This window comes from Salmo trutta, chromosome 22 (genome assembly GCF_901001165.1).
Source record: "Salmo trutta chromosome 22, fSalTru1.1, whole genome shotgun sequence".
NCBI classification, from domain to species: Eukaryota; Metazoa; Chordata; class Actinopteri; order Salmoniformes; family Salmonidae; genus Salmo; species Salmo trutta.
This window is the reverse complement of record NC_042978.1, coordinates 26,110,649-26,182,737: the sequence shown is the minus strand read 5'-3', so window position 1 is coordinate 26,182,737 and position 72,089 is coordinate 26,110,649. Positions and strand designations below refer to the sequence as shown.

The 72,089-nt window shown below is 42.8% G+C and overlaps 2 protein-coding genes across 4 annotated transcripts; both read right to left on the bottom strand.

The window, feature by feature from the left end:
- Window positions 1-295: 295 nt before the first annotated feature.
- LOC115158463 (dimethylaniline monooxygenase [N-oxide-forming] 5) lies at window positions 296-19,957 on the bottom strand. The gene is made up of 12 exons (XM_029707432.1): window positions 19,830-19,957; window positions 14,110-14,258; window positions 12,185-12,373; window positions 11,773-11,938; window positions 9,374-9,516; window positions 8,883-8,965; window positions 8,008-8,124; window positions 7,785-7,932; window positions 7,491-7,698; window positions 7,198-7,270; window positions 1,913-2,114; window positions 296-1,695 (listed from the first exon to the last, which is right to left on the bottom strand). The coding sequence occupies exons 2-12, from the start codon at window positions 14,239-14,241 to the stop codon at window positions 1,471-1,473; spliced, it is 1,686 nt and encodes a 561-aa protein (XP_029563292.1). The 5' UTR covers window positions 14,242-14,258; window positions 19,830-19,957; the 3' UTR covers window positions 296-1,470.
- An 8,388-nt stretch (window positions 19,958-28,345) lies between these two features.
- LOC115158462 (dimethylaniline monooxygenase [N-oxide-forming] 5) lies at window positions 28,346-54,382 on the bottom strand. 3 transcript variants are annotated; one of them, XM_029707428.1, is made up of 10 exons: window positions 54,258-54,382; window positions 41,696-41,834; window positions 39,523-39,711; window positions 39,233-39,398; window positions 38,846-38,988; window positions 31,789-31,985; window positions 31,554-31,689; window positions 31,259-31,478; window positions 31,020-31,092; window positions 28,346-30,926 (listed from the first exon to the last, which is right to left on the bottom strand). In XM_029707428.1, exons 2-10 carry the CDS (start codon window positions 41,825-41,827, stop codon window positions 30,491-30,493), a joined length of 1,692 nt encoding a protein of 563 aa, XP_029563288.1. In that variant the 5' UTR covers window positions 41,828-41,834; window positions 54,258-54,382; the 3' UTR covers window positions 28,346-30,490. The 3 variants fall into 3 exon arrangements, with proteins under 3 accessions (XP_029563288.1, XP_029563290.1, XP_029563289.1); XM_029707430.1 differs by having other exon boundaries at window positions 54,319-54,380; XM_029707429.1 differs by lacking the exon at window positions 54,258-54,382 and adding an exon at window positions 51,585-51,684.
- Between the last annotated feature and the right edge of the window lie 17,707 nt (window positions 54,383-72,089).

The window sequence follows — 72,089 nt, the reverse complement described above, 5'->3', positions numbered from 1 at the left end:
AACCAAATACTTTTACACAAGTAGAATTCTACAGGGTGACTCACTTTTACTTGAGTCATTTTCTATGAAGGTATCTTTACTTTTACTCAAGTATGACAATTGGTAACTTTTTCCACCACTGTTGGGTCCTTGCTATCCGGCATCCTTGGGATGTCCCAACTCTTGACGTGCATTGAAGTTGGCATTTTAATGGTTAAGATAGGGTTACGGTAGGGGTTAAGGTTACTGTTTAAGGTAGGGCAGTCCCAAGGATCCCCGAAAGCAATCTGTTTACATAGTGGGCTGAGAGGCTAAGGCAAATGTCATTCATTTTTTATTTTTGAATCTAATCTACAATAATGTTTCACATTCATAACTTGTTTTCATCCCCTAGTGTTACATTAAAATGTAATACTGGGGGATGTGTAAAATGTGTTCAGTGGCTCTTTAAACATCCACACATTTTTACATTTTTTTTTACATTTCAGTCATTTAGCAGACGCTCTTATCCAGAGCGACTTACAGTAGTGAATGCATACATTTCATACAATTTCATAAAAATTTTTTTCTGTGCTGGCCCCCCGTGGGAATCAAACCCACAACCCTGGTGTTGCAAACACCATGCTCTACCAACTGAGCTACAGGGAAGGCCTAGCAACCATGCCTAGCAACTACCTCCTGTCTCCTACCACCCTAGGCACCTGTATAGCTCTGAAAGGGATGACAGACAAGGATGGCAAAAATGCCATATATCCATATATCTATTCACATACAAGTGCATAGAGGTTGGGGGGGGGGGGGTGTCTCTGGGCCACACTTTAGTGGTTTATAGCAAAGATGCCACACTCTTCTAAAATACTTTTGCTATTTAGAAAATAAGGTTATAGAACAAAATAAATGACATTACAATATATCTGATCAGTCTAAGGCACTGTGACATCAAGTAAAATTGAATCCCAGCAATTATGAGAACAGGCACCATACTGTGGATAATGCATAGTGCAATATTAGTGTATTATTTCCAATTCTGTGCATCCATTCTGTGAATTATTGGTTATGAGAGATTCATATTAACATAATTTGTGTTCCCTGATTAGTTGGTAGAACTCTCATCTTTCACAAAGATGACCTGGCAGATTAATTAACAGACAGTCAGGTTAGTGATTGCTGCCTGCTATTGCATTTCTGTATTTCTGGTTAATAGCTCATCTGGATTATGAGTTTGTTTCAGGTCACTGTCCTGGTGTAACGGAGGTGACCTCCTTGGCTTTAGCTCAGTGGGCTAATGGGCATTAGTCAACCAAACCAGTGTTACAATACCCAGTACTCTGGGACCCTCAGTCCTTAAACATATTTGTTCTATACCACCACTAGTACAGCTGGTTTAGGTGTACTTGTACTGGAATTGAATAAATAGGTGCAATGGCTGAGGGCTAGGCTAACATGACTGGGCTAACACCCAGTCACAGCCTGGGTTTGATCGCTGGTGAGTTACCACAACCCTGGCAGGTATGGTTTGATCTTGTCCTGCCAGGTGGTGGGGTCCAGGGCTTTGAGGAGGGATGGGTGGTTGTGTATGTTCCAGTAGTACCCCAGAGCCAGGGCAGCAGCCCCCATGGTTAGGGTCAGGGGTAGGGAACTCTGCTTGGGCTCAGGGATGTCCAAGGGCCTGGTCTTCAGGGCTCCTGCCATCCGATCCCACGTAGTCAGGATGGCCTGGAGGGAGAGGAAGATGTTTCAGTTTCTCTAATGTCCCAAATAATACTTAGGCCTGTATCAAAGACTATTCATTTAAATAGGGAGAATTAAAATACATAAATAGTTAGTTCTGAATTTCAAGCACAGCTTTATTTTAGTGATTGTATCGATACCAGAAAACACAACATTATCAGCAGTATATTTTTGTATTAATACACTGTAGGCCCATCCCTACCTGTCGGGCCCCGTCCCACTGTCCCGGCCCTCTCAGACGGTACTGGTACGGGGCGCATGGCCCCAGCAGCACACACAGCCACACACCAGGATCCCGCAGCAACAGCCCTAGGAGGCTGGGACGCACCCCCACCTGGTAAGCTATCTGGTCCATGTAGTCAATGTATTCCACCTGGATGGTGTGTCTCTGGGAGGTCACATACCTGAGACAGGAGAGTTAGGCCCTGCCCAAAAACAACCCATAGGCCCCCTTCGGTGTTTTGCAGATCTGAAGGAGCAGGATATCTAATCAAATCAAATTTTATTTGTCACATGTGACTATGCATATCTATAGACAGCGAGTAGCAGAAGTGTAAAAACTATGTAAATAGTCAGGGTGGCCATTTGATTAACTTTAACAGTCTTATGGTTTGGGGATATAAGCTGTTAAGTAGCTTTTTGGTCCTAGACATGGTGCTCCGTTACTGCTTGCCGTGCAGTAGCAGACAGAACAAGTGGGTCTAGGGTTTCCGGCATGATGGTGTTGATGTGAGCCTCACAGCTTTGTGAATGTTGTCTTGCTCACATCGGCTATGGAGAGCGGCTGGGGTGGCAGGTAGCCTAGTGGTTAGAGCGTTGGACTAGTAACCGGAAGGTTGCAAGATCGAATCCCCGAACTGACAAGGTAAAAATCTGACGTTCTGCTCCTGAACAAGGCAGTTAACCCACTAGGCCATCATCGAAAATAAGAATTTGTTCTTAACTGACTTGCCTAATTAAATAAAGGTAAAAAAAATGAAAACATAATTAAAAAAGAGCGTGATCACACAGTTGTCCAGAACAGCTGGTGCTCTCATGTATGCTTCAGTGTTGCTTGCCTCGAAGCGAGCCTAAAAGGCATTTCGCTTGTCTGGTATGCTCGTGTCACAGGGCAGCTGGGTTTCCCTTTGTTTTCCGTAAGATATTTCAAGCCCTGCCACATCCGACGAGCATCAGAGCCGGTGTAATAGGATTCAATCTTAGTCTTGTATTGACACTTTGCCTGTTTGATGGTTTGTTGGAGGGCATAGCCGGATGAATCCCTGAATATATTCCAGTCTTTGCTAGCAAAACAGTCCTGTGGCGTAGCATCCGCGTCATCTTCCATATTGAGCTCGTCACTGGTACTTCCCGCTTTAGTTTTTGCTTGTAAACAGGAATTAGGAGGATAGAATTATGGTCAGATTTGCCAAATGGAGGGTGAGGGTGAGCTTTGTATGCATCTCTGTGTGTGCAGTAAAGGTGGTCTACAGTTTTTTCCCCCTCTGGTTGCACATGTGACATGCCGGTAGAAATGAGGTAAAATGGATTTACGTTTGTCTGCATTAAAGTCCCCCGCCACTAGGAGCGCCGCTTGTGGATGATAATTTTCTTATGGCCTTATACAGCTTGCTGTGTCCTGTCTTAGTGCCAGCATCGGTTTGTGGTGGTAAATAGACGGCTATGAATAATATAGATGAGAACTCTTGGTAGATAGTGTGGTGCACAGCTTATCATGAGGTACTCTTCCTCAGGCGAGCAATACATCAAGACTTCTTTAATATTAGACATCGAGCACCAGCAGTTATTGACAAATAGACACACACCGCCGTCCCTCGTCTTACCAGACGTAGCTGCTCTGTCTTGCCGATGCACGGAGAAGCCAGTCAGCTCTATATTATCTGTGTTGTCGTTCAGCCACGTCTCAGTGAAATATAAGATATTACAGTTTTTAATGTCCCATTGGTAGAATAGTCTTAATCGTTGATCGTCCAGTTTGTTTTTCAATGATTGCACGTTGGTCAATAATACAGGGGGTAGTGGTGTGTCATGACGTTGCCCTCTTTGGGTACAGCGAGCACAGTTAAATCCCCCTCCCTCTGCACCAGGCCTTTTCTATGCACCATCCCCCGACCTCTATACTTCTGACACAAGGCTGTGTGAAGGCAGCCATAAATTCCGAAGGAGAATGTCCTGCCTCATGGCCACAGTATGGTGAGAGAGGGGTTTCATAGAGAGACAAAGGAATTCTTCCACCTCACAGGACGGGGGAACCGAACGACATTTATGTTCTGGAGAAGGTATAAAAGATTGGTGAAGAATCCAGCTATGAACTGGTCCATTTGGCACAATTTTATGACAACTCATGAGAGACAATATTGCCATATTACCATAATAATGTTTATATAATGGCCTCAGCTATGAGACTTACATCTAAATGGTTGTATACAATTAATGAATAAGGATAAACCTATTTGGAATATGTTGAGATGCTATGTACTGATGTTAAAACCTCTTACATCTAGACGTTCCGCTAGCGGAACACCTGCTCCAATATCCAATGATGGGCGTGGCGCATTCCCACCGAAAACTTCCGGTGAATTTACTAACGATAAACGTTCACAAAAAACATAACAATTATTTTAAGAATTATAGATACAGAACTTCTTTATGCAATCGCCATGTCCGATTTTAAAATAGCTTTTCGGTGAAAGCACATTTTGCAATATTCTGACTAGATAGCCCAGCCATCACGGGCTAGCCTATTTAGACACCCAGCAAGTTTAGCATTCACCAAAGTCAGATTTACTATAAGAAAAATGTTATTACCTTTGCTGTCTTCGTCAGAATGCACTCCCAGGACTTCTACTTCAATAACAAATGTTGGTTTGGTCCCAAATAATCCATAGTTATATCCAAACAGCGGCGTTTTGTTCGTGCGTTCAAGACACTATCCGAATGGTAAAGAAGGGTTACGAGCACGACGCATTTCGTGACAAAAAAAATCTAAATATTCCATTACCGTACTTCGAAGCATGTCAACCGCTGTCTAAAATCAACCGCTGTCTAAAAATTTTCTCGTAAAAAAGCGATAATATTCCGACCGGGAGTCTTTGTATCCGTTCAAAGACGATAGAATAAAATCATGGGGTCGTCTCGTGCACGAGCCTGAGTCCCATTGTCCGCTGATAGACCACTTAGCAAATGCGCTAAAGCTTTTCAGCCAGGGCCTGGAATTACGTCATTCAGCTTTTTCCCGGGTTCTGAGAGCCTATGGGAGCCGTAGGAAGTGTCACGTCATGCCAGAGATCCCCTGTTTTGGTTAGAGATGATCAAGAAGGGCAAGAAATGGTCAGAGAGGGCGCTTCCTGTTTGGAATCTTCTCAGGTTTTGGCCTGCCAAATGAGTTCTGTTATACTCACAGACACCATTCAAACAGTTTTAGAAACTTTGGAGTGTTTTCTATCCAAAGCTAATAATTATATGCATATTCTAGTTTCTGGGCAGGAGTAATAATCAGATTAAATCGGGTACGTTTTTTATCCGGCCGTGAAAATACTGCCCCCTAGCCATAAGAGGTTTGTGAGAGAATTGTATTTCTATTCAAAGCTTAACTAAGTCACCAGCACGTCCCCAGGGACACAGACAGTAAAGGCGTCATGTGACAGCCTTTTCTACGTTCAGTATATGAACCCCCACCCAGGGTTTCTTTCTTTAGATCAGCTTATCTCGAGAAAAGAGAGCCAAGGTTTGACCATGCATTCCTCTACTGCACTTTAACCATACCACGTGGTTAAACTTTTAGACTATCGATACCGACAGAATAATAACAAGTCTTTGATATTAATTACTAGTCTGCAGCTAGAAATTCGGTGTCATTGAACGCGAAGACCGACGAAACATCCATTCTATAACGACATTAATGAATGTCGCTTTGAAAGATCCATTCTAACCAAGAGAGAGAGAGAGAGAGAGAGAGAGAGAGAGAGAGAGAGAGAGCGAGAGAGGACGAAACTCTCCAACAAAGATCAAGACGACACACTGAGCGTAAATATATATATTGATTGCAATTGTTTCCGAATGAGTGAGCGTTCATGTGCAAAGGATTAACATATCAATTGTTAATATTTATCAACTTTGTTGTGCCTCCTGAGCTGCCCTTTATCACCCTTTGTTTAACAAGCCGCCATGCCGGTTTAGCCCACTAGGGCACATTCCGCTACCATTGCTTTGTAACGATACCTACTGTTTTGTATGCTTTCTGTGAATTACTTAAGTTTAGTAAATAAATGATTTTAAGACAATTGATGTATGGATGACTTAGTGAAGACTGGGTTCGTGCAGATAACAACAATTTACGACATTTGGAATGAGACTGGACGCGAGGTAATAACACATCATTAAAACAAGAAGATAATAGATCAGATCTTATAATATAATATATAATGTTATAATATCTGACAGGTATATTAGGAAAATTATAACTGTGTAATCTGAATATTTTCCTTGGTGCCCCGACCTCCTAGTTAATTACAGTTACACGATTAATCAGTTAATCGCGTAATAATAATTACAGAGAGTTATTTGATAAACATGTCTTCAAGTTAATGATGCCCATAGACACGACAGGTGGTTTACCTACTCGTCAGCAAATTCTTACTATGCTGACGGGGATTTGGGCCTTGTCTTGACAAAGCAGTATATCGTTTGCGTCGGACTCGCTAAAGAAAAAATCTTCGTCCAGTTTGAGGTGAGTAATTGCTGTTCTGATGTCCAGAGACTCTTTTTGGTCATAAGAGACGATAGCAGCAACATTATTAAGTTAAACAATGTGAAAAAAACTAACAAAATAGCACAGTTGGGGCCTCCCGAGTGGTGCAGTGGTCTAAGGCACTGCATCGCAGTGCTAGCTGTGCCACTAAAGATTCTGGGTTCGAGTCCAGGGGCTCTGTCGCAGCCGGTGGCGCACAATTGGTCCAGCGTCGTCCGGGTTAGGGGAGGGTTTGGCCGGCAGGGATATCCTTGTCTCATCGTGCACTAGCGACTCCTGTGGCGGGCCAGGCGCAGTGCACGCTGACACGGTTGCCAGGTGCATGGTGTTTCCCCCGACACATTGGTGCGGCTGGCTTCCGGGTTGGATGGGCATTGTGTCAAGAAGCAGTGCGGCTTGGTTGGGTTGTGTTTCGGAGGATGCATGGCTCTCGACCTTCGCCTCTCCCGAGTCATTACGGGAGTTGCAGCGATGAGACAAGACTGTAACTACTACCAATTGGATACCACGAAATTGGGGTGAAAAAAAACTAACAAATTGAAATTAAATTTAAAAAAAATAGCACAGTTGGTTAGGAGCCAGTAAAACGGCAGCCATCCCCTCCGGCGCAATTATTAAATAGGTGCAAGCAATATGGTGGAAACTTCCCTAAATCCAATTAAAAAGGTAGGTGGAGCCATCATTATATTGCTTAAACTTATCCTGTTCCCTCAAATCTACTAAATCAATCTCAGTACCTCTTGGCAATTGTCTCCTCCTTGTGTTTAATGTCCTTCAACATGCAGTCCATTGAGGGAAGAGTATTCAGCCCTGTGGGTGAAACAGATAATCCAACTGATATGCAGTATGGCTCTGGACAAAATAAGTGCACCAAAGAGACTGTTGGGTCATTTTGATATTTTTTTTTTAAAGAACTGTAAGTGCCTTCTGAACAGAGAGGTATGCTTGTGGGAGCAAGACAAAGAGAGAGAAAGTGAGACCGGGAAGTTAAACAAGTGGGCCAATGTCTGGTAAAATAACAGTGATGTACCTTTAAAGACCCTGGTGGCCCATCGGGCCTGCATTTCAGAGATGGGCATGATGGCTCCAAGTGGCTGCACCAGCCCTATAACGGCCAGTGTGGGACGCTCTAACCCCGGAGGGAACATGTACTTATACAGATTGGCCTTGTTACCGGAAACCGGCAGCATACTGGACGGTAGGAAGGGGAAGGAGAAGTTGTAGCCAGTGGCAAACACCTGGAAATGAGGTAATGGACAGGTGAAAGGTGGCAACTGTACGTGAGTTTGGGTGTGTGTATATATGACTATGTCTGGTTACGCACCACCAAGTCTATGTTGTCCTCCACGGTTCCGTCGTCAAACTCAATGCTGGACCCCTGGATCCTGCGGATGTTGGATTTGACCTGCACTGTGCCAGACAGGATCCGGTTGGGCAGCTCATCATTCACTGTAGGGTGCTGGCTGAACAGCCTGGGACATACACAACAGGTTTAAAATATATTCAGTTCTCTTTCTTTTTTTCTTTCTTTGTGTGTGTGCTCTTACCTGTGTTTGGGCTGTAGAGAGTAGAGGCTGTGGTTGAATCTCTGGTTGACTTTGTTCTCTCCCAGTCTGCAGACCAGGCCAAAGGGCAGTACAGACTGGACCATTTTTAACACCCTTCTAAATAGAACCAACACAATGTTAGTGTACACTGAGTATACAAAACATGAAGAACACCTGCTCTTTCGATGACGTAGACTGACCAGGTAGGCAAACGCTATGATCCCTTATTGATGTCATGTTAAATCCACTTCAATCAGTGTAGGCGAAAGGGAGGAGATAGGTTAAAGGATTTTTAAGCCTTGAAACAATTGAGATATGGATTGTGTATGTGTGCCATTCAGAGGGTGAATGGGCAAGACAAAAAATGTAAGTGCCTTTGAACGGGGTATGGTAGTAGGTGCCAGGCGCACTGGTTTGTGTCAAGAACTGAAACGCTGCTGGGTTTTTCACGCTTAACAGTTTCCCGTGTGTATCAAGAATGGTCCACCACACAAAGGACATCCAGCCAACTTGACACAACTGTGGGAAGTGTTGGAGTCAACATGGGCCAGCATCCCTGTGGAACGCTTTCGACACATTGTAGAGTCCATGTCCCGACAAATTAAGGCTGTTCTGAGGGCAAGGGGGGTGCAACTAAAATATTAGGAAGGTGTTCCTAATGTTTGCTATACTCAGTGTATGTTACTGATGGAACGCAACCTCCTTCAAGTGGAATCCATTGATCAGGCATGTTTCTGAAACAGGTGACATCTACGACCAAGCACTTTCTTTCATCTGTCCAATCATTTCTTATCAGTAATGATAGAGTAAGACATTTTGCATTTGTAATGTTTTTAAAGTGTAAGGCGCAAAAAGGTGATTTCCAGACAATCTACCTGCTAAATTGAAAGTCTATGGGCACCCCATCTCGACCCACACGGTTGAGGATCCATGCCCCACGCCTGGTACTGAGGAATACCTGGAGAGAGAGATGGGAGAGTGGGGGGGAAGAGCACCGGAGAGATTAGGGAAGAGGAGGAGGCGAAGACAGGCTGAGAGGTCAGAGGATGATTTGACATAATAAAATGGTACTGGATAGACAGACTTGCCTTGTTTTACTGTTTCAGTCTTCTGCTCAAGTTTGCAATCTTATCTCAGTACCTCTGAGCATATGACAATATTGGCCCCACCTCACTACACACAGCAAATTGGGTTACATTTTGTGAGTGTGTTCAAATGGTTTTGATCATGTCTAGGAAGCCGTTTGTTATGAACTGATTGTTACAAAATGCCCTGTTTGACTGGGGCCTACTTGGTGGCGCGTAAAAACGGTTTTGCTTGGTCGTTGTACATGTTAAGATTCTAACTCCCAGCTGTTCTACTGTACCTGTTTGGTGACCCTGCTGAGTTCCACAGCGATGTCTCCTCCAGAGTTGCCAATGCCGATCACCACCACCCTCTTCCCCCGCCACTCCTCTGCCGTCTTATAGTCCCGACTGTGGAAGTACTGGCCCTTGAATGTGTCGATACCTGGAAGACAGGCCTGTGTCACTGACTGACTGACCACCCCGCACAGTACTACTAGGGGTAGTAAGTGCACAGTAAGCGAGATAAGACTGTGGCTGAAATGAGACAGAGCAAATGAATCAAGACATTTCACATATGGGTTCTGTCTGCTTTGTAAAGAGGGAAAGAGTGATCATGTACTTGATATTAACTGTGTTTCTAACCAACAGATAAATACCTTTTAAATCTGAATCATACTTCAACCTAACTATCATCTGCCATGCATTGGTCTCTATCACGACTAAGCTGCAACACAGTGCCCTTCAACCACTATTATGAGACTGCTTGATCAACAAACCTTAAAATAGAGTTGAGATAAGACCAGACTCGGGGTTGGAGCTGACATACACTATATATACAGGAGTATGTGGACACCCCTTCAAATTAGTGGATTTGGCTATTTCAGCCACACCCATTGCTGACAGGTGTATAAAATCGAGCACACAGCCATGCAATCTCCATAGACAAACATTGACAGTAGAATAGCCTTACCGAAGAGCTCAGTGACTTTCAATGTGGCAACGTCGTAGGATACCACCTTTCCAACAAGTCAGTTTGTCAAATTTCTGCCCTGTCTGAGCTGCACCGGTCAACTGTAAGTGCTGTTATTGTGAAGTGTAAACGTCTAGGAGCAACAACGGCTCAGCTGAAGTGGTAGGCCATACAAGCTCACAGAATGGAACAGCCAAGTGCTGAAGCGCGTAGCGCGTTAAAATCTTCTGATCTTAGTTGCAAAACTCACTAGCGAGTTCGAAACTGCCGCTGGAAGCAGTGTCAGCATAAGAACTGTTTGTCGGGAGCTTCATGAAATAAGTTTCCATGGCCAAGCAGCCGCACACAAGTGTAAGATCACCATACGCAAGGTCAAGCGTCAGTTGGAGTGGTGTAAAGCTCGCCACCATCGGACTCTGGAGCAGTGGAAACGCATTCTCTGGAGTGATGAATCACACTTCACCATCTGGCAGTCCAACGGACAAATATGGGTTTGGCAGATGTCAGGAGAACGCTGCCTGCCCCAATGCATAGTACCAACTGTAAAGTTTGGTGGAGGAGGAATAATGGTCTGGGGCTGTTTTTCATGGTTCGGGTTAGGCCCCTTAGTTCTAGTGAAGGGAAATCTTAATGCTACAGTATACAATGCTATTCTAGACGATTCTGTGCTTCCAAATTTGTGGCAACAGTTTGGGGAAGGCCCTTTCCTGTTTCAGCATGACAATGCCCCTGTGCAAAAAGCGAAGCCCATACAGAAATGGTTTGGCAAGATCGGTGTGGAAAAACTTGACTGGCCTGCACTGAGCCCTGACCTCAACCCCATCGAACACCTTTGAGATGAATTGGAACCCCAACTGTGAGCCAGGCCTAATCGCCCAACATCAGTGCCCGACCTCACTAATGCTGTTGTGGCTGAACAGAAGCATATCCCTGCAGCAATGTTCCAACATCTAGTGGAAAGCCTTCCCTGAAGAGTGGAGGCTGGAATACCAGCAAAGGGGGGGCCAACTCCATATTAATGGCCATGATTTTGGAATGAGATGTTCGACGAGCAGGTGTCCACATACTTTTGGTCATGTATTGTATCTACAGGACACAGTTCAAGGTTCACTCTTTATTGTGCCAACGTCTAAAATAAAACCCTATTCCTTAGGGGTGCTGCGTCTAAAATAAAACCCTATTCCTTAGGGGTGCTGCGTCTAAAATAAAACTCTATTCCTTAGGGGTGCTGCGTCTAAAATAAAACCCTATTCCTTAGGGGTGCTGCGTCTAAAATAAAACCCTATTCCTTAGGGGTGCTGCGTCTAAAATAAAACCCTATTCCTTCGGGGTGCTGCGTCTAAAATAAAACCCTATTCCTTAGGGGTGCTGCGTCTAAAATAAAACCCTATTCCTTAGGGGTGCTGCGTCTAAAATAAAACCCTATTCCTTAGGGGTGCTGCGTCTAAAATAAAACCCTATTCCTTCGGGGTGCTGCGTCTAAAATAAAACCCTATTCCTTAGGGGTGCTGCGTCTAAAATAAAACCCTATTCCTTAGGGGTGCTGCGTCTAAAATAAAACCCTATTCCTTAGGGGTGCTGCGCCTAAAATAAAACCCTATTCCTTAGGGGTGCTGCGTCTAAAAACAACAACTATTCCTTAGGGGTGCTGTGTCTAAAATGACATACCTTAGGGTAGGTGTCATTTGAGATTGGCCCAGTGTCTGAGGTCCCTGTGTTGTAGGCTACCTGGGAAATCGTGTAGAGGCAGGTTGGGGTGACAGTGGTGTCCTATACAGATCATCACAGCATCAAAGATATGTTTCTCCTTCTCTCCCTTCTTGTTCTCCGTCTCCACATCCCACTGGCCCGAACGAGAAAAGTCTGGTCTTGGCTTCACCTGGAGGACTCTGATCTAACTTACACACACACACACACACACACACACACACACACACACACACACACACACACACACACACACACACACACACACACACACACACACACACACACACACACACACACACACACACACACACACACACAAGCAATCGTATCAGTATTATGTAACATATGCAATGTTCTATACACCTCACCGCACTGAGTGCAACCTTGAAACTGTATAAATGATTGCTGTGACCGGGAACTGAGCTCCTACCTGGAAGCGTATGTGCTTGGTGAGTTGGAAGTGTTCGGCGTACATGCGGAAGTAGTCCATGATGAGGGAGTTGTGCATGTAGTTGGGGAAGTGGGCTGGGATGGGAAAGTCAGAGAAACACATCATCTCCTTGGAGGTGTTGATGATAACAGAGTGGTAGATACTTGCCCTGTCAGCCTCTGGGTTCTCCTAAGGATGGAGAGAAGAATAGGTGTAAATGGTCAGAAAATGATTTCCCCACACACTTTTTATGAGTGATTCAGACAAGGAGATGAAGCCACTTTAGCCTATGGAGATGGAGAGACGATGAGGCCACTGTATCTAGAGCAGTGTTAATTTTGGCAGCTATTTTAGCTTTTGTTTTAGTGTTAGCCTTTATGACTAAAATAGCTTTTAATAGTAGCAGGGAAGACTTATTTCACTACTGAGTCCAGCAACCAAAAACAAGAGTCATTGCTAAAATATAACTTAAGCCAAAAGCACATCAAGTTCAGGGACAAGTGCATCGGGGCAGGGGAGGGAGCAATATCCCTAACTGAGTTAGAGATTGAATTTAACACTGCTTACTGCATTGCCGAAGAGGAGATGGCTTTTACCATATTCGGGCCCATGTTAGTCTCCCAGAAAATAATGGATTACAAATCTACCCGACATATGGAAACGAGGTGTCCAGCGCAAACATTATTGGCACCATCAAAAACACTATCCGGGAAGAGGGTTAGTATTACCCGGGATCCTTGGGACGTATCTACCCTAAGCCTTAACCCTAAAAGCAAGTTGATTTAATAGTTAGATTCTAGATCAAAGAAATTGATTTGTTATTGTGAGAGGCGACTAAACATTTATTTCATTATCCAAGTATCAGCTCATAGTCAGCATGCTGCCTTGTTACAACATAAATATTATTAGCTACATAGTTTTGTATTATTATTATTATTATTATTCTGTTAGCTGAACGCAGTTATGGATAACAGTTCAGTTTGCAGTTGCACTTTTAAATACAATAAAGATTGTTTTAATCATCTATATATTTCTTTGCTGTTGCACTTATGAATACAATCAATGTTCTGTTTTGTATATTACTTTGTCCAAAACTAGTCACCTATGTAAATATGTTTGCAGTTGCACTTTTTAATAAAATGATTAAAAGTTGTTTTTATTGTAATGTCTTGCCCACTCTAGTGATGTGTTCTACAACATCAAGGTAACAACTGATAACAATAAGGAATGATAGGACAGTCATTTGCAGTAAATTTTGTCTGGTGCTCCTTTCTTTTTGAAGTTAGTAGCAGCAATGCTACCAATTTAAAAATGTTAATTTAGAGCACTGACTATACTCCTAATATTCAGCAAATAGCATGAAAAAACAACTGCACTCGCATTTGCGGACCGTCATTGCGGCAACACAGAGGAATAACAGCGCATATTGGAAAATAGAGCTTCTGATGTGATTAAAGCTAAAATAGCCTACATGAAAGTAAGAGAGAGTAAACATTTATTGTTTCTAGTTTAGGTTAGTTACAATTGAAGTGTCTTGTCCTCACTGCGCATCAGTTGAAAAGATTGACGAGTGACTGAAGTGACCGCCCGGGAGCTGTGTGACTCAGGGCAGATCAACTTACAGACCACGCAACTGAAAGACATTCATTCTGCCAATGAGAGGATTACATTAAATATTCTACAAAGGTTGGACAAAACAGATGATGACATATTGAATGTCCATTAGTCACACTTGGAATTCTCATCGTCACAATGTTTTTCCATCAACTAAAATGAAAACTCATTTGTTACAGCTATCGTTTTATTCATGGCACCCCGTCTCATTATTATCCGTTTTCGTCAGGGAAAATAGGATTACAAATATTTTTCGTCATAGTCATTGTTGACGAAATTAACACTGATTGAGATGCAGCAGTCCGTCTTACCTTGAACCTCCACAGTCCCCCGATGTCGTCACTGCTCTCGAAGCAGGTGGGCTCCAGACCCTCTTCCAGACAGCTCTTGATGCTGGTCAGACCTGAACTTCCCCCTCCAATCACACACACACGCCGTGACATACCGTCTGTCTGTCTGTCTGCAGAGGCAGGGAAAGACACAGTATAACGCAAAACATTAGGGTTAGTAGCCTACAAAAAATACATGCTGTCTGTCTTCACAGGAAGGACAGAAGTAGAGAGGAGACTCAGTAACTCATGGAGGATAAATGGAAGTAGATACTTTATACAGACTAGATCTAAATCTATCCAAACTCTCCAGAGGGGTGGGTGTGGCCGCTGGAGAGCTGCTTGTTTACCCGTCATGCAGCACAGGCTACTGTAGCCATTGCTGAGTATCTAAACTCCGTCCATATCAAAAGAGGCTGCTGGGAGGAGCTATAGGAGGACGGGCTCATTGTAATGGCTGGAATGGAATCAATGGAACGGTATCAAACACATGGAAACCACATTTGACATTCCAGCCATTACAATGAGCCCATCCTCCTATAGCTCATTCCACCAGCCTCCTCTGGTCCACATATACATCTATACTGAGTTGAGCTGCGATTTGTGTAGGCAGAGTCTACCACCAACTAGATGGAGTCGCTATCAGTCAACATAGTTCCACGGAATCAGAATGATGCTGAGACTTTTCACTTCAACAAACAAAACCAATGATTTCAAAGTTAAACAAACCATACAACTCTATGCACAAGGACTACTTTTAACAATGTACACATTTACTTGAAGAACAGTGCAGATGCCAAGCTTAGTAACAAAATTACAGTTTGTGCTGTCATTCTGTTACCAAATTTTGTATCTGCACTGTTCTTAAAGTAAAATGTTCTGTGAAAATTGATCAAAGTAGTCCTCGTGCATAAAATTGTATGGTTTCCAACTGAGCACAAACTGGTTGAAACAACGTTGTTTCCACGTCATTTCATACATAAGTATTCAGACCTTTTACTCAGTACTTTATTGAAGCACGGTCAGGTTGGATGGGGAGCGTCGCTGCACAGCTAGTTTCAGGTCTCAGTCTCCCAGTCCCTGCCGCTGAAAAAAATTCCCAAAGCATGATGTTGCCACCAACATGCTTCACTGTAGGGATGGCATTGGACAGGTGATGAGCGGTGCCTGGTTTCCTCCAGATGTGACGCTTGGCATTCAGGCCAAAGAGTTCAATATTGATTTCATCAGACCAGAGAATCTTGTTTCTCATGGTCTGAAAGTCCTTTAGGTGCCTTTTGGCAAACTCCAAACGGGCTGTCATGTGTCTTTTACAGAGGACTGGCTTCCGTCTGGCCACACTACCATAAAGGCCTGATTGGTGGAGTGCTGCAGAGATGGTTATCCTTCTGGAAGGTTTTCCCATCTCCACAGAGGAACTCTGGAGCTCTGTCAGAGTGACCATCATGTTCTTGGTCACCTCCCTGACCAAGCGCCTTCTCCCCCAATTTCTCAGTTTGGCCGGGTGGCCAGGTCTAGGAAGAGTCTTGGTGGTTCTAAACTTTTTCCATTTAAGAATGATGGGGGCCACTGTGTTCTTGGGGACCTTCAATGCTGCAGACATTTTTTGATATCCTTCCTCAGATCTGTGCCTTGACACAATCCTGTCTCTGAGCTCTACGGACAATTCCTTCGACATCATGGCTTGGTTTTTGCACTGACATGCATTGTCAACCTTTATATAGACAGGTGTGTGCCTTTCCAAATCATGTCCAATCAATTGCATTTACTACAGGTGGCCTCTGATCAAGTTGTAGAAACATCTCAAGGATGATCAATGGAAACAGGATGCACCTGAGCTCAACTTCGAGTTTCATAGCAAAGGGTCTGAATACTTATATAAATAAGGTATTTCTGTTTTTTATTTTTTAATACATTTGCTATCAATTCTAAAAACCTGTTTTCGCTTTGTCATTATGGGGTATTTTGTGCAGATTGAGGGAAAAAATATCATTTAAATCCATTTTTAAAATAAGTCTAACGTAACAAAATGTGGAAAAGGGGAAGGGGTCTGAATTCTTTCTAAATGCACGGTACATTTCAAAGGGGTTTTTGGTTAACATACATTCTCAAGCCTCGTTCCCATTACCTATAAGCACTTTGTTACGTTCCGCCAAAAGTCATGCATTTCAATGGCAACGTCCACAACGGAGTGAAAACGCAAATCCCCCTTGTGGTTCAAGGCTCCGTTGCGAGACGGACACCGCATACCTTGACATTTTTCTAACTTTGCATTGTCTTCAGTCCAGCCAGAGTCCGTCGAAAAACAGGAAGTTACCAAAATAGAGAAGATGAAAACGTGGTTTTCGGTGTTGGCTTTATGGGATAGCTAGCAATTTGTAAACTATTCCTATACAGTGGGGCAAAAAGTATTTAGTCAGCCACCAATTGTGGAAGTTCTCCCACTTAAAAAGATGAGAGAGGCCTGTAATTTTCATCATAGGTACACGTCAACTATGACAGACAAAATGAGAAAAAAAATCCAGAAAATCACATTGTAGGATTTTTTATGAATTTATTTGCAAATTCAACCTTTTCTGTCTCATGGTGTTGCGTGTGAATGTTTATCCTTATAAGCTTGGAAAAGAGACCCTTTTAGATAGATGTTTTAAATCCTTGAACCCAGACTTGGACCACACACCCTCTCCACTGAATAGCAGGCAGTGGAAGCAAAACAGGGATTGCTTTGCAACGCTTGCAGTTAGCCACTGATTAATTCAAAACCACTCATTGTTGAATTTGTGATTTCCGACTCTTTATATGAGAAGGATTGAAAAGGATTTGCCAGTAGATTGTCGACGTGATTCATGATGATGACTGCTGGTCTAGCTTTTTTAATATATATATATATATTTTTTTTTTTAACCTTTATTTAACCAGGTAGGCTAGTTGAGAGCAAGACTGCGACCTGGCCAAGATAAAGCAAAGCAGTGCGACACAAACAACAACACAGAGTTACACATGGAATAAACAAACATACAGTCAATAATACAATAGAAAAAAAGTATATTGTCATTGTCCTGTCTTGCCACAGTACTGTGAACCGCTGCATATTGAAGCGTGTGATTGGTCTAGTTATGTAAGGGATCAAGGGGATTGGATGCATGTTTTAAAGACACGCCCCTCAAGATTAGAGCGGAGCTGAATGGAGCGAGAGAATGTTCTATGCTGAGTTTAGAAACAAAAAAGTGTAGCTCTGTTTTATTTATGCTTAGTGGCGACCCATCATTCAGGACAGGTGTTTTGAGCCCCACCTGTTTAGGCAACTCCAAAATGCAGCTGTTTCAGCATAGCTCAGTGCTTTCTGTGGAGGAGGGGCAGCCAGCAGAAAATACAGAGTGTAGGCTTTGGTAATCTTCTCTATTTGAGCCGTGATTGGCTCAGTGTTCTGTCACTCATGGGGACACTATGTCACCGCATAATCTACAGGGAGATCTAGGCAGTTCAAGCCCCCTTGGTTGCTGCCATAGATTTACATTAGAAGTGCCTATCCAAGAAAGCACAAGGTCATTGGCCACAGATAAAATGATGTCATATCACGTTATATCTACCATAGCTTTGATTGGACTGATATATCATACTTTCAAAATCTTAGCTAGCTTGCCTAGTTAAATAAAGGTGAAATAAATAAATAAAATGATAGCATTGCAGGCGCAGATGCTCAGAGAAGAGCGTCAAATGTATGTCTCATCCTCTCGCCTCGCTTCCTTCTCAAATCCCATTGGATGAGAAAGTCAGAAGTCCCACTTCAAAGGCGAGCATGCAAGACATGTGTGACCTGTTTTAGAATGCATTGTTTTGAATTATAATGACCCAACCAAAGCAAGTTGGCCGGCGGGTTGTCTAGTTTGACACCTCTCAATTATTACAGTAGAGTTTTTGACCAAAGGCTGCGCCTACTCTAGACATGCTTCACTTCACTTGAAATTTGCATTAACCAAAAAAACCGCTCTGCTAGTAGGGTTCGCGCCGTTCCCTTCCCACAATCCCCTGCACATTCCTCTGCGTGCACATGTTGAAAAATAATGGGGGTGGCCCTTCAAGTGCTGAATGGCAAATATGCATAAAGATGGTGGAATTCAGATATGACGTCATCGTTTGAGCACTATCCACAGACTTTTTAAACTATGGTTCAATGTGCCTATAAATCAGCTCAATCTACTTTTTGGAGATATGGACTATCCTGCTAGCTCTGCCTGTCCGGTCCTTTCCACCCGCCTCGCTCTGCTTGCCCGTCCGCTTCTGGTGAGTGGAGTTCGTTTTGCATGGCCCGGTGTATCGGTTGGGTGGAAATTCACTTAAGGACCATTGGAATGGTCTAAAACATGAAACTCCGCTGACCCGAGGCACCTGGCCATGCAAAACGATCTCCACCAGTTTTTCGCTTTAGTTTTTTGTGCCTGTTCTTCACACGCTTATTCGCCCGCTCTCATTGGATAGAATATCCCACCTGATCTCGCCTCCTTGCCTGCCTTCCATAGTTGAGGACATGTATTTCCATTGTTAGAGCGGTCACTCGACTACCTTGTCAATATAATAAATAATCTTTGTAATAGATCGTTTTTGCTGTCTATTTTCCAAGAACCTCCTTGCAAAGTTGTCGTTAACGTTATAACGCATAATAAGACACTGTTATATGTACATTGTTCTACTATTAACGTACGACTTCGAATAAAACCTCGTATTATCCCGAAAAAAATCTGCAAATAGAAGTTCAGGCAACTTGCATGTTGCAACACAAACTCAAATGTCTAACGTTGAGGGCAGAGTCTAATGGCGTTTATATAATTCATTGTCGGAGTGTCTGCTTGTGTAAAGGTCCCTACCACATTGACGTTAAAATGTAACATGGTTAAAGGGACAATCAGCAGTTGCTACATCCATTTTTGGACTTATAAATTAATTATATGTATCAAATCGAATACAATTGTATTTGTCACATGCGTTGAATACAACAGGTGTAGTAGACCTTACAGTGAAATGTGTACTTACAAGACCTTAACCAACAATGCAGATAAGAAAAACAAGTGTTAAGAAAGTGTTTACTAAAATAAACTGAAGTAAAAAATAAAGAAATAATAGAAAAATAACAAATAATTAAAGAGCAACAATAAAATAACAGTAGCGAGCCTATATACAGGGGATACTATCGGCTCAGAGTCAATGTGCGGGGGCACAGTTTAGTCGAGGTAATATGTACAGGTGGGTATCAATGTAACCATTGAATCTTGAATTATATAATTTATAAATGCCTCATGAGCCAACTGTCCTACCACATCAGAACCCTAAATATAAGCCTGTTTTACTCCAATGTTTGTAAACAAAGAACATGTAAACAAACACGAATATAGCCTCAAACCATGGTACAACTATAGTTTTTATATCATGGATGGTCAACCCTTGCATTCATAGCGCTGGTCCCACCTGATCTCGCCTCCTTGCCTGCCTTCCATAGTTGAGGACATGTATTTCCATTGTTAGAGCGGTCACTCGGCTATCTTGTTAATATAATATATCATCTTTGGAATAGCTAGTTTTTGCTGTCTATTTTCCAAGAACCTCCTTGCAAAGTTGTCGTTAACGTTATAACGCATAATAAGACACTGTTATATTTACATTGTTATACTATTAAAGTACGACTTCGAATAAAACCGTGGTCTTACCTCGTATTATCCAGAAAAAAATCAGCAAATAGAAGTTCAGGCAACTTGCTTGTTGCAACACAAATCGTCAAATGCCTAATGCTGAGGGCAGAGTCTAATGGTGTTTATATAAATCGTTGGCGGAGTGACTGCTTATGTAAAGGTCCTTGCTATCCGGGATTCTTGGGACGTCCCTACCACATTGAAGTTAAAATGTAACATGGTTAAAGGGACAATCAGCAGTTGCTACATCCATTTTTGGACTCATTATTTAATTATATGTATCAAATCGAATACAATTTTATTTGTCACATGTGCTGAATACAACAGGTGTAGTAGACCTTACAGTGAAATGTGTACTTACAAGACCTTAACCAACAATGCAGATAAGAAAAACAAGTGTTAAGAAAGTGTTTACTAAAACTGAAGTGAAAAATAAAGAAATAATAGAACAATAACAAATAATTAAAGAGCAACAATAAAATAACAGTAGCGAGCCTATATACAGGGGATACTATCGGCTCAGAGTCAATGTGCGGGGGCACAGGTTAGTCGAGGTAATATGTACAGGTAGGTATCAATGTAACCATTGATACTTGAAGAATATAACTTATAAATGCCTCATGAGCCAACTGTCCTACCACATCAGAACCCTAAATATAAGCCTGTTTTACTCCAATGTTTGTAAACAAAGAACATGTAAACAAACACGAATATAGCCTCAAACCATGGTACAACTATAGTTTTTATATCATGGATGGTCAACCCTTGCATTCATAGCGCTGGTCCCACCTGATCTCGCCTCCTTGCCTGCCTTCCATAGTTGAGGACATGTATTTCCATTGTTAGAGCGGTCACTCGACTATCTTGTTAATATAATAAATCATCTTTGGAATAGCTAGTTTTTGCTGTCTATTTTCCAAGAACCTCCTTGCAAAGTTGTCGTTAACGTTATAACGGATAATAAGACATTAGGTTATATTTACATTGTTCTACTATTAAAGTACGACTTCGAATGTTTTATTCGAAGTCGTACTTTAATAGTAGAACAATGTAAATATAACCTCGTATTATCCCGAAAAGAATCAGCAAATAGAAGTTCAGACAACTTGCATGTTGCAACACAAATCGTCAAATGTGTAGCTAGGGTTGCACATTTTGGGGAATATTCAGAGGTGGAAGCTTTCTGTGGGAATTAACTGGAAATTATGGGAATTAACGGAAATATATGCAAATTAATATTAATACCATTTGAATGTAGATGTTTTTTGCATTGGATATATTTACCACATCATATGGAGACTGAAACATAAACCTTTTACATAAGTAGACAATTGTAAATGATTAAATCCTTCCAATAGAAGAAAAAAATGGTTTGTTATGAAATGAACTTTAATTAAATGAGTTGACTCTTCACATGAGATGATTTCACTGAACAACAAAAGAAAGGGAATATTGAATGATCCCCAATGATCCATCGCATCTCCCAAAAACGTTTTCAACATACATCTGTAAAATGATAGTGTAGAAACTAACGCTTTGGTTGTCTTCCTCTCAGGCTTCCATGTCTTCTCCCTGGACCTCCTCAATGTCCACCTCTTGAACATCAGACGCTGAGGCCTCATCTTCACTGTCACTTTCCAACTTTGTTGAGGATGGCTCGTTGTCAAGCTCAAAAAGCCTCATATTTGCCTGGATGGCCACCAATTTTTCAACCCTCGTATTGGTCAGCCTGTTGTGTGCTTTGGTGTGTGTGTTCCCAAACAAGGACCAGTTGCGCTCTGAGGCGGCTGATGTTGGTGGGATTTAGAGTATGATGGAGGCAACAGGGGAAAGAGCCTCAGATCCACAAAGTCCCTTCCACCAGGTGGCTGATGAGATATGTTGGCACGACTGCCATATTGCATCTCCATCCCAAAGCCCTTGCTTGGAAGTGTACTTCGCCAGACTGCCAAGAACCTTGCCCTCATCCAGGCTGAGGTGGCGAGACACGGTAGTGATGACACCATAGGCCTTGTTAATCTATACACCAGACAGGATGCTCTTGCCAGCATACTTGGGGTCCAACATACTTGGGGTCCAACATGTACGCTGTGGTGTGTATGGACTTCAGGCAGACGTTTTCATGCTTTTTGAAGTATTTCAGAACTGCAGTTTCCTCTGCTTGGAGCAACAGTGAAGTGGGCAGGGCAGTATGGATTTATTCTCTTACATCTGCAAGCAGTCAGAACATCAGACAGGATGGCATTGTCTCCTTCAATCTGTGCAATGGCTACTGCTATAGGTTTCAGGAGTTTAAGGCTGCTTACCACTCTCTCCCAAAATACATAATCCAGGAGGATCCTCTTGATGGGGCTGTCCATATTGGCAGACTGGGATATGGCAATTTCTTGGAGGACCATGAGTTGTTGCTATCAATAAGGTGTCTGATTCATCATTATCATCTCGAATAGAAGTAGAGGGACTTTTGTCAGAGGTTGCTTGTTGTGAGCGCTGAGGGAACTTTATGCACTTGGCCAGATGATTCTGCATCTTTGTTGCATTCTTCACATGATTTGGCACAGTATTTGCAAATGTACACAGCTTTTCCTTCTACATTAGCTGCAGTGAAATGTCTCCACACATCAGATAGTGCACGTGGCATTTTCCTGTAAAGACTTTTTTTTAAAGTGAGAAAAAAATTAAAAAACATAGATAAATAGTTAAGCAGTTAGATTAAACAACTCCTTTGTAAGATATATTTTTTTAAATGAAACATGTATGGAAACAGGTAAATTAACACTCCTCAGTTAGCAGGCTCGAGCAAGCTAAACCCCACATTGTATCAAAAACTGACTAGCAGAAATTGTTAACAAGTTAGAAATGATTTAAACACACTTTTCTGTAGGTTACGATTTACTAGTTAACAAAAAAATTGTATGTCATATAAAATATATTCACCCCACCAGTATGGTAATCAAAACTTACCAGAAAGCATGTAGTCCTTGGCTCAGACAGTGTAGTAGTGTGGGCTCAATAGCATCTCATTAGTCAAATCAAATCAAAATCAAATTTTATTGGTCACATACACATGGTTAGCAGATGTTAATGCGAGTGTAGCGAAATGCTTGTGCTTCTAGTTCCGACCGTGCAGTAATATCTAACAAGCAATCTAACAATTTCACAACAACTACCTTATACACACAAGTGTACTTGAATAAGAATATGTACATATAAATATATGGATGAGCGATGGCCGAACGGCATAGGCAAGATGCAGTAGATGGTATAGAGTACAGTATATACATATGAAATGACTAATGTAGGGTATGTAAACATTATATAAAGTGACATTGTTTAAAGTGACTAGTGATACATTTATTACATCCAATTTTTTATTATTAAAGTGGCTAGAGATTTGAGTCAGTATGTTGGCAGCAGCCACTCAATGTTAGTGATGGCTGTTAAACAGTCTGATGGCCTTGAGATAGAAGCTGTTTTTCAGTCTCTCAGTCCCAGCTTTGATGCACCTGTACTGACCTCGCCTTCTGGATGATAGCGGTGTGAACAAGCAGTGGCTCGGGTGGTTGTTGTCCTTGATGATCTTTTTGGCCTTCCTGTGACATTGGGTGGTGTAGGTGTCTTGGAGGGCAGGTAGTCTGCCCCGGTGATGCATTGTGCAGACCTCACTACCCTCTGGATAGCCTTGCAGTTGTGGGCAGAGCAGTTGCCGTACCAGGCGGTGATACAGCCCGACATGATGCTCTCGATTGTGCATCTGTAAAAGTTTGTGAGTGTTTTTGGTGACAAGCCAAATTTCTTCAGCCTCCTGAGGTTGAAGAGGGGCTGATGCGCCTTCTTCACCACGCTGTCTGTGTGGGTGGACCATTTCAGTTTGTTGGTGATGTGTACGCCGAGGAACTTAAAAAACCTTCCACCTTCTCTACTACTGTCCCGTCGATGTGGAAATGGGTTGCTCCCTCTGCTGTTTCCTGAAGTCCACGATCATCTCCTTTGTTTTGTTGATGTTGAGTGTGAAGTTGTTTTCCTGACACCACACTCCAAGGGCCCTCACCTCCTCCCTGTAGGCCGTCTCGTCGTTGTTGGTAATCAAGCCTACCACTGTAGTGTCGTCTGCAAACTTGATGATTGAGTTGGAGACGTGCATGGCCACACAGTCATGGGTGAAAAGGGAGTACAGAAGAAGGCTGGGAACGCACCCTTGTGGGGACCCAGTGTTGAGGATCAGCGGGGTGGAGATGTTGTTTCCTACCATCACTACCTGGGGGCGGTCCGTCAGAAAGTCCAGGACCCAGTTGTACAGGGCGGGGTCAAGACCCAGGGTCTCGAGCTTAATGACAAGTTTGAAGGGTACTATGGTGTTAAATGCTGAGCTGTAGTCGATGAACAGCATTCTTACATAGATATTCTTCTTCTCCAGATGGGTTAGGGCAGTGTGCAGTGTGGTTGCGTCATCTGTGGACCTATTGGGGCGGTAAGCAAATTGGAGTGGGTCTAGGGTGTCAGGTAGGGTGGAGGGGATATGATCCTTGACTAGTCTCTCAAAGCACTTCCTGATGACGGAAGTGAGTGCTACGGGGCGATAGTCGTTTAACTCAGTTACCTTCACTTTCTTGGGTACAAGAACAATGGTGGCCCTCTTGAAGCATGTGGGAACAGCAGACTGGGATAGGGATTGATTGAATATGTCTGTAAACACACCAGCCAGCTGGTCTGCGCATGCTCTGAGGACGCGGCTAGGGATGCCATCTGGGCCGGCAGCCTTGCGAGGATTAACACGTTTAAATGTTTTACTCACGTTGGCTGCGGTGAAGGAGAGCCCGCAGGTTTTGGTAGCGGGCCGTGTCGGTGGCACTGTATTGTCCTCAAAGCGAGTGAAGAAGTTGTTTAGTTTGTCTGGGAGCAAGACATCGGGGTCCGCGACGGGGCTGGTTTTCTTTTTGTAGTCCGTGATTGACTGTAGACCCTGCCACATTCCTCTCGTGTCTGAGCCGTTGAATTGCGACTCTACTTTGTCTCTATACTGAGGCTTAGCTTGTTTGATTGCCTTGAAGATGGAATAGCTACACTGTTTGTATATGGTCATGTTTCCGGTTGCCTTGCCCTGATTAAAAGCAGTGGTTCGCGCTTTCAGTTTTGCGCAGATGCTGCCATCAATCCACGGTTTCTGGTTGGGGAAGGTTTTAATAGTCGCTGTTGGTACAACATCACCGATGCACTTGCTAATAAACTCGCTCACCGAATCAGCGTATACATCAATGTTGCTGTTCAACGCTATCCGGAACATGTTCCAGTCTACGTGATTGAAGCAATCTTGAAGTGTGTAATCAGATTGGTCAGACCAGCGTTGAACAGACCGGAGCACGGGCGTTTCCTGTTTTAGTTTCTGTCTATAGGCTGGGAGCAACAAAATGGAGTCGTGGTCAGATTTGTCGAATGGAGGGCGAGGGATGGCTTTGTATGCGTCGCAGAAGTTAGAGTAACAATGATCCAGAATTTTCCCAGCCCGGGTCGCGCATTCGATATGCTGATAAAATTTAGGGAGCCTTGTTTTCAGATTAGCCTTGTTAAAATGTGCAAGATCTTGAGAATCAGCTGCACATGTGATGGAAGAATGCACTGTGCATGCAGAGGGTTGTAATTCCATTGAATTGGGGATAGTTTAACCAAAATATGCTACAAGACCTAGGTTTGCCTTATGTGTATCCCACAAAAAAGGTTCACTATTATAAGCTAACTGTTTTAGATGAATTTAAGCAAAATTCCCAGGCTCAACTTCCCATGGAAAATTTCTGGAAAAATGCCCGGAAATTTACCGGAAAGTTTCCGACCCTTTGCAACCCTATGTGTAGATAATGTTGAGGGCAGAGTGTAATGGTGTTTATATAAATCATTGGTGAAGTGACTGCTTCTGTAAAGGTCCTTGCTGTCCTGGATTCTTGGGACGTCCCTACCACATTGAAGTTAAAATGTAACATGGTTAAAGGGATTAAAGGGACAATCAGCAGTTTCTACATCCATTTTTGGACTCATTATTTAATTATATGTATCAAATTGAATACAACTGTATTGGTCACATGCGCCAAATACAACAGTGTACTTACAACGTGTACTTACAAGCCCTTAACCAACAATGGAGTTAAGAAAAACAAGTGTTAAGAAAGTATTTACTAAAATAAACTGAAATAAAAAATAAACAAATAAAAGAAAATAGAAAATGAACAAATAATTAAAGAGCAACAATAAAATAACAGTCGCGAGGCTATATACAGGGGATACCGGTACAGAGTCGGGGGTACAGAGTGTGGGGGCACAGGTTAGTCAAGGTAATTTAAGTAATATGTACATGTAGGTATCAATGTAACCATTGATACTTGAAGAATATAACTTATAAATGCTTCATGAACCAACTGTCCTACCACATCAGAACCCTAAATATAAGCTTGTTTTGCTCCAATGTTTGTAAACAAAGAACATGTAAACAAATACTATATAGCCTCAAAACATTTAACTATAATTTTGATATCATGGATTGTCAATCCTTGCATCCATAGGTCTATGAATTTGAAAGTGATTACTTTTCTCCAGCCCCCTTTTTTTTACCAAACCAGGGGTAGGGAGGCCGCTTTGTTATCGTTTCTACTGCTGATTTCCGCTTTAAGGTAATTGTTAGGGTAAGTGTAGGGGTCAGAGTTTAGGCAGTGGTGTAGTGGTGCCAAAAATATGAACTAAAATGGTTTCAAACAATTTAAGGAACAGGAAAAATATAGTGTTGCTATTGATAGGTCTAGCCGTCTTCTGGTAGATGGAAAGGATTTCCCAAACACGTTCTAATTAAAGGTTAACTAGCTACAAAGTAGTGTATGACTACCTAGCAGAATTATATAATGATAATTTGCATCATTCCAGTGGCCATTTGTTTTGCAAACTCAATCTCATGTGGCTACAAGATCACACAAGATGGCGCTGACAGAGGGCTGCCTCGCTTCTAGTCCTTAGGAAACTTTGCAGTATTTCGTTTTTTTATGTATTATTTCTTACAAAATGTACAAGCATTTCGCTACACTTGCAATAACATCTGCTAACCATGTGTATGTGACCAATAAAATTTGATTTACAGAAACAGAGGTAACCAAAGAACAGTGCTAGCTGCCTGTGCACTTGAATGAAAAGGTAACTACATAAAAAGTTTATATATATATATATATATATATATATATATATATATATATATCCCAGACCTCAAAAGTCTCCTGATGTGGTTTAAGCATAGTTCTGGACTTAGAACATCCCATTTTGTTGTTTTTCTATTAAAGTGTGACTTTGAGAGCAAAAATCTTAAGAGAAAAAGAAACCTGTGAATTTATGACTCAGTTGACAGCCTCTTTTATCTAGTTCAATAATAGGCCTACTATTAGCCTACATACACAGTACAGTTTGGGTTGGCCTGACTGTGAAAAACCAATATGATATTTATCATTTTAGGTCATTCAGAGTACGTTACTGTTTCTCATATAATTCTTCCACATGGGGCACCTTTCCTTTTCTGGGCAGGCCGTTTGGGAAGTGTTAAGCAAAATTACAGTATACCCACTTCTCCAGACACCACTTGCAAGGCGCGTATAGGCTGGACTGACTGAGACAGCCTGTCTGACTTAACTCTCTTTATTAAAGGGATTGGGAATTAAAGAGCCACTGAACACGCAGATTGGCACGTGCATTTTTCTGTTGCTCATTAGAAAAACAGGATTTCAGTCTTGGAGTTGTTTCCTGACCGATTCTGCATTGGTTAATAATGATTGTCCCCCATGAGACACTATAGACATGGAAGCCAATTTCACATCCTCAAAATCCCCAGAATGAATCTAAGATGACTCAAGAAATCTGTAATTAATTAATGTTTTTGTGGAGGATGTTTTAGTTGCATACTTTTACATTTAAGGTGTTTGGTGCAGTATTTCTCAAGTAAAAAATGTGTGACGTGTTGTCTGTCGGAGCTGCTGGGTAGGTCTTTCTCACTGTCTATGCTATTGGATAGAGAGCCATCACCGCAGCTGTTCACCCCATGTTAGTGGGCAAATGGACATCGTCAAATCAAAACCCAACCTTCATTTACCCATTGTGACGCACAGATGTTCCAAACTCCATTTTAGATGATTGACTTGATATGAAAAATGATCCTATTTACACTTTATAGTAAATTTTGATACTAGAATAAATGTTTGACTCATATCGATGCCACATAGGAAGTTTTGAAGGGATTTGTTGCTTTTTAAAAAGGTAGTGACACTTTAAGCTGTTTTTCTACCTACTCAAGAGTCAGATGAACTTATAAATACCATGTTTACATCTCTGCATGCAGTGGGAAGGAAGTTAGAGGTAGTTTCGCAAGCCAATGCCAACCAGCGTTAGCGCAAAGACTGGAAGTCTATAGATACAGTAACATATGCTTGTAACAAACAACATTTTAATGTAGGCCAATTGATAAAAGCTGGTGGGTAATGTGTCTCGGTAATTAATTCAACAAACTGCCACAATTAAGGTGTTTCAATAATTGTATTAATCAAACAATTTAATAGATTATAAAATAATCATATAAAATCATTTCCATTCATTGACAAATACTTATTTTCAACTTCTGCCAGGCCTACTTTACTTGCAGGGGCCAAGGCAAGCTTTATTGCAGGGCATATCCCTGTTCATGGAGAGCTACCGTCCTGTAGGTTGACTCCAACCTTTAATGCCTTGTAGTCAGATTTAATTAGCTGATTGATAAACTGAACCATGCTGCTTTCATAACCAAGTGGGAAGGCGGTAATTACCCGTTGTGAAGTCGTAAATATGAGTTTGGTACGTTCACATTTTGAACTGGGAAATACAAACATGGACATCATTAGAAGGCTTGTGATTGTTTTGCTCAGTTTCTGCCCATAAAAAGTATATCCAGAGCTGCTTTCACTTTCTAAATCAAAAGAAATAACAGAATTAATTTTGTATCAACAATTTGTATTTAGTTCTTACCATGAACAACAAACTGCTGAAGATGCCGCCAGGCTTGTAGTCTTTTTGTTGACAGTGATGTCAGAGGTGCAAGTGGGAAATTCAGAGCACGGTGATGAGACAAGTTTCCCACTACTAATTACCAGTTGGAGGGCCATTCAACTGGATTCGTCCCAGTTGTATGTGGTAAATATTGCCACCTTCCCACTTGGTTGTGAACGCAGCATCAGCTTAGTTACAACTGGGGTTGGAGCGAAAACATACGAGGGCAGCTCTCCAGAAACAGGGTTTGATAGCCTTGCTTTATTGCAGTCTCTTGTACATTTTCTCTAATAAGACAGCACAATGCTATTAGTCTACAGTAGTTGTCTTTCACACACTTAGCCTACCCCCTGGTCTTATGGGCCCATTGCAACCAACAGGCAGAATTTAACACGCAGTTGTATGTTAGCACTTGATGCTACTAACGGGAAATGACATGCACCTAAGTGTTAAGACAAACATGCTTTCAACCAAAAACCCACAAGAATAAACCCACAGATCAGTTGATCTCATGTTGTTACTGTGTCAAACAAGTGTGATAGCCAAGATGCAAATGTTTGGCATCTACTCCCACCCCCAATGAAATATCGAACTATAAGGAACATTCCAAATCGGAAGGCTGGTAAATAATTTAAAATGCATATTGTAAGAATATTAGGGCTGCCAAACTATAAAAACATGTAATTGAGTTAATCGCAGGATTTCCTGTGATTAATCACGATTAATGGAAAATTCAGAATTTGCTCAAATTAAGCTGTCATTTAAGATGTTTTATACAAAAAAGCATTACAAGAATATTGATGTCTTGATTTTGTCCAAAGTAACGGTTAGCAAAATTGGGTAGATTGATAAAGCACACTTTCTTTAACCTCAATTTCAACTTGTTTTGACATCGCATTGTTGTTTTTAGCTGTATAGATTGTTTTCAGTGTATTTTGTACGCTTTTAAACAATTCGATTAACCACGATAAAAATAAATGTGAGCACTAAAATTACAAAAACTTAATTTGAGTTAACTCAATAACTCTTACAGCCCTAAAGAATACAGTATTATATATTCATATAAAACATATCAATATAACTAGAATATAATTTGTGTCATCTGAAAAACCTTGATTAGACTATAATTTAATACAGATTATATTAACTCAATCATGATTGGCTTGATTTACTTACACATTTTAGATGTGGACAGTTCAGGGATATTTTAGCCATACTTAATTACACAAGTTATAATTAATGAATTACATAATTTGTAAATGAATAAGTAATGAGTGCACCAACATGAGTTTTCCCTTCATATAACCTACATTGCCACAGTATAATTGCTATCTTAAACAAGAAAATACTATTGTAGTTGTACTGAATGATTATCAAATAGTTAAATCACCCCTTAGTCTGCTCAATTACCAGGTTTTATTTCTACCAAAGATAATATCCTGTAGAGTGTGAACATGTTGGGAGAAAACAGGACTAACTTAACACCAACCTCACACGTAGCTCTGCTTTTTGGGAGTGGAAAATTTTGGAAGCAATTGAGATCAGCTGTACGGGTGATGTTAACGTGTATTGATGGTTTAACAAGAGATCACCTGGAGATAAAATGGTGGCCAACAGTGGTTGCAATAGGCCCATAGTGTTCATTTCCACCCCCACATGGTCTCAGATGGACTGTACATCTTATAGAGGAGGCCTGTGGGATGTGAGAGGAGTGATGAGAGACTGTGTCTAGTATAGAGGGTTAGTAGGAGAACAGCGCCAGACAGGGTCAATGTCAGTCTCAGACTACAGGAGGCTCTGGTTCTGCTCTCTGGTTGTGCAGCCATCCTGGTCCTGAATGGCTGGGCTACTCGCTCCCACTGGGTGAGGATAGCCTGTCGGGCCCCGTCCCACTGCCCTGGCCCTCTCAGACGGTACTGGTACGGAGTGCAGGGCCCCAGCAGCACACGAAGCCCCACACCAGGCTCCCTCAGCAGCAGCCCTAGGAGGTTGGGTCGAACCCCTAACTCCTCTGCCATGGAGTCCAGGTAGGGGATATGGTCCACCTGGAGAGGGTGACGCTCCAAACAGGCAAACCTGGAGGGAGAGGGAGACGCACACAGGTGAATAGTTTGTTACCTATTAGCAAAATAACGATGTGAGTGTAATAACGCATGGTTGTTGTCCCACCTGTTTTGCAAGGTGCTGGTGTCTCTCTTTATGTCCTGCAGCATGGCTTCTTCGGAGGGCAGAGTTAGTAACCCTGGAGCAAGAAATTATGTAATCACACATTAATAATGACAACAACCTCAAAGCTTCAATCACTCGCATTTAAATACACTAGTGTACCCAACAACTTCAGACACAGAGCTGGACAATTCAGGAAAAGGGGAGTTAATGAGTTAGTGAGGGAGTTAGTTAGTTTTTACCTTTAAAGACCCGGGTGGCCCAGCGGGCCTGCATCTCAGCCAGAGGGTTGATGGCTCCCAGGTTACAGATGAAGCCCACTACAGCCAGACTGGGCCGAGCCAGCCCAAGGGGGAACACATTACGGTACAGAGACAGGCGGTGACTGCTACTAGCCAGCAGACCCGAAGGCAGGAAGGGAAAGTCATAGTTGTAGCCGGTGGCAAACACCACAACATCCACCTAGGAAGGAGAGGTAGGGTAGGGGGGAGGTGAGTAGGGAGGAGAGAGTGTGTGTGTGTGGGTGTGTGTGTGTACCTTGTCCACAACGCTGCCGTCCTCAAACGCCACACTGGAGCCTCTGATCTCCCTGATGTTAGGTTTGATCAGAACACGACCAGAGATGATTCGACCAGGCAGGTCATCATTCACCACCGGGATCTGGGCAAAGAACCTGAAATAGATGGATCGGTCAGCCAGCCAGCCAGCCAGTCAGCCAGTCAGCCAGTCAGCCAGTCAGCCAGTCAGCCAGATAGATATGTATAGAGCATACCCGTGTTTTGGCTGTAGGCCGTACAGTCTGTGGTCGAAGCTCTGGTTCAGATTCTTCTCCATCATCCTGGTAATCCAGAAGGGGAAGAGCTTCTGCAGCAGCTTGTCCAATCGTGAAGTGCCCACCAGGTCACCTGGCAGGCCCCCTGCCCCCACCCTGCTGACCACCCATGCCCCCTTCCGTGTGCTGAGGTACACCTGTAGACCAGGAGAGGAAGGGTTAATGATCTTTGTCTGAGATGGCCTAGTTATTATACACCGACGATATCTTACTTTATCTAAACAATGTATCTCAATACCTCCCAAACGCTTTGAAGATCATAGACAAATTCAGCACCATCTGAAGTTATAAAATAAATCTTACCAAATCTGCCCTACTGCCTCTCAAGACCCTGATGGAGGACTCCATCTCAACTTATGGTATCCCAATAGTTTTCCATTTTAATATTTGGGAATAAATATATTTCCTTCCATAGATAAAACCATTTCTAGAAACTTTAACAGAACACTCAAGTCAATACGACCTCAGTAGATAGACTAACATCCCAGTTGCTTTAATTGCCACTGATGAATTTCTGTACAGTGCCTTCAGAAAGTATTCACACCCCTTGACTTTTTCCACATTTTATTGTGTTACAGCCTGAATTTAAAATGGATTAAATTGAGGGGTTGTCACTGGCCTACACACAATACCCCATAATGTCAAAGTGGAAATTCTAATGAAATAAAAATGAAAAGCTGAAATGTCTTGAGTCAATAAGTATTCAATTAGTAAAAAGTTGCTTAACAAGGTCACATAAGTTGCATGGACTCACTGTGTGTGCAATAATAGTGTTTAACATGATTTTTGAATGACTAACTCATCTTTGTACCCCACACATACAAATATTTGTAAGGTCCCTCCGTCGAGCAGTGAATTTCAACCACAAAGACCAGAGATTTTCCAATGCCTCGCAATGTTCTTGACCCTAACCAGTCAGGCTTCAAGACGGGTCACTCAACCAAGACTGTTCTTCTCTGTGTCACAGAGGCTCTACGCACTGCCAAAGCTGACTCTCTTCTGTTCTCATCCTCCTAGATCTATCCGTTGCCTTTGACACCATGAACTATCAGATCCTCCTCTCAGGGCTGGGCGTCTCAGGCTGTGCACACTATTGGATTGCATCCTACCTAGCAGGCTGCTCCTACCAGGTGACGTGGAGAGGATCTACATCTGCACCACATACACTCACTACTTGTGTCCTCCAGGGCTCGGTTCTAGGCCCTCTCCTCTTCTCTCTACACACCAAGTCAATCTGCTCCGTCATATCCTCACTCGGCTCTGTCATGGTATCTCCTATCATTGCTATGCGGATGACACTCAACTACTTTTTCCTTCCCCCCTTCTGGCACCCAGGTGTTAACACGCATCTCTCCGTGCCTGGCAGATATCTCAACTTGGATGTCAGCCCACCACCTCAAGCTTAACAAGACTGAGCTGCTCTTCCTCCCAGCAAAGGCTTTCCCACTCAAAGATCTCTCCATCATGGTTGAAAACTCCACAGTGTCGCCCTCCCATAGTGCAAAGAATCTTGGCGTGACCCTGTCGTTCTCTGCAAACATCAAAAGCAATGACTCGCTCCTGCAGGTTAATTCTCTACAACATCCGTAGAGTACAACCTTTCCTCACACAGGAAGCGGCACAGATCCTAATCCAGACACTTGTACTCTTCCGTCTGAAATACTGCAACTCGCTGTTGGCTGGGCTCTCCGCTTGTGCCATCAAACCCCTGTAACTTCTCCAGAACGCAGCAGCCCGTCTGGTTTTCAACCTTCCCAAGTTCTATCATGTCACCCCGCTCCTCTGCACATTCCACTGGCTTACAGTTGAAGCTTGCATCCACTACAAGACCATGGAGCTCACCTATGGAACAGCAAGAGGAACTAACTTGAGGCTATGCTCTAACCCTACACCCCAACCCGAGCACTCCGTTCTGCCACCTCAGGTCTCTTGGCCCTCCCATCCCTACGGGAGGGCAGTTCCCGCTCAGCCCAGTCCAAGCTCTGCTCTGTCCTGGCATCCCAATGGTGGAACCAGCCTCCCCCTGAAGCTAGAACAGCAGAGTCCCTGACCATCTTCTGAAAACATCTGAAACCTTACCTCTTCAAAAAGTATGTTAAATAATCCTCCTCCTCACCTCGACCCCTTCTAGCACTGACTCTACTGACAGCCACATTGAGGAAAAATGTACTTTCTATGCCTGTGATGTGGTTGTCCCACCTAGCTATCTTAAGATGAATGCACTAACTGTAAGTCGCTCTGGATAAGTGTCTGCTAAATGACTAAATTGTAAATGTAAAATGCAAAGAAACCGCACAGGGATTTCACCAGGAGGCCAATGGTGAATTTAAAACAGTTTGATTTTAAATGGCTGTGATAGGAGAAAACAACATTGTTACTCCACAATACTAACCTAATTGACAGAATTTAAAGGATGCCTGTACAAAATAAAAATTATTCCAAAACATGCATCCTTTTTGCAACAAGGCACTAAAGTAATAGTGCAAGAAATGTGGCAAAGCAATTCACTTTTTGTCCTGAATACAAAGTGTTATGTTTGAGGCCAGTCTAATGCAACACATTACTAAGTACCATTCTCCATATTTTCAAGCATAGTGGTGGCTGCATCATGTTATGGGTATGCTTGTAATAGTTAAGGACTGGGGAGTTTTTCAGGATAAAGTAGAAATGGAATGGAGCTAAGCAGAGTCAAAATTCTAGAGGAAAACCTAGTTCGGTCTGCTTTCCACACTACCCTGGGAGATGAATTCACCTTTCAGCACAACAATAACCTAAAACACAAGGCCAAATATACACTGGAGTTGCTTACCAAGAAGACAGTGAAGGTTCCTAAATTGCCGAGTTACAGCTTTGACTTAAATCTACTTGAAAATCTATGTCAAGACCTGAAAATGGTTGTCTAGTAATGATCAACAATCAATTCGAAAGAGCTTGAATAATGTTTTAAATAGTAAAATGTCACACAATCCAGGTGTGGAAAGCTCTTAGAGACTTACCCAGAAAGACTCATAGCTGTATTCGCCTCCAAAGGTGCTTCTACAAAGTATTGACTCAGGGATGTGAATACTTATGTAAATTAGATTTTCCTGTATTTCATTTTCAATAAATTAGCAGAGAGAAATTGTAAACATGATTCCCTTTGTCATTATGGGGTATTGTGTGTAGATTGATGAGAAAAAAACATTATTTAATCCATTTTGAATTTAAGCTGTAACACCCAAAAAATGTGGGATAAGTCAAGGAGCATGAATACTTTCTGAAGGTACTGTTGTTCAAATGCTTCCCTTGTCTCCCCCTTCTGGCTATTGGGGAAAAAATCCATAGTGGGTTTCGAAATGTACATGGCAAGGTAAGCGATCCCGGGTTAAAATTAACAAACTTACAAAGAGGGAAAGACATAGGAGGACTATCCGTACTAAACTTTAAAATTGTATTTCCAGACGGGCTGGGTCCATCTACTCATGCTGTTTACGCCAAATCCTGACTCTGCCATCAGCGTGATGCAACAAGAACGGGGATTCGACGGACCAGGTGATGTTTTTCAACTCTTCAATTGTCCAGTGTTGGTGATCGTGTGCACACTGGAACTGCTGCTTCTTGTTTTTAGCTGATAGGAGTGGAACCCGGTGTTGTCGTCTGCTGCAACAATCCATCCATGACATGGATTGACGAGTTGTGCATCCTCGAGATGCCATTCTGCACACCACTGTTGTACTGTACAATGATATACGTCTGTTAGCTTAGGAAAGCTAATTCATTTCCAAATCGTGAAAAGAGAGTAAAGACAGATTCAAGTTGGATATTCGATGGATATTCGCGCTTTCAAACCACTTGAGCCACAGACTCCAAATAAGTGTCATTATGTTGCAAATAATTGCGCACAACATTGCACAGGTCTTATTTTCACGATTTGGACATTCATTCGCTTTCCTAAGCTAATAAACATGTGGAAATGTGAGCAGCATTTTCTATTCCTAGTTGAATTTGTTAGGTAGCGTAAACAACGTAAAACTTTTTTTACATTCGAATTTCAATAGCTCATTGGTCATGTGACCTACTTGACTCAAACAAGGTTCAGAATGTCCACTGACTACCCTTCTATATTGCACACCCTTTAGTTTGTCCATTTTCATCTCACAAGATTTTACATACATTTTTCCAAATGTAAAATTTCAATAGCTCCTTGGTCATGTGACCTACTGACCTTTTTCCAAAATTAATTTAGGTACATTTTTGTGAAGAGGTATGAGGGTTGAGATATGGGTCATGTAATAGTAAAATAATTTAAGGGATCAATACATTTCTATATTGCTTCCCCAGTATCTGCATGAACCATCAGGCCAAGTATTTTTGGTTGACCCTGCTTGACAGAAAGAGATGGAGGAATCAGAACACGCTGCATTCAAATGCAGGTCTTAGTTATTCCATTATACTGGATCTAATACATATTAGCATTATACATACATTCATAAGTGTAATAATTTTTTATGACATACTGTGAAATACTATTTTGGCTGCTGGCTCTGTCACTTTCAGACATGCGCAGAGCAGAATGAAAGGGGATGGGTAGCTCTTGACTTGAACCACAGGGGTTCTCTGTAAAGAGAGAGTAATCCAAAAGGCACAGACACACCCATTGACCTGTATGTATTCTCTCCTGATTGGCTCTGTGGTGCACAGTTTGGCAGTCTGACTAAAGTGCCAGAGGTATGAGGAGAGACATCCTCCTTTGTATTTACGGGAACAAATATTTCCTAACACTTTGGATCCTATTCTTGGACAGTTAGAGACAATGCATCAATGCAAAAAGAAACAACTTACTAATTACTGTCCATGAGTAACCTCAACCTTCTGGGTCTGTGGGTGTTTTGGCCAATAAAGTGCCAACTCAATTCTATCACTGACAAGTCTCTCATGCCCTTATGAACAGGGACACAGGGCAATAGTTTTTAATCTAAACCAGCCCTTTTTTACTGGAGTACACTAACCCCTAATTGGGGCTCTTTTCTTGACACATAGTACCAGTTTACCAGATAAGAAGTCAAGAAGATCAAAAAGTAGATTGTTTTAAGGGTGTAATAAATCCTGTGCTGGCCACATTATCATATCCATTCTGGATTCCGAGTGGTAAAATCATAGCTGAAAAATGCTTCTATGTATGTGTATACATTTTCCCCCAAGACAGAACTGCCAAAGGGGGTGTAGTTGCAATCTACTGCAGAGCTAGCCTGCAGAGGTCTGTCATGCTATCCAGGTCTGTGCCCAAACAGTTCAAGCTTCTACTTTAAAAATCCACCTTTCCAGAAATAAGTCTTTCACTGTTGCCACTTGTTACAGACCCCCCTCAGCCCCCAGCTGTGCCCTGGACACCATATGTGAATTAATTGCCGCCCATTTATCTTCAGAGTTTGTACTGTTAGGGGACCTAAACTTGGATATGCTTAACACCCCGGCCGTCCTACAATCTAAGCTCAATCTCACCCAAAATATCATGGAACCTACCAGGTACAACCCCAAATCCGTAAACTCGGGCATCCTCATAGATATCATCCTGACCAACCTGCCCTCTAAATACACCTCTGCTGTCTTCAACCAGGATCTCAGCGATCACTGCCTCATTGCCTGCGTCCGTAATGGGTCCGCAGTCAAACGACCACCCCTCATCATAGCCAAACGCTCCCTAAAACACTTCAGCGAGCAGGCCTTTCTAATCAACCTGGCCCGGGTATCCTGGAAAGATATTGACCTCATTCCGTCAGTAGAGGATGCCTGGTTATTCTTTAAAAGTGCCTTCCTCACCATCTTAAATAAGCATGCCCCGTTATTTTTTTTTAGATATAGCCCTTGGTTCACTCCAGACCTGACTGCCCTTGACCAGCACAAAAACATCCTGTGGCGTACTGCATTAGCATCGAATAGCCCCCGCGATATGCAACCTTTCAGGGAAGTTAGGAACTTATCGGCAGACTCAACAGCCTTGGTTTCTCAAATGACTGCCTCGCCTGGTTCACCAACTACTTCTCAGATAGTTCAGTGTGTCATATCGGAGGGGCTGTTGTCCGGACCCCTGGCAGTCTCTATGGGGGTGCCACAGGGTTCAATTCTCGGGTTGACTCTTCTCTGTATACATCAATGATGTCGCTCTTGCGGCTGGTGATTCTCTGATCCACTTCTACGCAGACAACACCATTCTGTATACTTCTGGCCCTTCTTTGGACACTGTTAACTAACCATACAACTCTCCTTCCGTCGCCTCCAACTGCTCTTAAATGCAAGTAAAACTAAATGCATGCTCTTCAACTGATCGCTGCCCGCACCCGCCCGCTCGACTAGCATCACTACTCTGGACGGTTCGGACTTAGAATATGTGGACAACTACAAATACCTAGGTGTCTGGTTAGACTGTAAACTCTCCTTCCAGACTCACATTAAGCATCTCCAATCCAAAATTAAATCTAGAATCGGCATCCTGTTTCGCAACAAAGCATCCTTCACTCATGCTGCCAAACATACCCTCATAAAACTGACTATCCTACCGATCCTTGACTTCGGCGATGTCATTTACAAAATAGCCTCCAACACTCTACTGAACAAATTGGATGCAGTCTATCACAGTGCCATCCGTTTAGTCACCAAAGCCCCATATACTACCCACCACTGCGACCTGTATGCTCTCGTTGGCTGGCCCTCGCTTTATATTCGTCGCCAAACCCACTGGCTCAACAATGTTACTTAACGATGATAGCTCCTTACAGATGATTACTGCTGGGAGACAGCACTGCTGCAATAAAGATGTTGACTCTCAGATGGCAATCACCTCACTCTTTCCCAATTTGCCAGTGGATACAGTTACCATTAGAATTATCAACAGCGAGAATGAATGGTGCTACAGATTGCTTAGTTTCTTCCTGTTCATGATAGCTAGGAGTTTTGCATACTTCCCTACATAATATCTGAGAGAAATAATTCCAGAAGAATCAGATGATTTCCCACTCACCTGCTCCGCTACTCTGCTGGCATCCACAGCGATGTCACCTCCAGAATTCCCGATCCCGACCACCACCACCCTCTTCCCCTGCAGCCCCTCAGCACTGCGATATTCCCAACTATGCAAGTACCTGCCCTCAAACTCCTCTATACCTGGGTGGATAAGATAAACAAATGATACTCTATCATGGTATTTGATTAATGATGATAATCGAGCATATTATTCAAATTATACGTTGTGAGGGCTATGACTGGGATATACACATGATAATGTATGTAGGAAGCATGTGATTAGGATTTGAGCCTATATATCTCCAGTGATAGTCTATAAAGCATATAAATGGACAATACACAAAGTCACCAAGGACTATGATAGCGACAGAGAGTTGACAGTTACCTGGGAAGTCATTGAGAGGCAGGTGTGGTTGTGTAAAGTGACCGGTGCAGACCATCACAGCATCAAAGACCTGAGTCTCCCTCTGACCTTCTGTCCTCTCTGTCTCCACCTCCCACTGGCCTGACACTGGGAAGTCTGGCCTCTGTCGCACACTCACCACAGTGGTCTGACACACACAGGTAGACACGCATGCACACACCGCAAAATGAATCATTATTTACCATTGAAAGGGATCATAACATAAGATGTGACTGAATAAACATCAACTTCCTTCCTTCATGCCCTCTGACCTGGAAGACGATGTGCTTGAAGAGGTCAAAGGTCTCAGCGTAAAGTCGTAGGTAGATCAGCAGCTGGGAGTGGTGCATGTTGTTGGGCAGGTGAGCTGGAGGAGGGAAGTCGCTGTATGACATCATTTCCTTGGAGCTGTTGATGATGACAGACTGGTAGATGTTGGCCCTGCCTGGGTCTGGATGCTCCTAAAGGACAAGGACACCGACTAAGGATATGCTCCAATAGACACACTACTATTGAACTTATAACACCTGGCAAGTTTATTTGGTAAATATTTTCTTAACTCTTATTGAACTGCACTGTTGGTTAAGGGCTTGTAAGTTAGCATTTCACGGTAAGGTCAACACTTGTTGTATTCTGCGCATGTGACAAAGTTTGATTTGAAGGGCGAATCCAAATTGTTATGACCGTTATCCTCCTTACAGCCCATTAACAAACAAACAAAACTTTGTTAACTTCATCGGGGTAGGGGGCAGTATTTTGACATCCGGATGAAAAGCGTGCCCGTAGTAAACTGCCTGCTCCTCAGGCCCAGAAGGTAGGATATGCATATTATTAGTAGATTTGGATAGAAAACACTGAAGTTTCTAAAACTGTTTGAATGATGTCTGTGAGTATAACAGAACTCATATGGCAGGCAAAAACCTGAGGAAAAAATCCAACCAGGAAGTAGGAAATCTGAGGTTTTAGTTTTTCAAGTGATTGCCTATCCAGTATACATTTACATTTTATTCATTTAGCAGACGCTCTTATCCAGAGCGACTTACAGTAGTGAATGCATACATTTCATACATTTCCCCCCCCCGTACTGGTCCCCCATGGGAATCGAACCCACAACCCTGGCGTTGCAAACACCATGCTCTACCAACTGAGCCACACAGGACTATACGAAATCGAAAATACTGCCACCTATACCTTGACAGGTTAATATGTTAAATTCTATGTGTAACAGTATAGCTTCCGTCCCTCTCCTCGCCCCAACCTGGGCTCGAACCAGGGACCCTCTGCGCACATCAACAACTGACACCCCACGAAGCATTGTTACCCATCGTGCCACAAAAGCCGCGGCCCTTGCAGCGCAAGGGGAACAACTACTTAAGGTCGCAGAGCGAGTGACGTAACCTGATTGAAACGCTACTAGTGCGCACCACCGCTAACTAGCTAGCCATTTCACATCGGTTACATATGTCGAGGAAAATTATTTAAAAAATATAAACGTTTTCACATAGTATAAGCACTCGGAAGCTGACATTCATCATTCTCATAGAGAATGTCTGGCGGTGTTAGCTAGCTAGCTTCGTGACAAAATATTGCACATTTTGTAATGTTATCTATACAGAAAACATTTTGAACACAGTTTCAGTCTTCTTCATTGATATTCTGTGTCTAACAACATTGCCATTTCAAGCATTGATCTTTGATTAGGATACAGCCTCTAAGTATAACGACCATTTGATACAGTCTAATATGCTAACTAGCCATCACCGTCAATCATTCTCTATGAGAATGCTAACGCTAACTAGCGTCAGCTTCCGTGTGCTTATACTACGTTAAAACAAACTTGCACATTTTTTCAATCATTATCCTTCACAAAGAATAAACACATCTTTCAAATTCTGTGCAAGTTTTGACCAATTTAATTCATATTTAATGAAGTTTTGCTTGTTTGTGAATGAGCCGGAAGTAGAAAAACAATCACGTTCGATCAGGAACGTGTCATCACTAGTTACCACAACGACAAAATCATAAACCCTGCCTATTTCTACAATTTCTCTTCTTAAAATTGTATTTTAAACCTAACCGCCGTAACTAACCACACTGCTAATCTTTAGCCTAACCGTAACCTTAATTTATGACCAGAAATCACATTTTTGTTTTCATTGTTGTTTTCTTTGTGGCTGTGATAACTAGTGGAAACCCAGGAACTGGATCAAGTGAGCGGGGCATCATAAGGTGAATATACCACTTATAATGTGTCCAATGCATTAGATATTGGAACAAAGCCAGGGTTATCTATGAAGCATAAACTTTAGATATTGAAACAGAGCCAGTGTCATTTATATTGGAATCTCCAGCAGTAGTGGGTAATCCCAAAACTCCATATAGGTACACACACGCAGAGTAGATTAGTGTTGATCAGGCATCAGGTTCCTCACCCAGTCCACTCACCTTGAACCTCCACAGCCCTCCGATGTCATCACTGCTCTCGAAGCAGGTGGGCTCCAGACCCTCTTCCAGACAGCTCTTGATGCTGGTCAGACCTGAGGGACCTGCCCCGATCACTGCTACTGTACGCACCATGATGGAACTACACACACACACACACACACACACACACACACACACACACACACACACACACACACACACACACAGAAAGAGAGATATTTGTACCATTGGAATAACTACAACCAATTTACAATATCACACTCACTTGGAGAGAGACTGACAGTGGTGTAAATCACGTCATAATTTCCTCAAAGTTTGGACCGACAGATGTAGCTTATTGAATAGCCTATATAGAATATGGATAAAATGCATCCTCCAATTGCAACGTCTACGCCCACACATAGTCTCAATACATTTGTATATGGTTAATACCCTCAAACACCAAGTTAGGCATACTTCATTATCATGAATGATAACTCCACGTTTTACTGGTGAAACGTCCAAACTGCATCTGCATGCCATTCATTTGATTTCAATCAGTTTCATGGATGGGAATATGCATTTAGCTATTCTTGAATTACTCTTTCGTGAGCGATTTAGAGCAGATGGCATTAAACTATTAGTCTTTCTTGTTTTTGTTTCAATCAAAGCATATGTGACCGACCGGCTCCAAACCAGTCTTATGTAGAAACATTTGGACTTGTTTTTTTACATTGGATAAAAGTAGAGACTCAGAGCTACAAAATGCTATATCATACACTACAATTGAGGAACAATGGGAAAGTAATTTTGGTTTGAAAGTTGATAAACTCATTTTTAAAATTTTTAAAAATGGCCATTGAATGTTCTGGTACTACTACTGGAGAGCCTTCTACACCCATTCAGCATCGTTCACACCCTCTTAAGCTTTAGCACCGCACATCTCTCTAAGGGTTGAGCCGAGCATTCTGTACGAACAGAAGTCAAGCACCCAAGCTAACTTGCTAGCTACTTCCAGACACAAATGACAGAACAGCTCACTGAACATTACTCGCCCTAGCAAAGCTGGTTAGGCTGTTATGTTATCTAGAGCGTTGGTGACCGCAACTGTGCTGTCAGATTGTCAGTTCGTAAATTCAAAACGTGTCGCTTTCGGAAAGTTCAACGCACACTCCGGACGATGAGTAGGGTTGATCTAAAAGTTCTGGCCTCACAACGGCAGTCAGTCAAACACCCAAGCTTACTGGCCAACATTGGCTAGCTTGCTAACTACTTCCAGACACATAATGAGAGAACACCCCACTCTGACCATTACTTGCCCTAGCAGAGTTGGCTAGGTTGTTTTGATGTTATCCAGAGCGTTGGTGACTAACTTTCCTGCAAATATCCCAAGCAGGGCTACAGCAACTTCCAGAGAGGGTCAGGCTCCTTGGGCTTTTCAGTGGCCACTCTGGTTTTGGGGTCTTAGGCAGAATGGTGTCGCTTTAACCAAGTGGTCAGATATCGTTCTGGGTTCCACTGCGCGAGAGGGGGTCCGTGGAGTTTTATGAACATCAATGGAGACGCAGTGAATTAGGATCATAGATACCGTTGGTGTGAGAAAGTTCATCTGTTTAAACCCCGTCACACTCCGCCGAGCTGCAGATTTTCCCCCCACGTTCTTATTGGCCAAAATGGTCAAGCCTGACGGGCCTCCGCAGTGCACACACGTAGCCTACAGTTCTTCATAAGTCTCGCCACTGTCAGAGAAAAGACTGCCACTTACCTACCTTTAGGCTGCTATACATATTTATTTGGTTTACCATTGGCCATGGGCTTTTATTGGCAATTAAATATAATTTATTTAGAATTTATAAAAATTTATTTTTATAGTTTCACCAGCTCCGAAAATAAGTGAGGGAGCACCACTAACCCACGCTCCGGCAGCACTACACCCCTGGACACTAGGAACCCTTCCCTGCACATGCAGGAGAGGGTCATTGCCAGACCAGATCAGTGCCTCTGATTGGTTAGTGGGATTGGCACCGTTTCTGGAGGATGGTCACAAAAAATGTCCAGCTAAGAGATAAAGTTTATGACCCCTTGACTATAGGCCCTGGTGGGGTGGAATGTGGACTGAGGTGTGAGATGGACAGCACCACAGGAAGGGGAATTCAAGGCTTTCTTTCTAATTTGTTTCATTTGAACCGTGTTGGTGTTATTTTAACCATGTTTTGCATTTCTCTGAAGGCACTATTTCTTTAGAACTCACTGATTGGATTTTCAATCCATACACCCTTGTCAATCAATGATTGGCTTAGCAACTCACAGCTATTTACAGCGCATTCAGAAAGTATTCAGACCCCTTCTCTTTTTTATACATTTTGTTACATTAGCCTTATTCTAAAATGGATTTAAAAAAAACTCCTCATCAATCTGCACATAATACCCCATAATGACAAAGCAAAAACAAGTTTTTATACATTTTTGCACATTTGCTGAAATATCACATGTATATAAGTATTCAGACCCTTTGCTATGAGACTCGAAATTGAGCTCAGGTGCATCCTGTTTCCACAGTGGCCTTCATCATTCTTAATTGGAAGAATTTGGAATCACCAAGACTCTTCCTAGAGCTGTCCACCCGGCCAAACTGAGCAATCGGGGGAGAAGGGCCTCGATCAGGGAGGTGACTAAGAACACGATGGTCAATCTGAAAGAGCTCCAGAGTTCTGCTGTGGAGATGGGAGAAGCTTTCAGAAGGACAACCATCTATGCAGCACTCCACCAATCAGGCCTTTATGATAGAGTGGCCAGACGGAAGTCACTCCTCAGTAAAAGGCACATGACAGCCTGCTTGGAGTTTGGCAAAGGCCCCTAAAGGAATCTCACACCATGAGAAACAATATTCTCTGGTCTGATGAAACCATGATTGAACTCTTTAGCCTGAATGCCATGCGTCACATCTGGATGGCACCATCCCTACGGTGAAGCATGGTGGTGGCCGCATCATGCTGTCGGGATGTTTTTCAGCAGCAGGGATGGGAGACTAGTCAGGATCGAGGCAAAGATGAACGGATCAAAGTACAGAGAGATCCTTGATGAAAACCTGCTCCAGAGCGCTCAGGACCGCAGACCGGGGAAGGTTCTCCTTCCAACAGGACAACGACATTAACCTGTTGGGGCTAGGGGGCAGTATTTGCACGGCCGGATAAAAAACATACCCGATTTAATCTGGTTACTACTCCTGCCCAGTAACTAGAATATGCATATAATTATTGACTTTGGATAGAAAACACCCTAAAGTTTGTAAAACTGTTTGAATGGTGTCTGTGAGTATAACAGAACTCATTTGGCAGGCCAAAACCTGAGAAGATTCCTTACAGGAAGTGGCCTGTCTGACCATTTCTTGCCCTCCTTGATCATCTCTAACAAAAACAGGGGATCTCTGGCATGACGTGACACTTCCTACGGCTCCCATAGGCTCTCAGAACCCGGGAAAAAGCTGAATGACGTAATTTCAGGCCCAGGCTGAAACACACTAGCGCGTTTGGCAAGTGCTCTATCAGAGGGCCATCAGACTGAGGCTCGTGCATGAGGGGATAGCATGCTTTTACTTTCACTCTCTTTGTAATAAAAAACGATTTCCCGGTCGGAATAGTATCGCTTTTTTACGAGAAAAATTGCATAAAAATTTATTTTAAACAGCGGTTGACATGCTTCGAAGTACGGTAATGGAATATTTAGAATTTTTTTGTCACGAAATGCGTCGTGCTCGTAACCCTTATTTACCCTTTCGGATAGTGTCTTGAACACACAAACAAAACGCCGCCATTTGGATATAACTATGGATTATTTGGGACCAAACCAACATTTGTTATTGAAGTAGAAGTCCTGGGAGTGCATTCTGACGAAGACAGCAAAGGTAATAATATTTCTTATAGTAAATCTGACTTTGGTGAGTGCTAAACTTGCTGGGTGTCTAAATAGCTAGCCCTGTGATGCAGAGTTATCGACTGAGAATATTGCAAAATGTGCTTTCACCGAAAAGCTATTTTAAAATCGGACATAGAGTGCATAGAGGAGTTCTGTATCTATAATTCTTAAAATAATTGTTATGTTTTTTGTGAACGTTTATCGTGAGTAATTTAGTAAATTCACCGGAAGTGTTCGGTGGGAATGCTAGTCACATGCTAGTCACCTGCTAATGTAAAAAGCTGGTTTTTGATATAAATATGAACTTGATTGAACAGACATGCATGTATTGTATAACATAATGTCCTAAGATTGTCATCTGATGAAGATCATCAAAGGTTAGTGCTGCATTTAGCTGTGGTTTGGGTTTATGTGACATTATATGCTAGCTTGAAAAATGGGTGTCTGATTATTTCTGGCTGGGTACTCTGCGGACATAATCTAATGTTTTGCTTTCGTTGTAAAGCCTTTTTGAAATCGGACAGTGTGTTTAGATTAACGAGAGTCTTGTCTTTAAAATGCTGTAAAATAGTCATATGTTTGAGAAATTGAAGTAATAGCATTTCTAAGGTATTTGAATAACGCGCCACGGGATTCAACTGGCTGTTGAGTAGGTGGGACGCTTCCCCAGAGAGGTTAAGCACGCAGCCAAGACAACGCAGGAGTGGCTTTGGGACAAGTCTCTGAGTGGCCCAGCCAGAGCCCGGACTTGAACCCGATCCAATGCTCCCCATCCAACCTGACAGAGCTTGAGAGGATCTGCAGAGAAGAAACGGGAGAAACTCCCCAAATACAGGGGTGCCAAGCTTGTAACGTCATACCCAAGAAGACTCGGCTGTAATCGCTGTCAAAGGTGCTTTAACAAAGTACTGAGTAAAAGGTCTGAATACTTATGTAAATGTAATATATACATTTGCAAACATTTCTAAAAACCTGTTTTTGCGTTGTCATTATTGGGTATTGTGTGTCGATTGATGAGGGGGAAAAAAACCAATTCAATCCATTTTTGAATAAGGCTGTAAAATAACAAAATGTGGAAAAAGTCAAGGCGTCTGAATACTTTCCGAATGCACTGTAAGTGGATTTGAGTCAGTCTATACTGTAACTTCACATTAATCTATATATTTCCCCCCTTTAACCTTCGACAATGAACGTACACCTCAAACTAAACGTTATCTACAGAGAGAAGCAGCAGTTATGTGGATGTGAACTTTGGTCTAGTTAAATGTTTTTACAGCCTGAGTGAGGATACCCAACAATTGGAACGTTTAACCCCCACACAACCTGCATTTGAAATGACTGCCAAGGTAGGGAAGATTTAGAAATGAGACTACTTAAACCATCTAAACTGGAACAACCATCTCAGTAACAGGGTGCAATAAATCCAACTACTAACAGATAGGATTAGTTTAGAAACATGCATGTTATTGTTTGTTTGAGAAGCATAAGACGAATCCATCAATGTAGCTGTCAAGCACAAATATTGAAACAAACGATTCGAAATCAACCTGCAATAGATCATGCTCAGAAATATGATAATGATGGGTGTGTTTGACTGTTTCTAAGTGTGTTACTCTACACAGAGTAAAAATGACCCAATCACACTCAACTCTGGGTATTAACACCAACACTGGGGTTATTTTACACCACTTAGTTAATTTAACTCCTGAAATCAACTCTAGAAATGTTACACTGAAAAATCATCACTAGGTAACACTTGCCAATTTGCTGTGTACAAATACTATATGGGAATAATACAGGTACAGTTTAAAACATTCTCACATCTCTTTAAAAACATAAACTCAGCAAAAAAAGAAACGTCCTTTTGCAGGACCCTGTCTTTCAAAGAATTCGTAAAAATCAAAATAACTTCACAGATCTTCATTGCAAAGGATTTAAACACCGTTTCCCATGCTTGTTCAATGAACCATAAACAATTAATGAACATGCACCTGTGGAACGCTCGTTAAGACACTAACAGCTTACAGACAGTAGGCAATTAAGGTCACAGTTATGAAAACTTAGGACACTAAAGAGGCCTTTCTACTGACTCTGAAAAACACCAAAAGAAAGATGCCCAGGGTCCCTGCTCATCTGCGTGAACGTGCCTTACACGGAACCCCCTGCGCACGTGCGCCATCATGCATAAATGTATTTCGTCCCCCCACACCAAACGCGATCACGACACACAGGTTAAAATATCAAAACAAACTCTGAACCAATTATATTAATTTGGGGACAGGTCGAAAAGTATTAAACATTTATGGCAATTTAGCTAGCTAGCTTGCACTTGCTAGCTAATTTGTCCTGGGATATAAACATTGAGTTGTTATTTTACCTGAAATACACAAGGTCCTCTACTCCACCAATTAATCCACACATAAAACGGTCAACCGAATCATTTGTAGTCATCTCTCCTCCTTCTAGGCTTTTTCTTCTCGACTTTATATTGCGATTGGCCACTGTCATAAATTAGGTGCATTACCACCACTGACCTCGTTCGTCTTCAGTCACCCATGTGGGTATAACCAATGATGAGATGGCACGTGAGTACCTGCTTCTATAAACCAATGAGGAGATGGGAGAGGCAGGACTTGCAGCGCGAACTGCGTCAGAAATAGAACTGACTTCTATTTTGGCGCACGCGAGCAGTGTGGGTGCAATAACTGAATAATATCGATTTTTACATTTATTTTTCAACGCTCACGCACGCGACGTGAGCGGTGTAGTCAGCCTGTTAGGCATGCTGCAAGGAGGCATGAGGACTGCAGATGTGGCCAGGGCAACAAATTGCAATGTCCGTACTGTGAGACGCCTAAGACAGCGCTACAGGGAGACAGAATTGACAGCTGATCGCTCTCGTAGTGGCAGACCACGTGTAACAACACCTGCACAGGATTGGTACAGCCGAACATCACACCTGCGGGACAGGTTCAGGATGGCAACAACAACCAGGAATGTACAATCCCTCCATCAGTGCGCAGACTGTCCACAATAGGCTGAGAGGCTGGACTGAGGGCTTGTAGGCCTGTTGTAAGGCAGGTCCTCACCAGACATCACTGGCAACAAACCCACCGTCACTGGACCAGACAGGACTGGCAAAAAGTGCACTTCACTGACGAGTTGCGGTTTTGTATCACCATGGGTGATGGTCGGATTCACGTTTATCGTCGAAGGAATGAGCGTTACACTGAGGCCTGTACTCTGGAGCGGGATCGATTTGGAGGTGGAGGTCCGTCGTGGTCTGGGGCGGTGTGTCACAGCATCATTGGACTGAGCTTGTTGTCATTGCAGGCAATCTCAACGCTGTGCGTTACAGGGAAGACATCCTCCTCCCTCATGTGGTTACCTTCCTGCAGGCTCATCCTGACATGACCCTCCAGCATGACAATGCCACCAGCCATACTGCTCGTTCTGTACGTGATTTCCTGCAAGACAGGAATGTCAGTGTTCTGCCATGGCCAGCGAAGAGCCCGGATCTCAATCCCATTGAGCATGTCTGGGACCTGTTGGATCGGAGGGTGAGGGCTAGGGCCATTCCCCCCCAGAAATGTCCGGGAACTTGCAGGTGCCTAGGTGGAAGTGTGGGGTAACATCTCACAGCAAGAACTGGCAAGTCTGGTGCAGTCCATGAGGAGGAGATGCACTGCAGTACTTAATGCAGCTGGCGGCCACACCAGATACTGACTGTTACTTTTGATTTTGACCCCCTTTTGTTCAGGGACACATTATTCCATTTCTGTTAGTCACATGTCTGTGGAACTTGTTCAGTTTATGTCTCAGTTGTTGAATCTTGTTATGTTCATACAAATATTTACACATGTTAAGTTTGCTGAAAATAAACGCAGTTGACAGTGAGAGGCCGTTTCTTTTTTTGCCCAGTTTACAATTACTCAAACTCTCTTGATGTTAAAGTTTAAATGCTGAGGTAAACACTAATGCTCAGGCACTATTTAAAAGAAAGATTCAGAAGGGCCCTATAACCCTTAACCTACATACATGGATAGGAGTATACTGCCAAGATAAAGAGGGGAAATAAAGAGAGTGGGAGAGAGAAAGAAACCCACTGGGCACACGCTGGTTGAATCAATGTTTCCACGTTTCAATTAAATTACATTGAACCAAAGGAGTTGGTTTGGAGTAGACATTGAATTGACTTCTGTGCCCAGTGGGAAGAGAGGGACAGGGAGGGTCTAGGGTAACAAAAATGTCGGTGTGAGCCAAAGAGAACGGAACATGGCAGAGAGCCAAAACACATATTTTCTGGAAATCCTATAGAGCATGGGAATGATCACTGTAAAGCTGCTCAACTCTCAGTAACACAGCATGATAAGAGTTGTTCCACGAATAGAGTGCCTTTAATTTACACTCAATTTAACAGCTGGATCACGTACATCTACGCTTTAACTAAACCATGTTAAAAATGATAATATCAGTGTTACCCTGTTACCCATACATAGAAAGGCATTGTTTTTACAAGTTAAAGGTTTTTGTTGCCCCTCCCTTTTGCACACATCAAGCATCCATTCCCCTTGTCACAAGGGAAGGTATGGCTAATTTAAGATGTTACTTTAATTGTCACCCATTAGTCATTTTTAATTTAACCTCTAGAGATGGAAAAACATATTTGTTATGAAGTTGAACATGTGCTGTTTATGACAGAATGTAAAAAGTTTAAAATACTTTCAAATAAATAAATAATTATACTACCCATATATGAGTGAGTCAATCAGGCCACAGAAGGGTATAAACATAAAATAATACAGTATATTACAAATACCTGTGACTAATGCCACGTTCACGTGCTAGTCGGAACTAGGAAACTGACATTTCTGACTTGCTAACTTGCTGTAGAAAGATGATCTGAGTTTCCCACTTGGGAGGTATCAGAATCCTGAGTGGCTCAGTGGTCTAAGGCACTTCATCGCAGTGCTAGAGGCGTCACTACCGACCCGGATTCGGTCCCGGGCGGTATCATAACCGTCCGTGAATGGAAGTCCCATAGACGGCACATAATTGGCCCAGTGTCGTCTGTGTTAGGCATTTATTGTAAATAAGAATTTGTTCTTAACTGACTTGCCTAGTTAAATAAAGGTTAAATGAAATAAAAATGAGAGAAAAAAAAAATCTACCAAAAGGAAGAGCTACGCAAATAACTTATGTTAATTTTAAGGGTCATAGCCAGACCAGATCAGTGCCTCTGATTGGTTAGCGCCACTGTTTCTGGGGGATGGTCACAAAAATAGTTCAACTAGGAGCAAAAGTTTATGCCCCCTTGACTATAGGCCCGGAATAGGGGGATGGGCAGTGGTGATATGGTGATGAGAGAATGTAAACCCTATTTTAACCCTGCATGAGTGGCTATGTTTAATGAAAAATAGTAATTTGCATGTATCTGAAGGCACTGTTTCTTTAGAACTTAACAAATAGGCTTTTCAATTCATACACCATTGTCAATCAATGATTCACTTTGAGACCTACATCTATTTAAGAGTGCTTGAGTCAATCAGAAGAACAGAGAAAGGTATAAATAGAAAACTATGCAGGTAATCAAAAATACCTGACTTCAAACTGAACAATAAGAACCTCTAGAAACAAAATATCTGCCTCTTCAGTGAATAAGGAACACAGAGATCCATAAACATGTTTTATCAGTCTTTGATGTAATCAGTGTCTCAGGAAGATTTGCAATATAAATACGGTGCTTTTGTTTTCCCAGAAAATGTAAAAGGGAGAGTTGCTCACCCACTGCTCTGGTTAGACTTTTTTCATAAAAAGCATGAAACATGCAGCCTGTTCCCGTTTAATGGACGCTCGTGGGATCTGGTGGATTCGCGAGGCTATGAGACGTCATTGATCAACACACACACACACACACACACACACACACACACACACACACACACACAAAACGTTTTCAAACAGTAAACATTGATGACGAGGAAGTTGTGCTTACCTCCCTATTCCAGTGGACACGGGTTGAAATGAGCCCAAGATACAAACCCCAGAGATCTTTCTCTCTTCCACCCCTCCCCCAAATCTTCCAGCCCCTTGTCACTGAAACCAACGCTGATTGGTTCATTTCACTAGCCGTGTGTCTGTGGAACAATTATGATTGGTCAACTGTGGCTGATTAGTCAAGAGTGACTCAAATCAAGACATGAGACACAAACCCCAAACCTGATCAAACTGTTTTACATTTTCTTCATTGCTTTTTAAATGTCTAACAACTCTTTCTACACGACAGCAATGCCTTCTTCACTAAGACGTTGCTTTGGTTGGATGTTGAACAGGTACAGAAAGAGGCTGGATATAGCCTACAAGAGTACAAAAATAACTAATATTGCATTTTTGGACATTTGTAGTATTTACTAGTGTTTTTCTGTATGGATAATACTGTAGTATTTACTATAGTATTCTACAGTATATTACAGTTTACAACATAATTCTATAGTAAGTACTTGTAATATTCTATAGTAAACTTTAGTATTTTTTCATGTGGGCAGTTATGAAGGATGGTTTAATTCAATTTAAGCAGGGAGTCCAATTGAGATCAAGGTCTCTTGTTGAAGATAAGATCAGCAGCAACTACACTAAAATGTTAGACACAGATACTACAATCAAGGGAGGAGAATAAGAAACACAAATTTTTTTATAAATACAAAACACAATTATAAACTAGAAAATTACATTTCCTGAAGTGTGTGTGCTTTTGCGTTGTAGTCTTGAAGTAGGCTGAAACGGATCAAGAGCAGCGGTGAATCCAAATGTTGCCTTTGAAGTCTATGGAGCTTTTATGCAAATGTAATGGTCATAGTTCAAAATGTATAGATAGTGAAGGGTTGGCTGAGGACACACTTGATTGATCTTTATAAGGCCATATCAGGACATGTTCAGTATAACCTGTAATTTTCCATTCTGAATAAGCTGTATTTTTCCACTCAGGTAATAAAATGACTTGTTAGCGGGCCTTTCTCTGCTGGACGCTAGCCAGGCAATGCACACTTGTTTTTAAAATGATAATTTTGTGTGGTTGCTTATGGAGCCTCTTCCAGGCACCAGCTCATTATATCCAATGTCATTTTGTGAATATTCCCTTTGAAACTTATCAGTCTTATATTACTCAAAAGTCTGTAATATTGCATGTATAAGTCATTCAAAATTACTATTTAAACCCTGAGACTCAGAACAATCATTTGTATTAGAGCCTTTAGGGCCTTTGAGACATTTGGCTTAGCCATCTTAGCAAATTGCATCGGGCCTCTGTTGGGACATTAAATACATTTTCAGAAACTTGATGACTCATCTGAATTGTCACCTTTTTCACAGGATTCTCCCCCCTAAGCCTTCAATAGTATCAAAAGCATTTTGACAAGCAATGTACAATGCATTTGGAAAGTATTCAGTCCCCTTGACTTTTTCCACATTTTGTTGCGTTACAGCCTAATTCTAAAATGGATTTGGGAGAAGTCTCTGAATGTCCATGAGTGGTCCAGCCAGAGCCCGGACTTGAACATCTCTGGAGAGACCAGAAAATAGCTGTGCAGCGACGCTCCCCATCCAACCTGACAGAGCTTGAGAGGATCTGCAGAGAAGAATGGAAGAAACTCCCCAAGTACAGGTGTGCCAAGCTTGTAGCATCATACCCAAGAAGACTCGAGGCTGTAATCGCTGCCTAAGGTGCTTCAACAAAGTACTGAGTAAAGGGTCTGAATACTTATGTAAATTGTGATATCAGTTTATTTTTTAATACATTTGCAAATATGTCTAAAAACCTGTCATTGCTTTGTCATTATGGGGTATTGTGTGTAAAACAATTAAATCAATTTTAGAATAAGGCTGTAACGCTACAAAATGTGGAAAAAGTGAAGGGTTCTGAATACTTTCAGAATGCACTGTACGTTGAGTCAGTCTGCACATTTAAAGTTGGTTTGGCGTTTAAAACTAGTTATGGTACAAATGTTTACCATGTTAAGCCCCCATGCAGTCTTTCTAATTGTATTTTTAAATCGCTGCATGTCCAATACATCACTGTGGTCTATTTCATTAAAACAAATGTATTTCCCTGAGCCTCTTTTTGACCTTGAAATGCTCAGTCTGTGGGCATGTTGATACAAATTGTAATATATTTACACGCAAAGCCCTGAGTGGCGGAGAGGATCGTCTAGATCAGGGGTAAGTAACTAGATTCAGTCGCGGGCTGATTTTTGTGGGAGCGGATAGTCTGTTCCACAGCCCCCTGATGTCACAACTGCACTGAAACAGGTGGGCTCCAGACCCTCAGACAGACAGCTCTTGATGCTGGTCAGACCTGAGGAACCTGCCCCAATCACACACACACTGAGACATACCGTCCGTCTGCAGTGGGTGGGAGACATAGGACAACACTATAGAAGGCAGATGACAGACACTCTAGTTCAGTTTCCACTGAGCCTACAGAGACACAATTGCATCACCACACAGATCCGTCATCGTTCCTCTGTATGAACTGGCAGCTTAAACCAACAACTGTCCAACTCACTCTACCAACAGAATCACACCTCAGAAAATGTAGATAATTTCATAAACCTGAAATAACAATGCAAACTAATCTAAAATCAGTTGGCTGTCACCCATAGATTGTACTCACCTGGTCCAGTGAGTGGATCAAGAAACCTGTGTCTTGCCTGTATATACTACCTGTTTATTACCTGTGCTAGCTGGTCTGGAAAACTTCTAAACTCCCAGAACCCAGGTTTTTGTGTAACCTCAGTCTGTAATGTTGTCTGAGTGAGTGAGAAGGACTTTGCTCCCTGTTAACTGGAACTCTGTCAGATGCAGGTCATAGTTTGGTACCCCACAGATAGCCCTTATCGTGACTCCAATTCTATTGCATTACATTGGGTCATTAGACATCCCCTGCAGTCTTGTGCGTGAAATGTCCCGACACAAATATGCCTCGCACACGACACAGTTTTGGAAACATTTGCAACTTAACTTTTCATATGAACGAGAAAGATTCTTGCTGGTATGAAAGTTAAGATACGAAGGTTTCCAAAACCGTATCGCAAGCATATTATTGATGTTTTCTAAACGTTAAAACACAGCTTCGGGAATGAAGTTCACATGGAGCCAGCTGGTCCATACCTTCAGCTGAGAACCAAAAGGGAGGCTGAGCCATTGTGCTTGTGGTGCTCCCCCCAATTATCCCCATGTTAGATTTCTGGATGCATTCTTGGAATAACTGGATCTGTAATCTGTAGTGAGACATTCTTTCAGGTCAAACTTTCTCCTTCCTTGAGGATTTTAACTTTTCCCTAAGAGGCCTGTCCTGCACACAGACTCTGACCAGCATATTAGCAGAGTAAAGAAACTTCACAAATCAGGAAGTGAACAAAAAGCAGAGTAGGGGAGTGTCCTATAGGTCAGGGGTTCTCAAACCTCTCCCCAGGGACCCTCAGACATTTCACAATTTTGTTGTAACTCTGAACTAGCTCACCTAATTCAACGGCTTGATGATTAGTTGACAAGTTGAATCAGGTGTGCTAGCTTTGGAGTAGATCAAATACACAGAACAGCTGGGGATCCCCGAGGAGAGGTTTGAGAACCACTGCTATAGGCTAACCCTTTTCTGACATACTTAAATAACCCTGAGGGTTGTTACTAGCCTACAAAACTCAATTTCATCTACCTATGGGAAGAAGCTGAAACTCAAACATGATGAACTCATCTCACCATCCACCATGTTACCTTCAACTTGTTTTGACAGAATCCTCTTGAAGGGGTGGACATGTAAGATAAAGTGCAGACCAGAATACTGACAGCAGAGAATAACGTATTTATAAATGTTTCTTTTCACACAGAAACCATCAACAAAACACCAAATGATGGAATTTCTTGTGGAAGAATGGTGTCGCATTCCTTCAATAGAGTTCCAGACACTTGTAGAATCTATGCCAAGGTGCATTGAAGCTGTTCTGGCTCGTGGTGGCCCAAGCCCTATTAATACACTTTATGTTGGTGAATTTCTAAGCAAACGGCTGGAGGCAGGGCTTTCTCCTATAGAGCTCCATTTTTATGGAATGGTCTGCCTACCCATGTGAGAGACGCAGACTCAGTCTCAACCTTTAAGTCTTTACTGAAGACTTATCTCTTCAGTAGGTCCTATGATTAAGTATAGTCTGGCCCAGGAGTGTGAAGGTGAACGGAAAGGCTGGAGCAACGAACCGCCCTTGCTGTCTCTACCTTGCCGGTTCCCCTCTTTCCACTGGGATTCTCTACCTCTAACCATATTACAGGGGCTGAGTCACTGGCTTACTGGTGTTCTTCCATGCCGTCCATGGGAGGGGTGCGTCACTTGAGTGGGTTGAGTCACTGACGTGGTCTTCCTGTCTGGGTTGGCGCCCCCCCCTTGGGTTGTGCCATGGCGGAGATCTTTGTGGGCTATACTCGGCCTTGTCTTAGGACGGTAAGTTGGTGGTTGTAGACATCCCTCTAGTGGTGTGGGGGCTGTGCTTTGGCAAAGTGGGTGGGGTTATATCCTGCCTGTTTGGCCCTGTCCGGGGGTATCATCGGATGGGGCCACAGTGTCTTCTAATCCCTCCTGTCTCAGCCTCCAGTATTTATGCTGCAGTAGTTTATGTGTCGGGGGGCTAGGGTCAGTCTGTTACATCTGGAGTATTTCTCTTGTCTTATCCGGTGTCCTGTGTGAATTTATATATGCTCTCTCAAATTATTTCTTTCTCTCTTTCTACCTTTCTCTCTCTCAGAGGACCTGAGCCCTAGGACCATGCCTCAGGACTACCTGGCATGATGACTCCTTGTTGTCCCCAGTCCACCTGGCCGTGCTGCTGCTCCAGTTTCAACTGTTCTGCCTGCGCCTATGGAACCCTGACCTGTTCACCGGACGTGCTACCTGTGCCAGACCTGCTGTTTTCAACTCTCTAGAGACAGCAGGAGCGGTAGAGATACTATGAATGATCGGCTATGAACAGCCAACTGACATTTACTCCTGAGGTGCTGACCTGTTGCACCCTCGACAACCACTGTGATTATTATTATTTGACCCTGCAGGTCATCTATGAACATTTGAACATCTTGGCCATGTTCTGTTATAATCTCCACCTGGCACAGCCAGAAGAGGACTGGCCACCCCTCATAGCCTGGTTCCTCTCTAGGTTTCTTCCTAGGTTCTGGCCTTTCTAGGGAGTTTTTCCTAGCCACCGTGCTTCTACACCTGCATTGCTTGCTGTTTGGGGTTTTAGGCTGGGTTTCTGTACCGCACTTTGAGACATCAGCTGATGTAAGAAGGGCTTTATAAATACGTTTGATTTGTAAACACCTTAATCGGCGTTTCAACTGTGTATTTGTTCTGCGCATGTGCCAGCACCGGTAGCACACACCTCCCTCTTTAGCGCGAGTAAAGTGAGTTCGGATCAACTGAATGTATGCATCTTAGAAGTAGTTTTCACATACAAACTTTATATGTCCGAATTTAGAATCAAATTTTTGATTGGTGATTTTCTGTATTTATGGTGTGTGACTTCAGATGTGTCCATGTGAATAGAATGATTAGGGAAATTGTTCTTCTTGTAGAGCATGTAACCATTTTAATCTAACTACGATATTAATATGTGTAACAGGCGTCATATAAAGGGGACCAAGGCGCAGCGTGTTGTGTTCAACTTGAAGTTTAATGAAAATCGAACACTTTACAAAATAAACAAAATGACAGCCGACAGTTCTGTTAGGTACTTAAATGAAACAGAAAGCAACTACCCACGAAAACCAAGGGGAAAAAAGGCTGCCTAAGTATGGCTTCCAATCAGAGACAACGATAGACAGCTGCCTCTGATTGGAAACCATACCCGGCCAAAACATAGAAAAACAAAACATAGAATGCCCACCCACCTATCACACCCTGACCTAACTAAACAGAGAAAACACAGCTCTTCTAGGTCAGAGCGTGACAATATGACTATCCACAATAAATCACATTATTGTGTGCATGTAGCTTTAGTCATTGACTCTCTAATGTAAATTATGCACATTTAAAAATGTCCCCTTTTTAGTGGTTATAGATCAAAAAGTATATATCGTATCAAAAAGCTGTTCGCAATCAACCATTTCAATGGTGGTTTGGAAGCACACCTAATTAGTGTTTTTATTGTAAGACAATGAAAGCAGTCTGTTAGGTCAGACAGAACCTGCTACACAGTGGAGGAAATAGAGTATTAGTGTTGATCCTAGATCTGTTCCTATAGACTACTTCTACTCATTGTCCCCCAGTAGTACTGAGAATCAGTCCAGTAGGTGAGTTGGGTACTGTAGTAGGTCCTGTAGAGCTGAGGTCAGATTACACTGGGAGAGGACCACAGCTAGCATCACAGCTCCCCCAGACAGGGTGATCAGCCAGGGAGACAGGTGGGCCCAAGGCCTGGGGGGCTCTGGTACCAGCCTGGAATAGAATAGAAGGTGATATTCTATTGATCCCAAAGTGGATATTGGTATGAATGACTTGTAGACTACCTACCTGGTCCTAAAGGGCTGGGCCACTCGCTCCAATTGAGTGAGGATAGCTTGTCGGGCCCCATCCCACTGTCCTGGCCCTCAGACGGTACTGGTACGGGGTGCAGGGCCCCAGCAGCACACGCAGAACAACACCAGGCTCCCTCAGCAGCAACCCTAGGAGGTTGGGACGAACCCCCACCTGCTCAGCCAGGGAGTCCATGTATGGCATATAATCCACCTGGAGAGGATTACGCTCTGAACAGGCAAACCTGGAGGGAGAGGAAGGTGCGACATACACAGGTGCTTGTATAGTGCTTATAAATCATTATTAAATACTTTGTTACCTGTTAGTGAACTATTTGTGTTAATGTAATATCACATGGCTATTGTCCCACCTGTGGTGCACGGTACTGGTGTCTTTCTCTATGTCCTGCAGCATAGCTTCTTCAGATGGCAGTGTTAGTAACCCTGGGGGGGACAACAACATATAATCACACATTAATATTGACACAAACCTTAAAGCTTTAATCACTCGCATTCAAATACACTAGGCTACCAAACAAATTGACACAGAGCACCGGGACGAATCAGGAAAAGGAGAGTTAGTGAGTTAGTGAGCAGTGTTGGGGAGTAGTGAAGTACATGTAGTTCAACTAGTAGTTGAACTACATTTTGCAGTAGCTTGGTGGTAGTTGAACTAAATTCAGATCTTGGTAGTGTTTTCAGTAGTGAATTACTTTTTTTGCCATGTAGAGGAGTAGCTAACTACTGGAAGTAAACACTGCAGTGGCGACCTGTGATTCTGTTGAGCCCCTGTTTAGCATGTTATTTTGGCATTAATACATGTCACATATCAGTTTGTAAACAATGTCAAAAAATAAATAATTGAGTTAATTAAGCCGCATACAAACATGGTCTCTTTTTTGCTTTCTTGAGTAAGGCAGCTCCAAAATGCAGGTCTTTCAGCCTAGCCCAGTGCTTTCTGTGGTGGTGGGGCAGCCAGCGGAAAATACAGAGCTTGGGGGTTGTAATGTTCTCTAGTTGCGCCGTGATTGGCTCAGTGTTCTATCACTCATGGGGATACTAACTCACTGCAAAATATACAGGAGAGCTGGAAAAATTAAAGACCCTTGGGTGCTGCCATAGAGTTACATTAGAAGTGCCCATCCAAAAAGGCCACAGATAAAATAACGTCAAATCACGTTATATCTACCATAGCTTTGACTGATCATGTCAACATCTTACTTTCAAAATCTTAGCTAGCAAGCTAGACAAGCAGTCATCATGAATCACATCGACAATCTACTGGCAAATCCTTTTCAATCCTTGTCAAGTCAACATTCTCAAGGCTGCGGGGCCAGATGGATTACCAGGACGTGTGCTCCGGGCATGTGCTGACCAACTGGCAGGTGTCTTCACTGACATTTTCAACATGTCCCTGATTGAGTCTGTAATACCAACATGCTTCAAGCAGACCACCATAGTCCCTGTGCCCAAGAACACAAAGGCAACCTGCCTAAATGACTACAGACCCGTAGCACTCACGTCCGTAGCAATGAAGTGCTTAGAAAGGCTGGTAATGGCTCACATCAACACCATTATCCCAGAAACCCTAGACCCACTCCAATTTGCATACCGCCCAAACAGATCCACAGATGATGCAATCTCTATTGCACTCCACACTGCCCTTTCCCACCTGGACAAAAGGAACACCTATGTGAGAATGGTATTCATTGACTACAGCTCAGCGTTCAACACCATAGTACCCTCAAAGCTCATCACTAAGCTAAGGAACCTGGAACTAAACACCTCCCTCTGCAACTGGATCCTGGACTTCCTGATGGGCCGCCCCCAGGTGGTGAGGGTAGGTAGCAACACATCTGCCACGCTGATCCTCAACACTGGAGCTCCCCAGGGGTGCGTGCTCAGTCCCCTCCTGTACTCCCTGTTCACCCACGACTGCATGGCCAGGCACGACTCCAACACCATCATTAAGTTTGTTGGCGACACAACAGTGGTAGGCCTGATCACCGACAACGACGAGACAGCCTATAAGGAGGAGGTCAGAGACCTGGCCGGGTGGTGCCAGAATAACAACCTATCCCTCAACGTAACCAAGACTAAGGAGATGATTGTGGACTACAGGAAAAGGAGCACCGAGCACGTCCCCATTCTCATTGACGGGGCTGTAGTGGAGCAGGTTGAGAGCTTCAAATTTCTTGGTGTCCACATCAACAACAAATTAGAATGGTCCAAACACACCAAGACAGTCGTGAAGAGGGCACGACAAAGCCTATTCCCCCTCAGGAAACTAAAAAGATTTGGCATGGGTCCTGAGATCCTCAAAAGGTTCTACAGCTGCAACATCGAGAGCATCCTGACTGGTTGCATCACTCCCTGGAACGGCAATTGCTCGGCCGCAAGGCACTTCAGAGGGTAGTGCGTATGGCCCAGTACATCACTGGGGCAAAGCTGCCTGCCATCCAGGACCTCTACACCAGGTGGTGTCAGAGGAAGGCCCTGAAAATTGTCAAAGACCCCAGCCACCCCAGTCATAGACTGTTAACTCTACTACCGCCTGGCAGCGGTACCGGAGTGCCAAGTCTAGGACAAAAAGGCTTCTCAACAGTTTTTACCCCCAAGCCATAAGACTCCTGAACAGGTAACCAAATGGTTACCCGGACTATTTGCATTGTGTGCCCTCCCCCTGCCCCCCCCCTACTCTCTGTTTATCTTATATGCATAGTCACTATAACTATACATTCATTTACATACTACCTCAATTGTCCCGACCAAACAGTTCTCCCGCACATTGGCTAACCGGGCTATCTGCATTTTGTCCCACCATCCGCCAACCCCTCTTTTTTCGCTACTGCTACTCTCTGTTCATCATATATGCATAGTCACTTTAACCATACCCACATGTACATACTACCTCAATAAGCCTGACTAACCGGTGTCTGTATATAGAAGGATTACTTTATCCTATCCCAGGTATTCCTTAAAGAGGTGGGGTTTTAGGTGTCTCCGGCCATAAACAAGGACCGCCGCAACACCTTCCTGTTCAAGAGAGAACAGCAAAACAAGGTGAGTCCAAAAATGTTTTGTATTGTCCTGCATAAATTATGTCATATACCAGGGAGATACAGTTTAAGTCGGAAGTTTACATACACTTAGGTTGTAGTCATTAAAACTCGTTTTTCAGCCACTCCACAAATGTCTTGTTAACAAAATATAGTTTTGGCAAGTCGGTTAGGACATCTACTTTGTGCATGACACAAGTAATTAATCCAACAATTGTTTACAGACAGATTATTTCACTTATAATTCACTGTTTCACAATTCTAGTGGGTTAGAAGTTTACATACACTAAGTTGACTGTGCCTTTAAACAACTTGGACAATTCCAGATGTCATGGCTTTAGAAGCTTCTGAAAGGCTAATTGACATAATTTGAGTCAATTGGAGGTTTATCTGTGGATGTATTTCTAGGCCTACTTTCAAACTCAGTGCCTCTTTGCTTGACATCATGGGAAAATCAAAAGAAATCAGCCAAGACCTCAGAAATTGTAGACCTCCACAAGTCTGGTTCATCCTTGTTAGCAATTTCCAAATGCCTGAAGGTACCGCGTTCATCTGTACAAACAATAGTACGCAACTATAAACACCATCGGACCACGCAGCCGTCATGCCGCTCAGGAAGGAGATGCGTTCTGACCCTAGAGATGGACGTAATTTGGTGCGAAAAGTACAAATAAATCCCAGAACAACAGTAAAGGACCTTGTGAAGATGCTGGAGAAAACAGGTACAAAAGTATCTATATCCACAGTAAAACAAATCCTATGTCAATATAACCTGAAAGGCCGCTCAGCAAGGAAGAAGCCACTGCTCCAAAACCGCCATAAAAAAGCCAGACTACGGTTTGCAACTGCACATGGGGACAAAGATTGTACTTTTTGGAGAAATGTCTAATGAAGGTCTAATGAAACAAAAATAGAACTGTTTGGCCATAATGACCATCATTATGTTTGGAGGAAAACGGGGGAGGCTTGCAAGCCGAAGAACACCATCCCAACCGTGAAACACGGGGGTGGCAGCATCATGTTGTGGGGGTGCTTTGCTGCAGGAGGGAATGGTGCACTTCACAAAATAGATGGCATCATGAGGCAGGAAAATGATGTGGATATATTGAAGCAACATATCAAGACATCAGTCAGGAAGTTAAAGCTTGGTCGCAAATGGGTCTTCCAAATGGACAATGACCCCAAGCACACTTTCAAAGTTGTGGCAAAATGGCTTAAGGACAACAAAGTCAAGGTATTGGAGTGGCCATCACAAAGCCCTGACCTCAATCCTATAGAAAATTTGAGGGCAGAACTTAAAAAGCGTGTGCGAGCAAGGAGGCCTACAAACCTGACTCAGTTACACCAGCTCTGTCAGGAGGAATGGGCCAAAATTCACCCAACTTATTGTGGGAAGCCCATGGAAGGCTACCCAAAACATTTGACCCAAGTTAAACAATTTTAAAGGCAATGCTACCAAATACTAATTGAGTGTATGTAAACTTCTGACCCACTGGGAATGTGATGAAAGAAGTTGAAGCTGAAATAAATCTACTATCTCTACTATCAGTCTGACATTTCACATTCTTAAAATAAAGTGGTGATCCTAACTGACCTAAGACAGGGCATTTTTACTAGGGTTAAATGTCAGGAATTGTGAAAAACTGAGTTTAAATGTATTTGGCTAAGGTCTATGTAAACTGCCAACTTCAACTGTATGTAGTATATATATATTGTTCTAATGAATGCTGGTATTTAAATGGCTGGATTGCTAAATTAGTTGCTATTTAGCTTGCTAACGTTCCTTAGCCGCACACCCTAGCCATAGCCACAGTGAACGGCCCTGTCTTGTAATATTTTTACAACCCTGCTAGCTACATAAAGAGGACTTATTATCGAGGAGTACTGACGTCAAACATGTTTTTGTATTTTTAGGCAAAACAACAACAGAAGGTCTAAAACTTCAGGCAGGCTGGCTGGCTGGCTAGCTATAATTTCAATGCTACCTAGCCTTAGCCGCACTAGCTCGCAATTGGCATGAAAACATTTACAAAGCTCACAAAGCTCATTTGACCTAGGACAACACCGTAAAAACTTTGCTAATATCTACAACAGATCAGCTTTCCAACAGCACAGATACTACTTTTAAATACCCTTTGAAATATGAATATTTCATCTAAGCCTATGATGTAGAAATGAACAACTTCAGAAATAAACCAGGAACGTTAACGTTAGTACTATGGCACTGTTTAAACAGGAATCGCAGTCCCATCCATGGTCTCTATTTTCACAAAACTGTCGTCTTGCAGAATGGAAACCACGCAGAGGAGCCTTGAATGGGCTAAGGAGAGGCTGATAAATGTTGGGTGTGGTTGGGTTTACTGTTGATTTTTTATTTTTTTCACTCTTCGTTCTCCAGCTGCCCATTGTATTTGTTCTTGGTCCACATTTGTATTTATATCTTGGCTTTAAAATCCAACATTATAAAAACATTACTTGGCCAATTTGTGACAGTTACTATAATTTAACATTGTTTTTGGAATGAGGGGGTTGGGCTGTGTCACAATACATTAAGTATCCTAAACACAGTGTATTATTGTTACAGCCAGTTCCGGTTACCGGGCTCCTCGGACTTGGAGAGGAGCTAGAGGTGCACCTTGTTCTGCCATCACTCAAGAGCAACTGAGGTTTCTGATGTCCTGTGCTTTTAGTGTGTCTCAGACGTTATATTCTGACATGTCAGACTTGGCTCTGGATGAAAAGATTAAGGACTTGGTGGCTGGGAACAACACATTTGGACCGGAGGCTGTTCGATCACAATTAAGGGCTCCGGGTGCAGAGACGCAGAGTGTGGGACAGCATGCTTCGTGTTAACCAGAGGGTGGCTGCCCTCAGAGCCATGTAGCAGAGGCTGCATAGAAGGTCATACCGTGTTGCTGCACCAAACTCGTTATGGCACCTTGATGGAAACCACAAACTGATAAGGTAGATGTATCTTTGTGATAGACACAATTATCTACATCACTGGTGAGAAGTCGTACATTGTAACATCTCAAATTGTTTATCAATAACTAACAGTTCAGTAAGCAATTGCCCTTGATACCATATGTCACTAGTGGATAATAATTGTTTTATTGTGTTTCTGCTACTTCTGTGATTGATAGAATATCTGCATCATGAAATTAACAAACATGCTTATATTGAGGAGATACAGAGGCAAAAACAGTTGGAGCAAGGTATTTGTGCCTAAGTGTGAACAACAGGAGGTGTCTGTCCTCTTGACTCATCAAGATAAACGTGGTTATTTTTCCAATTGAAGTAGATATTGTAATCACATATCTTCCGCTGCAGGAAACAGTCTAGAACAAACCCTTGTTGTAGCCTTTAGAGGGCTAACGGAAGTACTTATAGTTGTGATCCGCAGTGGATTGTTCATTATTTTGGATGTTAATTTAATATTTGGTCTGCTGCTTTGTTATATATAAAAAATATATATATACTGCAGGAACCTGATGCAGCATCTAAGTGGTAAAGGAGGATGGTGATGTTTGTATATTTAATGTGTCTTCAGCTTTTGTATCATCCAGTGCTGTATTTTCTGATTTAGGTGGAGGATAGTCACACATGGCGGCATTGATGGGTACAGACGTCTCGTTGTGTTTCTCCGTGCTTCCAGCAACAATTGCAGCAGTACTGTAATGGATTGCTTCATGAATGCTGTCTCCAGATATGGCGTTCCCTCCAGAGTTAGGACGGACCATGGAAGAGAAAACAACACTGTCTGCTTGTTGAATGTAATACATATTGAAAATATTCTTAAAAAAATTGAGCTACATGCATCCTTAAAATATCTTCTTGACCTACACATTGATTACATTCTATAGTGAGTGATGCATGCGGCTACATTTAAAAAAATGTAAATCATTTTCAAAACGAAATCACCTCATGTTTGACAGCTTTATTGCTTTCTCTCAGTTTTTTAAATGTATAAGCCTTTAAATGACCTTTTATAGACTACTCCTACAAACGAGGCTACACTTGTGGCAGCACCTATTCCTGTGGCCCCCCATCTTCTGCACCACTTCTTGTGGCCCCCCTCCACCTATACCACTTCCTGTGGCCTCCCCTCCACCTATACCACTTCCTGTGGCCCCCCCTCCACCATTCCCTGAGGCTTATCGTCCACCTTCACCACAATCTTCTGTTGATGTTGGTGATGACAATGACTAAGTCATCCCTGTAAATAATTATGTGTCTTATTACAGATGAATTGTGGGAAATATCTGAGCTTTGTGATTCTGAATGTCTCTTTTTTTAGTGTTGACCTCCAAACACTGCTGAAGTTAATGAGCAGCAAGGTTGACTCTTCCTTTGCCCCTGATGCCAACCAAATTAATGTGATGAAGAACAACGTTTATGATTGTGCAGAGGCTTTAAGAAAGCCCGCTTTAATCCGGAGGCAAAAATAGACATGGTTTTTAGGGATGCTGATGGAAAAGGGGCAGCTGATGAGGGTGGTCCCTCGAGAATTTCTCCAGCTGCTAATGAGTGCCATCCATTCCTCTGCAATATTTGAGGGACCTGATTGGAAAAAATGCCTTTCTTGCAACTCTCAAGGTGAGTTACACTTGTACACCAACAAAGACACGTTTGTTTATGGCAATATGTATGACTTGAGTAAGACATTCGATTTTTGTATGTTATGTAATGTGTCCTTTATTTACTGTTTGTCTTCTGTGTGACAGCACTCCACGGTGGTGTATACAGCATGATTGCTGTCTGTCTGGTACATGGGGGTGTAGAGCCACAATTTTTTTCAGAGGCTAAACAGGCAAGGGTGTGGCCTACAACCTCCTGTGCCACAACTGAAAGAAATTGTGGAATATGACTTCAGAGAGAAGTTGGAGAAGGTAAGTAACTTTATACTGTGATGGATGTTACTGTTAATTTGCACAGTTTGAAAAAAATATTAGGGTTGTAGTTGTTCATGAATACTTTTCCACATGGATTTGGTTTCCTTTGGTTGGCAGTCCATTTTTTTAAGGGTAGTGATAATCAGTTTATTATTTAGCTAATTTGTCCCAAAACACAGTTCAATAAACAATCTAAGATCCAGTTAGCACAAACTGTTGACGAGGCACAGGAAGTGGTCATGTTGCGTTCAATGCGATACATTCGTACATTGGAGAGGGATGCCCTGGTGGAGTCAGCCACAAAGTTCTACTTAGAAAGCAGGATACGGGATGCTCTTGAGCAGTGAGTTTCCATATACGTATCTAAGGAATCTCAAGTTTAGTTAAATTCTTCAGGGCAAAATCATTAAGTGACTTTTTTTTACTTTATAGATTCAAAGAGGGTCTGGAGTGTCTAAGTCTCCTGCCTTACATGAATAGACACTCAAGCGTCTTCAGGGAGGTTTTCATCTACGCTGAGAAGCCTCTTTTAGCCAAAGATATAGCTTCCCTCTTCAAAGGAGAGCGCTCCCCACCTGGTGCCAATCAAAGAGCAATAGAGAGAAGAGTCATATGTTTCTGATCACTGAAGTAACATGGCCCACATCAATAAAATATAACACCTAATCACTCTAACAACTATGGGACAGCATTTTGTAGCATTATTCTTCCATGGGCCCCCTAAGAATGTAATAGATAAATTAAATCCCAAACTACTTTCACTTAGATTTTCATGTTCTCAAATAAGTGTTACTTACGGACTTTAATGTCCCAGCCTTATTTTTTCAGGGGGGAACACATACCCTTTAACCATGGAGAAGGTATCATTTTCACTTTGGGGGCTTCAGCATTTCTAGGCTGGGATTGCCAGTGGATCCACAGCTACAGTTCTCTCTGCTACCGCACAGCAAGCGGTACTGGAGCACCAAGTCTAGGTCCAAGAGGCTTCTAAATAGATTCTACCCCCAAGCCATAAGACTAATCTAATCAAATGGCTACCCAGACTATTTGCTGCTACTCTATTATCTATGCAGTCACTTTAATATCTTTACCTACATGTATATATTAACTCGACTAACCGGTGCCCCCGCACATTGACTCTGTACCGGTATCCCCTGTATATAGCCTCACTATTGTTATTTTACTACTGCTGTCACGTTCTTCAAAAGGACGGGACCAAAGCGCAGTGTGCGTATAGTTCCACATATTTTATTTCAAAGTGAAACTTAACAAAACAACAAAGACCAAAATGAACGTGCAGTTCATAGCACACAATGCACTAAACAAAACAATATCCCACAAAACACAGGTGGGAAAAAGGCTACCTAAATATGATCCCCAATTGGAGGCAATGATTACCAGCTGCCTCTAATTGGGAACCATACAACTCACCAACATAGAAATACAATGACTAGAACACCCCCCTAGTCACGCTTTGACCTAAACACCATAGAGAACCAAGGGCTCTCTATGGTCAGGGCGTGACAGTACCCCCCCAAAGGTGCGGACTCCGGCCGCAAAACCTGGAAACAAATGGGGAGGGTAGGGGGGTGCTTAGTGTCGGTGGTGGCTCCGGTGTGGGTCGTAGCCTCCGCCCATACCCCGGAACCGGCCATGGCACCGGGCTGAACGCCATGCCTGGACTGGGCATCGGCGCAGAGGAAGGCTCCGGCCTTGGAGCGGTACTGGATGCCGTGCCTGGACTGGGCACCGGCGCAGAGGAAGGCTTCGTCCATGGAGCTGGGTTGGCTGCCGTGCCTGGACTGGGCACTAGCACAGAGGAAGACTCCGGCCCTGGAGCGGGACTGGACGCCGTGCCTGGACTGGACCCCGGTGCAGAGGAAGGCTCCTGCCATGGAGCGGGACTGGACGCCGTGCCTGGACTTTCCGGGCCGTGTACCGTCGCTGGAAGCTCCGGGCCGTGTACCGTCGCTGGAAGCTCCGGGCCGTGTACCGTCGCTGGAAGCTCCGGGCTGTAGAGGCGCACTGGAGACCTAGTGCGTGGAGCCGGCACAGGACGTACCGGGCTGGGGAGGCGCACTGGAGGTCTGGTGCGTGGAGCCAGCACAGGTGGTACCGGACTGGTGACACGCACTTCTGGGAGGATGTGGGGAGCTGGCCCATGACGCACCAGACTGCTGACAGGATCTTCAGGTCTAATGTTGTGCAGAACACACCTGACCAACATCTCTCTCATCTCTCTCTCTCCCAACTTCTCCATTGCCTCCCTGACGGTCTCTGGCTCTTCAGGATGAGTGTGGGGATCTGGCACAGGACGTACCGGACTGGGGAGGCGCACTGGAGGCCTGGTGCATGGAGCCGGCACAGGTTTCACATGACTGATGACACGCTCCTCCAAACGCCTGCGTTGCCACATACTCCTAGCTAACCCCTCTCTCCGGTATCCTTCCTCACACTGTTCCATTGACTCCCAGGCGGGCTCTGGCACTCCCCGCTGCTCAGTCAACCACCCCTCGTGCCCCCCCCCCCCAAAAAAAAACTTGGGGTTTCTGTGGCCGCGGTCCCCGGTGTCGTCGCTCTCCTTCCTGCGTCCTCTGCGACTCCCGCCAAGGAAGGGTCTCGTGTCCTCCCATGATCTCCTCCCATGTCCAAAACTCCTTTACCTCATGAACACGCTGCTTGGTCCTTGTGTGGTGGGATATTCTGTCACGTTCTTCAAAAGGACGGGACCAAAGTGCAGCGTGCGTATAGTTCCACATATTTTATTTCAAAGTGAAACTTAACAAAACAACAAAGACCAAAATGAACGTGCCGTTCGTAGCACACAATGCACTAAACAAAACAATATCCCACAAAACTCAGGTGGGTAAAAGGCTACCTAAATATGATCCCCAATTAGAGGCAACGATTACCAGCTGCCTCTAATTGTGAGCCATACAACGCACCAACATAGAAATACAATGACTAGGACACCCCCCTAGTCACGCTCTGACCTAAACACCATAGAGAACCAAGGGCTCTATGGTCAGGGCGTGACAACTGCTCTTTAATTATTTGTTACTTTTATTTCTTATTTTTTGTAGTTTTTTAAAACGGAATTGTTGTTAAGGGCTTGTAAGTAAGCATTTTACTGTTGTTTTCGGCGCATGTGACAAATACAATTTGATTTGATTTAAAGGGAATTAATTTAAGGGGAATTATCCAAAATGTTTATTGCATGACTACCTAGTAAGTTCGGAATACTGCAGCCGATGTTAATTGGTGATGTGTCCCAAAAGGATTGATATTATGAAAGTTTCCGACAGGATTGTCCATCAGCAAAAAAAAGTTGTGTAGTGAAGGTTTTCAAAAACATTACAAACAAACAGAATCAATTGGACACAGTAATGCATAATGCAGCTTTTATATTTTAATAAATGTATGATTTCTTAGTGGGTAAACTGAGCATTATGTAATGTAGTTAAGTCATGTATGTCAAGGGACTATGTTACAATATGTGCAATGTTAACATAAATAAATCTTCCAGTAAATATGGACATTTCATTTACATGTGTTATGGCAATAAAAACAGACACCGTAGTTGGTACATAGGTCGTTGTGCAGCAAGTTGATGAGGGTAGTGGAGAAGCACTAGTGGGACTTTTTGAGTGAAGTGACTGAGGGCAGAAAAGGATATCAGGGTGCCCAGGAACTTGAAGCTGCTGATCATCTCCATGTCAATGTACAGTAGATGGGAGAATGGTCAAGTATCACCTTCTACTTTGTTTTGCTTACGCCTAGGTTGTTGTCCCATCACCATTATGTCAGGTACCACAGCTCCTTCATGTACTCATGAATGTTAATTTTATTACAGGGTTTACACCCAGAGCCCCGAGTCTGCTAACCAGTTTGTGGGTCAGGATGGTGTTGAAAGCAGAGCTATAAAAGAAAATGCACTCTGACGTATGTAAAAATGTATAATTGACATTTTTTGGGACAATAGGCAAACTGGAGTTGGTCCAGGGAAATTATTGCTACCATGTGCTACACGATATCGATTGTTCCAGTTTTTAAAGTCGATATCGACTGGGCTGCTGTGGTAAGAAGCTTCGATATCATGGGGACCTAACTTCTAACATCCTTTCCTGGTATACCCACACAGACACTGCAGTCAAAAATGCCAACCAGCAGCTCTCCATCCTATGGTGGCTGAAGACGTTATGCCTGACATCAAACAGTAACAACAGTGTCGGATTGAAGTATCTGAAAAAATATAAACAGAACCATGAGAGCAGATGCCTTTTTTTTTACTGGCACAGTTTTTAAATAATTTCTAATTGTAGTCACTTTCAATTGATTCATTGACTCCAAGAACCATAGATTGTTTTTCAGTTGTGTGTTAATGTTATGAACTACAAACATTGCTTGACTGTAAATTGAGATACATGTTTTAATAACGTTGGATATTTGATTGGGCTTAATGTTGCATATCTTGTCGTGTTGTGCATGCCAACCAGGTGAGAATCACCAGAATGAATTGATACTTGATGAATCAGGTCTTCTCTGCTGCTTTATCAGCCTCCCTCTTGCCCACTCCAAGCTCCTCTTCATGGTTCCCTTCTGCAAGACACAATTGTGTGAAAATAAAGCGGACGGAATGGGAACACTATTCCTTTGAAGCAGTACTATATAGTACTGGGTATATGCCTGAAGTTATTTTACCCTAATAAGCTTCTTCCATTTAAGAATGATGGAGGCCACTGTGCTCTTGGGGACCATCAATGCTGCAGAAATGTTTTGGTACCTTTCCCCAGAGCTGTGCCTCGACACAATCCTGTCTCGGAGATCTACGGACAATTCCTTCGACCTCATGGCTTGGTTTTTGCTCTGACATGCACTATCAACTGTGGGACCTTATATAGACAGGTGTTTGCCTTTCCAAATCATGTCCAATCAATTGAATGTACCACAGTTGGACTCCAATCAAGTTGTAGAAACATCTCAAGGATGATCTATGGAAACAGGATGCACCTGAGCTCAATTTCGAGTCTCATAGTAAAGGGTCTGAATACTTATGTAGATAAGGTATTTCTGTGTTTCATTTTTTTATACATTTCTTAAAACCTGTTTTCACTGTCATTTTGGGGTATTGTGTGTAGATTAAAGAGGAAAACATTTAATTTAATCCACTTTAGAATAAGGCTGTAACGTAACAAAATGTGGAAAAAGTGAAGGTCTGAAAACTTTCCGAATGCACTGTATGTAAAAGGACACTGTTGTGACTAACACTAAGTTATTTGAGGGTAATGTCTCTACATTTAGCTGTAGTCAACTCAGTGCCAACAACCACCCACAGACTCAGACTCGTCCCTCCTTTCTCACAACCAACCAAGCAAGAGTATCTCCAGGAGCATCAGTGCAAAGGGCTTGGTAAGAAACATGTGCATACACAATGGCAGACGTTATGCTCTTTACAAGTATTTTGAATATACTTGAGAAATTAATATACAATTACATTGAGATAAAATATTATCTACCTTCTCTCTCTCAGGTGAGTCCAAGGCCAGTATATTATCTACCTCTTTGCTCTCTCTCAGGTGAGACCATGGCCAGTATATTACCTACCTCTTTGCTCTCTCTCAGGTGAGACCATGGCCAGTATATTATCTACCTCTTTGCTCTCGCTCAGGTGAGACCATGGCCAGTATATTATCTACCTCTTTGCTCTCTCTCAGGTGAGACCATGGCCAGTATATTACCTACCTCTTTGCTCTCTCTCAGGTGAGACCATGGCCAGTATATTATCTACCTCTTTGCTCTCTCTCAGGTGAGACCATGGCCAGTATATTATCTACCTCTTTGCTCTCTCTCAGGTGAGACCATGGCCAGTATATTACCTACCTCTTTGCTCTCTCTCAGGTGAGACCATGGCCAGTATATTACCTACCTCTTTGCTCTCTCTCAGGTGAGACCATGGCCAGTATATTACCTACCTCTTTGCTCTCTCTCAGGTGAGAC

Bases quoted from the DNA above. Each gene is read 5' to 3' on its own strand.
- LOC115158463 (XM_029707432.1), bottom strand. From the start codon at position 14,241: ATGTCACGGCGTGTGTGTGTGATTGGAGGGGGAAGTTCAGGTCTGACC. The intron at 11,939-12,184 runs GTAGGAGCTCAG...TGTGTAAGTTAG, and splicing joins CCAAGCACATACGCTTCCAG to ATCAGAGTCCTCCAGGTGAA. The intron at 7,271-7,490 runs GTACATCACTGT...TTTCACCCACAG, and splicing joins GGCCACCAGGGTCTTTAAAG to GGCTGAATACTCTTCCCTCA.
- LOC115158462 (XM_029707428.1), bottom strand. From the start codon at position 41,827: ATGGTGCGTACAGTAGCAGTGATCGGGGCAGGTCCCTCAGGTCTGACC. The intron at 31,986-38,845 runs GTGAGTGGGAAA...CCTGGTCTACAG, and splicing joins CCAGCAGAGTAGCGGAGCAG to GTGTACCTCAGCACACGGAA. The intron at 31,479-31,553 runs GTACACACACAC...TCTCCTTCCTAG, and splicing joins ACGGCAGCGTTGTGGACAAG to GTGGATGTTGTGGTGTTTGC.